This window comes from Hevea brasiliensis, chromosome 10 (genome assembly GCF_030052815.1).
Source record: "Hevea brasiliensis isolate MT/VB/25A 57/8 chromosome 10, ASM3005281v1, whole genome shotgun sequence".
In the NCBI taxonomy this organism is placed as follows: domain Eukaryota; kingdom Viridiplantae; phylum Streptophyta; class Magnoliopsida; order Malpighiales; family Euphorbiaceae; genus Hevea; species Hevea brasiliensis.
Genome location: NC_079502.1, coordinates 92737633 through 92809721, shown reverse-complemented (window position 1 = coordinate 92809721; position 72089 = coordinate 92737633). Strand labels below are relative to the sequence as shown.

Sequence of the window (72089 nt, the reverse complement as noted above, 5' to 3'; positions counted from 1 at the left end):
TCGCCTTTTGTTGAAGCTTCTCTCAATCATCATCTTTTATGATCGCTGATTGTTTCTCGTTCAACGCTTTAATTAATCCTTATTGTACAAAGATATCCTTCACGATACTTTATCGCAGACTAAAATTATTTTTCCTATCGAACGACTCTACCTCAAATTTTATGGTCACCATCTTTGACATCTTGAACCACAACTTTGATATCACCTGTTGTGAAAATCACATTCATATAAATTAAAGAACACAAAATTTAACGTAGTTCGACGTAAACCTATTCCACCAAACAAATTCAGTATAAAGGAAAAATAATTATATAATCACTAATTATTTTTCTCACCCACAAATCACTCAAACAAAACTCACAGAATTTAACACCCCTCTCCACTTCGTGAGCTCTCCACCATATTATATAATGGCCAATAAACTATTCATATATATAGGTCACTAAAAATTAGTCTTTTTTGAACTCTGATTATTAAACTTTATCATTTAAATTCTACTAAACTTTCTATTTTATCTAAATTTATAATTCTAATTTAACTTGGACTCTAACAAAATAGTTAACAGATCTGTAAGTTAACGTAAAAATATTTCATTTTTTCTTATAATAACTTTTAATAATCAAACTAAAATTTAGTGAGTTTTATAAAAGAAAATTAAAGTTTAGCTACTTTAATGAAAACACACATAAAATTGAGTGATTATGTATAATATTTACCCTACATTATGCATAATGTGTCTTGAGTCTACCATTCTAGGCAATAATTTCTAAAAAATATATGTGCATATAAATTTTTTTAATGTTGTAAAGTTGTTAGATTTGTTTCTGTTAATTATAAGATGTCTTATTATGTTGAGCGAGTGAGTTTTAGTAAAGGGTTAGGGTTTTATTAAAAAGAAACAGTGGATAAATTTAAAACACTGGTAGAGCAACAGGGGCCACTACCCCATAGGGAAAAAAATTTTAAGAACTATATTATAATTATACTTATGAGGACTAATGCTATCCCCCTAACTAGACTAACCTTGCACCTTATTTCAGCTTAAATTTATTTTTTTAATATACAAATTCAATTGTTATTTATAATCTTATCTTGGCATATATATTTCATTATTCAAACTCATAATTAAATAAATATTTTAATCCATCAAAATAATAAATCATAATTGTTTATGCTTATAACATATTCTTAAAAATTTAAAAGCTCAATACCTTAAGACTCAAGTTATATTTTTTAAAATTGATAGTTTCATTTATAGGGATTTTATCAAGTTTTCATATTTAGTATAAATGGATGGAAATTTTGATAAAATTTTTTATTAAATTTTAATGATTTGCATTTAATTTTTATAATTATATGCATATATAAATTGTGAACTTATAAAACTTTTCATAAAAGTTATCAAGTGTACGTTTGAATTGTTTGAATTGTGAATTAATAAAATTTAAATTAGTAAAATAAGAAGTTGACATTATGAAAAAAATAAAATTGTTGATATATATTTTATAAAAAGAATTTTCAAAATTTAGAAAAAATTAAAAAAAATTAAGATTTTTGTGCTCTAACGTTAATTTATGACTTCGCCACTGATTTATATAAATTATTCAAAAAACTGGTTTTTTTTTTAATAGAATGAACCAAATCTCATTCCTTTTTTCACCATTTAATTTTTAAATAATAATTAATTATATTATTATAATTAAAATTTTTTTACTTAAATTTAATTTAATATTTTAAAATATAAAATATATATTAAAATTTACCTATTAAATATATAAATTTATATTTATTAAAATTTACCGGTTGAATATATAAATTTATATTTTGGTTCCTGATAAGCATAAAAATTTTCTATTACAGTTAGTAGAACTTGGGGTCTTAATTTTTAAAAGTGCCCTAAGATTGCTCATCACCAGACGGTATTGTTAGCAATTATTTATTTTTACGTTTTAATCAAAGAGCATAAAAATATTGTTAATAAATAATTACCAATATAATTATAGTATATTTTATTTAAACACAACAATATAACATAGTTCATCACTGTTAAAATCAATTGTAAATTAACTTGCTAAAATTAATTGTATTTTAGAATAAAAAATTGATTTAATTACGAAAAATTCTAAAGATTTATTTGAAAATATATTTTAATACCTATTATTTATTAAAAAAAAAATTAATTTCTATATTATCATGGTGAAAATTGAAATATGAATTGGCTGTTGGCAATTCCAGTGAAAACCTCTTGACCGGTTTCATGCTATGGGCCATTTGTTTGATTTCTACGATCAGAATGGATAATTAACTTGTCTATGGTTCCCGAACAATCTGACAGACGGCCGTGATTAGTCTTACTTGCCAAGTCAAATGGTTCTTCTTCTTCTTCTTCTTCTTCTTCTTCTTTTGCTTCATTCCTCTTCTGTTCTGTAATACATTTGCTCAATAATCTGTTGATATCTAAAAGAAGGCCACCATCTGTTCGATAAAATTCCTAAATCGTTCATGCCATAGTAGATATATGCGCACGTTATCATTTCTTTCCATTGCAGGAATTTACTGAACAGAACAGGAGCAGAGAGTTAGCAGCTTCGTCTTCTTTTTACCGCTCCGTGTACTCAGAGGTGACTAACTCTCACTAGGCCTATTTCTTCCTTGTATGCGCATAGATTCATCAGTTGCTCTGAACCCAGCGAATATGCTATGCATGCTTGTGATGTGCATGTTGTGAACTTCTGATGTGTTAAGTTGGATTTAATCCACTAAAATGTCATCAGCTGAGGTGGTTCTGGAAGATTGTTGGTTTGGAGAGTAAGGGGATTTATAATTTCTGAAAATCAAGGTGCTGGCTATATTTTCAGTGCTTATGAACCTTGGTGATGCAAATTGTGGGTTTATGTAAATTTTTTAACTTGTAACATGCACAAATCATTAAAAGGACCAAAGAAGAGTTAATAGGGTAAAGGGGTCTCTTTCCAAAGAAACTATGATGAAGGTTAAGTATGGTGATCCGGAGAATGTCTTTGTAGTAAATGATGAGGAGAAGACGGGTGGATTTTAGAGCTAGGGGCAGATCAAATGTTTGTCGGTTGGGATTAGGGAGCAAGGGTAGAGAAAGTAGAAGTGATTTTGTCAATGTAAGATCTTAGTTTTTACACTATTGAAATCAACTTGGTGGAACCTAGGTTTGATCTGTTAGGGTCAAATTTACAATGAGGTAATAGCAAATCTGAAGGAATAAAAAGACCATACTACATAATTTATATGACACCTAGCAGTATACTTACACGCTGCTCTCATTTTGCCTTTCTTTTGATCTAATAGCTATGCAAGACCTTCTACCACAGATTTTAGGTCCACCAATAAAGAAAATTAGGAAATAATATTTTATTTAGGAAGTTTGAGTTGGTTTAGTATTTTCTTATTTTCGGATTCCTAATCCTTGTACTAGTAGGACTATTTATTATACTATAAATACTTATGTCTTCTAGGTTTTTTAGTAGAGTTTGTTATGGTTTGGTCATGTTCAACGTAGAGTATCAAATGCCCCAGTATGGAAGTGAGATGTGTTAGTAGGGTAAGCAGGAGACCTAAGATAACATGGAGGGAAGTGGTATCAAATGATTTACAAGTTTGGATATTGATGCAAATTTAGTGTCTAACAGAGCTGCATGGCGAAAAAGGTTCCATGTAGCTAACCCGAACTAGTTTGGGATTAAGGCTTAATCATCAACCTTTTTATTTTGTTTCCTATATCCCTTATTACTGCTGATCACAACCCATCACCATACTTTCTTCAACCTACTGTGCTGCCAATTCCCTTAGTGTAACCTTGACCGCTAGAAACAGCCTACAACCACCATTCCATTCCAACCTGAGTGGAACTCAACAGAATTAGACACTTGCACATCATCTGCATCTCATGAGCTGTTGTTGACCCATTCCTGCGGACAGATTTCTCATCCGACCACTCACACGCCCTTATACTCACACACTGGGTTGGGTCCAATCCGCCAATAAACTGAGCTCATGCCCTTTGCTTGCACCATCCACACCTGATCCTGTGCCCTTCTTCTTGCCACATTAGCTGTCATGCCACCTGTTACTGTGCCGCCACATCACCTGATGCAGCCACATCAATAATTTTGGCAAAACCCTTTCCTGATAATTTCAATTATTTGATTCCATTTTTGACATCTGTACACTAGAACTTCTTGTAATGGATTTAGCAAAATTTTTTAGTTATTTTTTATATCTTATCCTTATGTAGGAACTATGAAGGTTTTGAGTTCTTTTCTATACAATTATATGGTTGCATATAAAGTTCTTGAGTTATCATATTATATCCTCATGACATCTAGTAACAAAAAAGCCTAAGTTGCTTCATGACGATTTACCCAACAACTGCATTGAGTTTCTTGCCACAAATATGTGTTTCAAGGTTCCTTGACTCAATGATGATAATATTTGGTTTTTTTTTTTTTTTTTTTTTTTTTTCCCATGCAGATAGAAGAAATTGGATGGGAGCATCTGGTGAATTTGGCTGGAGATCTAAAGCTCATTAGCTTTCGCATTGTGTAAGATATGTCCTTTGTATTAATCCAATAGTTCAGAGGGACAATCTATGTTTTCTTTTCCCTTTCATGTTATGTGGCCTTTATTCCACTTCCTGTGTAATTTATTCCTCCAAAAGAAACACAACTCCTTTCTTTTTTTTTTTTTTTTTGCCTATTCAGATTTAAATTTATGCAAATTCTTGGTGTTTAGAGGCTCAGAAACTTAGCATATTGTTTGTTTTCGAAGAAGATAAAACAAACATTTGGTATCAGGGATTGAAATATTGCTGCAAGACATGCTGTGGTTACCATTACTAATCCTGCCATGGAAAATCTATCTGGTTCACCGAGTGCCAGCATTATCTTATGAGAGCAGGGAAAGTTAAACTCTTTACATGATGTCTAGAATCAAGTGTGTGCAAGTGCAAAACTGTGGTTTTTCTCTTCCATTAACCTGTTACTGCTTATTGTTTCTTAATCTTTATTCCTTTTTGTATTCAAACTATCGAGGATGCTTTGTTTGAAAAATCTTGATTGATTCTAACATCACATGAATGCAATTGTACTTGTAACTAGATGGGGTATGTACTCCAAAAAATTGGTAACTTGATGGGGTATGTACTTCAACAAATTGGTGAAAGATGGTTTTCAAGGGTTTTTCTGACCTTTTGTTTTAACAGTGGGACTATCTTACTCTTTTGAATTTTTGATTCCTTGTGTATGCATCTCTTGGTTATGCATTTTCATTTTTTGTCCTTCAACTTTTAATAGAGGAACCTTTGTATATTTGAGTACCAGAGATAAGAAGGGACGAGTGCATATTCTTGAAGTTCAGTTAGATAAAACGTATCCAAAATGTCCACCTTCAGTTGCTGCAGTAGGTACCTCAATCTCTTTGGGATTTTGGTTCTTAAGTTTCTAGGCTGAATTTCTTTTTGATGACTTCTAGGATGTACCATATATATTCAATGTCAAATGGTCAATGAACTCAAGACTGAAAGATTTGGTGCAGCAGTTCCAGGAAGTATGCTATTACTGGCATTATTGCATATTTCTTTAGCTTTTCAATTTTAAAAGGTCTAGGCTTCCAGTGACTTCTTGGAACAGTCGTTCTTATTAGTAGATTGTCTTGCACTAAGAGGGGGTATCATTTGTTTTTTTGTAAACATAGCAGCATTTGGAGAAGCTTCAGGAATTTTGGTCTACCTTGGATGATATTGATAATTCTCTTTGCGTTGTTAATCTGAAACAGACATCCCGTGCCATGTCTTTTCGCCAAATTGATATAGGTAAACCGGTTTTTAATTGTGCATGAACTGATTTTTTAACTTTTTGTATCTATTGTTATTAAACCTTCTCATTCCCTCCTGTTTTTCTTACCTTCCTCGTTTCACAGGAAATGACTGTTTCATAATGTTATTTATAAATTCCAAAAATCCTAAATCTTTACCAGAGTAAGTTGCCATCTTATATATTAATGTCACTATTAGCTTGTTTTTCATTCAGTAATCACTAATCAGTACTGAATTTTGAAGTTTAGGTGTCGGTTGTTGGGCTCAGGTCCATATGTGAACTCTTTGATAAAGTTATGGAAAAGAAATAGCAAGCAATGGTACAATCTTGAATCTTTTTTTTATTTTTTTTGAATTTTGATTATGGTCAGTGTTTTGAATTATTAAACTTGTTACACAAAGTTACATGGATATACAAATCAATTATGCAATTTTCAGTGAAGCAACCATTTTTCACGTCTTAATTTTACACATAATTATTGAACATATCACTAATTTCGATATAGTCACTAAACTTCAATTTGTATTAGCAAAATCACTTAACTTTTACTTCTTTTTTTCAATACTTACTAGATTTGGACAGAATTTCAGCCAAAATTTTGACATGATCAGTAAGGAATAATGTTCTAATCTAGTTCTAAATCTCTACAAAATTTAACAATATTGAACTTGTTGAATAAAAGAAAAATTGAGTGATTATGTTGATATGAATTGGAATTAAGTAACTGTGCTGAAATTCATTTATAAGATTAGTGACCACTGCTGAAATTTATGTCCAATCTCATAGATCTACTTGCTTGTCTTTTTGAAATTTGTTGTACGGCTTTTTCCAGCAGCAAGCTATTGCTCGGTAGCATCTTTAGGGTTTTATTGTTGGTTTCAGAATTCAGATTATACAAGCAGGGAACTTAATTAATTTTCTTATTTTATTTTTTCTAAGAAATTTCCTGAATTCCCATTAATTATTCTTTAAATTACGGAAGAAGAATTTTGAACTCATTGTCAGTTATAGTTATCACTGAATAGTCTATATGTGCACTTTGATTATTCTGCAGGATGAAGGACAAAACAATTCTAGAAAATCTTACATCCATTCTAGAGACCCAACTACCAAAGCCCCCAGATGTCCAGAAGAATGATCAGCAAGTTGAATGTGGAATTTGTTATGCCCAATGTCTTCCAATTGGTAATGCTTTGCAGCATTTATACCTTATTAGGTGTTCATAATTTATGTATTGTGACTTTGTAATGGTCATGTAGATGATGAGCTTGGACCCAGGAGTGGGACTGGAACTGACTATACATGTGATAATAGCAACTGCAACAGGGCATTCCATAGTGTATGTCTTGGGGACTGGTTGCGCTCTATCACAACAACAAGGCAGTATGTTCACTTCCTAGAATATGTATTTTATTTCGTTCCAACATGTTTATAGCTCTAGTTGTCATTCTCCTTACTTTCTTATAGAGGTTTTTTAAGTTAAGTTTGCTGCATTCCTACCTATCTGCCATTGTTAAGAGTTATCTGCCCAAGTGTTCAACTTTATTATTAACTTGGGTATCATCCAAGTTATCAGACCCAGCCCAACCTGGCAGGTTGATTGGAGAACTATATATATATATATATATATATATATATATATATATATATATATCAAGAGTTTTAATTTTGATTATTTTTCACACTTCCTCAATGTTTTATTTCAAATGATAAAAAAAAGTATGAGCACCATATAGATCTGTTTGTAGAATATGGGTATGTGCAACTTTGTATGATATATAAAAACCACATATATGAGATTGTGTGTAATTGTCAGTGGTGGTCGCTTGCATGTGCGCTCATTTGTGATTATCTTTTTTTTTTTTTTTTTATCTTTAATTCTTAAAATTATACTTTTTTTTTATGGGAAACTTTAATAATCTAAACAAACTTTTATTATTTGAAACTCTTTGAACTACTAAATCACATATGTAGTTTTTTTCACAATTTTTTAAAATAATATCATCTCATTTGAAAGGAAAAATTTTCTGAGAAATATAAATTATTTTTAACTAATTTTAATTGACTCTGGTTCCACCTTTTGGTCCCCATTGGTCATTGTTTGAACCATTAACTTAGTGACTCGGTCCCTTGACCAGGTGGATGTCTGGGCATAGCAGTGGATAATGCTATTCTTATCTTCATATCTTGTACTTCTTCATGCTCTTTTTGGCCCAAGTTTGCACGTGCATATGGGTATGACCCACTAGCCAAGTTTGCTAAACCCATGCAACTACTCAATTGAATAAATTCTGACAAGGCAACTTACTGCCACCATCGTCTTTGAGAAGTTTAGAGGTCTGTTTACAAGGGAGGTATAAATGATGGGACATGTGGGTGCCCTTCAATATTAGATTCCCTCATTTTTCTCTTTCTTTATTATTACTATTTTCTCAAATAACTTGGAGCCATTGATATGGCCGATGGTATAAAGCACACATTAAATGTGGTGAACACGACATAATTTTGCTGCCGACACTTATGAAGAATGGCTGCTGTCCTCGCTCAATCACAGATTTTTGCTTTTAAATTCTTTGTTAATTACTATTTGAATATTTGTACACCTAGGAAGCTGAATTACGTGAATAACATGTCCAGACATGCCTTTACTTGTTATCCACTTTTCCTTGATAAACAGTATGTCCATTACTGTTATTTAGATGTTTCCAAGTTGCTCATCAGTAACACACACACACAGTAAAACATATGTTTGCCTTTGCCTTGATTTTTGTTCTTCCTTCTTAGGTACTTGGTCTACTGATTTCAGTGCATTCTCATTGTGTAGATCATTTAATGTCCTGTTTGGGAATTGTCCCTATTGTTCAGAGCCAGTTGCAGTTAAAATCGGCAACACAATCAAGTAAATCTAGGTTTTTCACTGCAATCTTGTCGAGCATCTCTAGGTGATTAATTTGTTGGGCGCATACTTGAATACAGGAAAACTACGAGTTCCTGAAAGTGAGGCAGTAACATTTTCTTCTATATTCTTTTAATGTAAATTCAGCTGTTGTTTAATCAGTTCATGAACCCAGCCAAAACAATGAAGGAATTGGCAACATCAAGAGCATTAATTTGAAGCAGCATCCAATGTAGCCTCACCACCACCGACCCTTTTTTTTTCTTCCTTTGGCCTTTTCATTAACTGTGACCTGTGATGCAATAATGAAATGACGCTTTCAATTCATTATTTTGTTGTACTAACCTTATCTGTTAGCCCTGTTGACTCGATTACACCTATTCATGGCTTGATTGGAACCTGCCAAAGGGATCCATTTCATCTCTAGTTACTAATTTGTTAATTTTGTGTTGCAGAATCCTGATTGATCTTATATTTCTTGGATTTGTATACTGTTAGTAGTATACCATAGAGCATATCATTTAGTATGTATATTGTACATATTTTATTAATAAAAGGTATTTTCACTTTTTCGTTTACATAATATATTTATGTGTAATAGAAAGGGTCCATTGATATTTTGTTAGAAATTTTATTCTTAAGTTATTAAGAATATGAGTGACAGTATTTCTAATACAAAATATCATAAATTGGTTTATAATCGAGGATACTTTACAATAAAGACATGACTTATCCAGAAAGATTGTAATCATGTTTGTTCTCAATGTATTTTTATGATATATAAATAAGATGGAATTGTGAGTCTCATGCCATATAACAAACATGATAGACACTTATACATGATAAATAGGTCGAACCAGTGACGTATATAACAAGTAAATGGAGTTTACTCTTGTCAATGCATTGTCATATATCATATCAGTACATATAATCTTTAGACCTGAGATAACACAGTTATTTTGTATATAGGTGGTTTGAGTTTGATACTGCTTTCGTACTTGTATTGTGTATGGGTATATGGGCATGTGTTGGCTCCTACTAGTTATATACGGAGGTAGGTGTTGATCAAGATGAAATCTGTTACCTTAAGTAAATAGGGATAAAATTCTATATTCATTTAATTGTTTTTGATGTTTCAAATTGCTGGCCAGGATAGACAGATTTAGTCAGAAAAGAGTTTCTGACAAGAAATCTAATTAATTAAGAACTGGAATTAAAAGAGAACATAATATTCATAGCAAATTGGGTTTGACATAAATCATAACTCTAGCTCGAATAATCATAACTCCAGCTCGAATTGAGATTTTGTAATAGAAAGATTCTAATGCATGGTAACGTATGATTAAAGGTTCATTTGAGGTATTCCTTGTTACTGATTGGGTGGCTAAGGCACGCTATGCTAGGTGTCAACTATGGTCTATGAGATGCCTAAAATAATTTAGAGAAATCATTTATGGTAAGAAAGAATTCTGATGATATTAAAAGTTAATGTCATATCTCATTACCAATTAGTGATGAGCCTAGTGAGTCACGCACATACACAAGATAATCAATCACCAAGTAAAATGTGATTTAATTGATTAATTAAAGAGTTTAATTGATTAATTAAATAGGTTTAGTTTGCAATAAGATTGCAAAGTCCCTAGCATGACTTAAAACCAAATCTAGGTTATTGGATGTATAGTATAAGTTAAATTTATATTTAAAGTGTTTAAATATAAATTTAATTATGAGAAATTAATTAATAGAGATTAATTAATTAATTAATTAATATTTGAGACAAATTGATTAGAAGAGAAGAAATAATGATTTTGGATTGAGAACTCAAAATTACAACATAAGGGTAATTTGGTCATTTCATATTGGTGACATGTGGCACCATGAGATGGTGACACATGGCATCATAATTTGTCATTTGTCTTCCTATCATGCAAGATGATCAAAGTCAAGATTAAGTCTAGCTTTGACACTTGACTTAATGTGATTAAGTAAATTAAAATTTAGATGCAATGTGATGATGATATGTGGCAAGGGTTTTAAGTGGTGACCTAATTATAAAAGGAAAAAGAAAGAAAAATTCAGCCACTCTCTTATTCTTTCTTATGTGTGGCGGCACCTCTTCCTCCCTCTTCTCTCTTCATCCTTTCTCATAAATTCAAAGAGAATTGCCCAAATTTCTTTGAATTAAAATTGTTAGAAATTGTTTCTAGTGTTCTATACACATCTATAACCTCACTAAAGGAAAGAACCCAATTTATAATTGGTTGGCAAGGCTTGAGAAGCAAGATTGGGGGCTGCCCATTGGTGTTCTTAGTGTGGACAAGATAGAGGGACAACACTTGGGGTCCTAGGTGCTTCCTAAAGGTGCCAATCACATCCATATTACATCAAAGAGGTTAGTGCTATAACTTCTCTTTTAAACTTGGGTTTAAATGGATTAATTTATTAATTCATAATCTTGAATGGCAAACATAGATCCTAATACATATTAAAAGTGTTTTAATATGCAATTGAGCATTGAAATTAATTAGGCACATAAAGTATGTGGTATGATGCATGTAACCCTAGAAGAAAATTTTTATAATTCAATGCTCTAATGAACAGTTTTTAATGCTTCTGCTCCTTCAATTGGTGTCAGAGCCATTATATTTGCCATTTAGATTGTTTAATATCTGATTTAATTGTGTGATTTGATCAAAAATTGATTGATTCATTGCTGGTTGGACCAACAAAGGTGGTTGCATGATGAAGTGCACCAATGGTGCGCATGGTTTGGTCCCTTCAACCATGCGCATGGTTTTGGGCTTGATGCATGGGCTTAGTTTTGAGGCTCATAATTAGGCCAATACTTAATTAAATTGTTTAATTAAGAATTTTAATCACACAATTAAATTTTGATTTAATTGTTTGAATGAGATTCAAATCTGAATTTTTAAATTTGTTTGAATGAGATTCAAATGTGAATTTTTAAATTTGATTGAATGATATTCAAATCTAAATTTTTAAATTTATTTAAATGAGATTCAAATCTGAATTTTTTAGTTGAATATGAGATATTTAATTTAATTTTAGTATGTATGTTTTATTTAATTGTTAAATGGTAATATGCATGATGGATGATCATGGACAATAAAAGACCAATGTGATTGGATTTATTTCTTTTATTTTTCTTTGAGTTGTAAATTAATTAATTTATTTTGGTGGCATATATTATAAGTGTTGTAATAATTTTGGATTGTAATTTCATTTATTTGAGGACTTTAAAGTTCATGTTCTTATTAATTCGCCTTGGTATGCTAAGGATTACAATGTAATTGGATTGCAAGAAGATCAATGAGGTTAAGAGCATTGGTGAGACTAGTGGGAGGAATTTAAGATCAAGTGTTGATTATGTACTCCTTCAGCAACTCTTGTAATATGAATGAATGAAATGCACATAGGAATGTCCTGATTCAATTCTTGGTGCCTCAGAATTGAATCCCTTAGAAAGTCCATGATCGTACCATATTTATTGTTTATCCATGTATGCGTGAGATGTATGGGAATGTATGCAAGTATATGATATATGAATGCTAATTGGATAATATGCAAAGTGAGACCATAATAGTAATTAAGCCGACCACTAAATCTTCCAAACAAATGATTAAGTTGGAAATGGTATAATTAAAGTAATTATATCATGGGCCCTCCATTGAGGTAATTATTTTAAGAAATTTTAAATACTTGCATATGATGCAATTAATTTAAGAGATTTTTTTAAGAATAATTATTAAGCATGAGATGTTGTAAATATGTAAATGGTTTGGTGGTCAATAATGGATGTGCCTGAGGATATTAAAATTATTTGCATGTTTACTAGCTCAATGGGATCAACTTAACTAATGCAAGATAAGTCAATAATGGATGTGCTTGAGATTTTGAGCATTAGGGGCTAGGTAAATGATTAAACCTCACATGAGATGTGATGGGCAAGGAGTTGTTCACTTATAGTTTATTGTAATTCCAATAATGGATGTGCCTGAGGATGATCAATAAGACTATAAGAATTCAATCATCCACTAGAAATTCATCCAACTAGGATTTCTATTTCCTACTTTGAAAGTGTAGGATTCGCTAAGTTAGTGGAAGGACCAATTTGATTAAAAGACCATAATCATTTTGGTTAATTACATGATACATTTACTAATTAATCTGGTTATTTTCTGCGGTTAATTTTCTAATAATAATGAGCACACAACAACCACCACCATCCAATATCCTTGCGAGCATACTTGATCACAATAGGTTGACGGGACCTAATCTTTCTGATTGGCTAAGAAATTTAAAACTTGCCATGAACTTAGAACATATTAGATATGTTCTAGACTCAAAGGTTCCCGGTCCCTTACCTCCAGAGGCCACTCAAGAGGAACATGATACTTTGGACAAGTGGAAGGAGCATGATATGAGAGCCAAGTGTTACATGCTTGCTTCTATGAGTAATGAGTTACAGAAGCAACATGAAAATATGCAATATGCAAGTGAGATCCTCCTTCACCTCCTAGAGTTGTATGGTGAGCACAGCAGGAATGCTAGGTATGAGATATCTAGACAGCTATTTCGCATGAGGATATCTGAGGGACAGAATATTGGGGATCATGTCCACAAGATGATTCAGCTGATTTAGCAGCTGGAATATCTTGACTTTCACATGGATTTCCAACTAAAGACGGATTTGATCCTTCAATCCCTATCTGAGTCATTTGGGAATTTTGTGATAAATTTTCATATGACTAAGCAGGAATACACCTTGGCTGATTTACTTAACATGCTGGTTATTGCCCAAAGAATATGCCAGGCAATAAAGGAAAAGAGGTAGCTTTGATTGCATCTTCTTCTGCTGGAAAGTCTAACAAGAAGAAGGGCAATAAGAAAAAAAAACATTAAATTCCTGGTCCTTCCAAGAAGATAGCTAAACAGAAAGGGAAGACCAAAGCTGATGGAGGCCAAAGAAAGTGTTTTCACTACCAGAAGGATGGACACTTTAAAAGGAACTACCAAGAGTATCTTGCTTCTCTGAAGGACAAGAAGGATACACCTTCAGAAGGTATGTCTATATCTTGTTATTTAGATGCTGATGATGCTCATAGTTCATCTACAGCTTGGGTTTTAGATAATGGTGCAATTTCTAACATTTCTTATGATATGCAGGAACTAGCAAACAGTAGCAGCTTGCATGCTAGAGATGTTAGACTCTGGATTGGCGATGACTCAACTGTTGAAGCTTTAGCTATAGGATCTAAATCTTTTTACATATGTGGACATGTTTTGTGTTTGAATAATATTTTGTATGTGCCTTATGCTTTTAAGAACATCATTTCTATATCTAGTTTGACTAGAAATGGCTATGAATTTCAGTTCACAGATGATATTTGCAATATTTATTTTGGAAATAAATATGTTGACTCAGAATATACGCATGATGGTTATGACACCCCTCACTCGTGTACAGTGTAGCCGAGCAAGGCATGTCACACTCGGTGCTAGAGCACCCTAACTTATCTTACTTTATTCTTTTAATAATTTTTTCTCATTATATTTTAATATCAATTATTTTTCTAAGGAAAAACCAGTGGAGTTTCCCCTGTTTCTATTACCATTTGGCGTATTTCACTATTTACCTGCTTAAAAATTTCAACAATATTTTACAATGAAAATATCATTAATACTCATCATAGTCATCTCACATTCAATTCTTGTAATTCACATACTCATTTGTACAAATTCATTAATGCTCATTTCGTATATCAAAATTCTCAAATTTTCATTTATTATATAATTTACAAATTAATTACATAAATTCGAAATTTACATAATATACAAATAAATTACAATTCCATAATTTACATTTGAACATAATAACTAATTATAATACACACAATACATAATATGACTTTTTTTGAGCCCTATCTACATGCATTGTTGAGGAAGTGACAACCTTATACTCTTCTGACACTTCTGCAGATCTGAACTCCAAAAATCCTAGTCAATTGTCCACTGGATTTTAACTTCAATACGTGCACGAAGGAAACAAATCCATCGCGCTATGTATTTCTACTTACTGGTGCAATAATATAACAAAAAAATAACATATACATATAAGAAAGACTGAAGTATAATTCTAAAGTATAATTTAGATCCTCGGGTATCAATTAAATTTGGTATGATATTTCATCTTTCGTTCTAATTTATTCCTTTTAAGAAGCAATTTATTCCTAAATTCACAGTAGTAATATACAATCCTCAAAATTCTAAGAATATTATTATTCTTAACTTTATATTATTATAAAAAAAAATAAGTGCATTTGTAAAGCTTATTTAAGTTATATCTCTTTTGCAAATCTTTTTATTATTTCATTCAATACTTTCTAGGTTATCGCAGATTATTTCATAATAATTAAATTTTAATATCGTTCCAATTCATTTCAATTCTTTCTACTAAATAACTAATCTAATTTATTTTAAATGTTCATACTCATTTATTTAATTGTTAATATTTTCAGTTGCTAATATTCTTAACTTATTTCAATAGATTTCACTGTCCAGGTAACTTATGACAGGCTGACTAAACTGGATAACGGATCGTTGGCCTCGGACATTGCGGTGCCTCGAGCTGTCATACCATGGGACGTGGAACGTCAACCACGTATGTAGTCAGTATGGCTAAAAAGCCATGATAACATATAATCGGGTATAAAAGCCATGAGTGCGGGCATAAAGCCATGACTACAGGCATAAAGCCTTACGCAGTACTGCTAAAACAATACCATATTGGCATGCCAATCTATCCAATCTGACACACGTGTCTAGGCAAAATATGGGCACATAGTACCATTAAATGTTAATAAATTGTATTTTATGACTTCATTATTTCATGACAAATTCCAATTATAATTTATACATTCATTTGATCATTCATATGATCGCAATTCACATCAATTATCCTTCTATACCATTATACTCAAAGTATTAGTTCTTTGCACAATAATGAGAACTAATGTCTCATTTATACATTAATATGATTCATTTATTCATTCATTATGTCATTCATATGATCACAATTTATAACAATTATTTCATTATATATTCCATTATATATATTTGTTGTAACATTCTAAACTTTATTTACTAGTGGAAATACAATATCTAGACTCATTTTCATCTAATGCATACATTCATGAATATCATTTATACAATTCACAATTTATCATTTATATCATCTATTTTTCCTTTCTAATTCCTTATCTAATTTATTACATCATTTTACATGTCCCTAGGTTCAACATTTTCATTTATATTGATTTCCAAACCACATTTTAAAATATATTAACAATGTCTCCTAAGTTCTACTTGTGATGGAATACAATTCTCATCTACCTATTCTCATAATTTAGGTATACACTAAGTCCTTTAAGTGGGGTACCATTGACCCCATTAGTAACTTAAGTTTTTTGGTAGTTACTATTCACTTGACCATTCCATTCAAAGGTTGACTTTTTAATTCATAATATGTACACAAATTTTTGATGCGTATTTATATCACATTTTGGATTCTAAGTTTATTGGCATTGATTGCCAATTGCAATTCAAAGTCTCCTAAAAGTATTTTCAAAAATTCAGTTTTTATATCCTATGTTTACTATTCCATTGGTATAAGCTACAGTGAGAATTTAGCAAACTTTTCTTCATCAAAGTTGTTCCTTTATGTGTCTTCTTTAATTATCTTTTTGAATCACTCCATTTGGAGTTTTGTAGCTCAAGTTATGGTCATTTTACCATAACTGGCTGAATTGACCTGTACCTATAATTTCTGGGCAATTTGGTTCTGCCAATTTAGTGTCCTAACTTAGACTAGCAATTTGAATTAGTTAGGTTCAGAATTTGAGTTTGTGTTCTTCATGAAACTTGTTCTAAATTATCTAATCTTTCCATTGATATAAAATTTAGGTCATTTAGATATTTCTACGCTGAGTTATGACCAAATAAACAAACACTATTTATTTGGTCAATTTACAAGACTAGCAGGTTGGTTACCCGGATTTGGTCAATTTTTAAGGTATCCTAAGTTTATTTTCTGGGCAAAGTTTCTTCATCAAAGTTGTGTCATTATGTGTCTAGTTTCATGTCCATTTGGCCTTGCACCAATTGAACTTACACCACTCAAGTTACAGCTGCCCAAACTTGCTGGACTCATATCCAGCCCTGCAGGTCCTATGAAGCAGCATACTAACTCCATTTCTAATGCCATAACTCACTTCAAGTTAAGGTTCCTATACTATAAACGGTCACTAATTGACCACTAAAACTCTAATTAAACATCTAAGTATCAAATCTCTAATTTAGTCACAAGCCTTGACCCTAACAATCCATTATTTCATCCAACACACATAATTCAACATCTAAATCAAATTTTCTCATCACAAACCACTTTTAAACAATTCAATTCATACAAAGCAACAAATCTCATCCTTCCCCCATGGTTACTGATTTTCATACTTACTTCAATATAAATGTTTTGTTCAATTTTACAACAAATTCTCATTTAATTTGACTTCCTAACAAAGGTTAAAAACAGAGGGAAGTAAGTATAGGCACTAACATCTTTTAGAACCAAACTTGAGCTTGTCAACCTCCTTTATTTCTCCTTCAAATTGCTATCTAAAGGTGTTCTAAGGTATGAGGATCAAATTTAGTGAAGGGAGTGGGTGATTTTATGGTAGAAATTCAAGGTTTGACAAGCTTATGGGTGAGCATCAATGGTGATTTTTTCTCTCTCTCTCTCTCTCTCTCTCTCTCTCTCTCTCTCCCTCAGTTTGGTTCGGCTGGTTGAAGATGGAATGGTAGATTTCTTTTTTCATTTTGTCTCTTTTTATTTATTCTTTATCCCTTTTAATTTGTTTGTCAAGTTGTGATTGGGTGGAAGACTTTTTAATGATATCATAATGATGTCATAAATATCATTTAACTTATTTTCTTTCATTTTCTTTTCTACTCATTTTTAATTAAATTTTTAGCAATTTATTCATATTTTATGTCATATAAATTATTTACTTAATTGGACAAGTTGGCAAAAAATCATTTCTGAAAACGAAATGACCAAAATGCCCTCCGTTTGGCTTAACAGACTAAAATTGTCTGTACCGATTTAAAAAAATTTTTAAGTATTTTTTGGCATTTTAATGCCATCGAAACCTTGATGACTCTTCTCTAGCATCCTAGAAATTATTTCACGGGATTTTCCTCGGGTTTAGGGTTACTAGCTGTGAAGACAGCAACTTCCCATTAGAGTCACCCATCGCTAGGGCACTGGCTCATTTAACTTTATTGTATTTCATTGCTTAAATTTTTCTAAATTTTTTTCCTTACCATTATTTCAATTATTTATGACTCCTCACTCTAGTTTACATATAGTTCCAGTCATTCTAGCTGTCCGGACATACATTGATCACCGAAAATAGTAGAATGTACGGACTAGCTAAAGTGAGGGTGTTACAATAGTCTTTATTATTTGGATAATAATGATAAACACAAAATGAATGCAAGCAATCTAAAAGAATGCAATGCCATGGTGAAAATCAACTCAAGTTCAAAATATATTTGACACTTAAAATTAGGTCATGTTGCAGAAGATAGAATTGCAAAACTGGAGAAAATGAAGATTTTATCCTCATTGGGTTCTGAACCTACTCTAACTTGTGAATTCTGCCTTCAGGACAAAATGACTAGATCACCCTTTATTGGACAAGGACTAAGAGCAAAAAATATTTTGTAGCTGATACATAGTGATGTATGTGGTCCATATAAGGAAATGGCTAGAGGTGGTTTTCATTATTTTATTACCTTTACTGATCATAAATCAAGGTTTGGGTATTTGTATTTGATGAAATACAAACATGAATCCTTTGAAAAGTTCAAAGAATTTAAATCTGAAGTAGAAAATTAAACAGAAAAAAGTATTAAAACTCTTCGATCAGATCGTGGAGGTGAATACTTAAGTATTGAATTTGATGAATACTTGAAAGAACATGGCATTGTTTGTGACACCCCTTACCCGTCTACAGTATATCCGAGTAAGATATGTCACACGGTGTACCAGAACACTCTACTTTATCTCAATCATTTTTATTCTTTTGTAATTTTTTTTTATCATAGTTTTGAATATAATTTATGAAATATAATTCATTTAAGTCATTTATTGAAATTATAATTTATTTGAGGTTCCGAAAATTTTATAGAAAATCCGGCAGAGTACCGGCTAAAAATGGAAAAAACAGTTCTTCGAAACCTGTGAAAAACACTTCCAATATTTTCAATCAATCCCAAACTCCATTTCATCAACAAAATCTCAATATGTTTTTCAACAACATTTCCATTTCTCAATCATTCATCTCATATGATAATCAGGTAAAAGTCATAAATAAATGTTCACTTTTTCATTCATAAACACAATTTCTACTATTTACATTAATACCAAAATACATTACATAAGTTTTAATTACATATGAGAAAATAAAAGTTAACTACAAAATATCAAAATAAAACCTAGTGTCCTACCAATGCACTGATGACGGTGAGGTGACACGGACACTATGCAAAGCTGCAGGAGGTCTCACCCAGTCTGTGGTCTACTGGGCTCTCGGTCAGTATCTCCAGAATCTACACGTGGCAAAAGCAACGCGCTAAGCAATAATGCTTAATGGTGCCAATAATAAAATAAAAAAAATAACAGAAAATAAATATGCAGTGAATGTATCGATGTCTTATTGTAAATAAATTTTCGATGAGTATTTGTAGTCTTACTTATTTTGTACTTGTTATATTGATTATTTCATTAAATTTATCCACTTTCATTTTTGGTTGCCCAAGTAACCTATACTGGATGACTGGACTGGATAAACGGGTAAACTGGCACTGGGTATCAAGTACCTCGGGCCGTCACACCATCAGTCATATATGTGTCTCCGGTGCAAATGTAACGCTAATAAGTCAGTAATAACATTAGGCACAAGGCCAAGTATCAACATAATGTCAGAATGGCTAAAAGCCATGAAATCACAGAATGGCATAATGCCATATGCAGTACTGCTAACTGAATCCTATTGGCATGCCAAACAATCCAAAACAATCTTGTTAGGTATACTAGGGCATTTGACACTTTTGAATTTTTCAATTTTTGAATTTCAAGTTTTGGTATTACTATTCCCTTCATTAGTCAACAAAAATGTTGACTTTTGCATAGAAAATAGGTACATTGGTTTTAACACTCCCAACATACCACATTTTGCATTCAAAATTTGTTGGTATTGGTTACCAATACCATTTCTAAGCTTAAAATTAATGGAGCAGAATTTTCAGTTTTCATACCCTATATTTACTGTTCTATTAGTTACTGTTGCAGTGGAAATTTGAGAAAATTATAAACATAAAAGTTGTTCCTTATTTTGTCTAGTTGAATTTCTTTTTTTGAATCACTCCATTTGGAGTTTTTTAGCTCAAGTTATGGTCCAAAAACCACAACTGGCCAGATTGGAATTTTTCTGGACTGACTATATCTACAGTGCAGTGAATAGTGACTATAACTCCCTTGTTGGATAGGTTCTGGTCATAATTGGGGGTGGGTTTCTTCATGAAAGTTGTTGGTCTATATCTTAGCTTGTTGCTGGTAAAATTTCAGGTCAATTGGGCCATTCTACATTGAGTTATGGCCAAATGAACAATCACTGTTCATTTGGTCATTCTGCAGAAACAGGTTGCAGGACACCTGGATTGGGGCAAGTTTTTGGTCCACTTGGTTTGGTCTTATGGGCATGGTTTCTTCACCAAAGTTGTGCCATTATGTGTCTAGTTTCATGTCCAATTGGCCAAACATCAATTGAACCTCTACAATTCAAGTTATGGCTACCCAAACCTGCTGGACTCATGTCCAATTCTGCAGGTCACCTAGGGCAGCCACACTAAACCCAAATCCCATCACTAAACACACTTTATTTCTTGTTTACCCATAACCAAATGGTCAATAATTGACCATTAAAACTTCCATTTACCATCAATATGGCCAAACCCTAATATAGCTCAAAACCCTAATTTTCAAATATCCATTAATGCACATACATCAATTCAACATACTTAATGATGTTTATGTCTCATACTCATGTTCAAGACCACCCATATATAACTTAAATTCATTCAAAACTCATCAACACTTCCATCACTAAGGCTGCCAACAATTTTTAAGTGGTCCATACATGGATATGTTCTTTTAATTTCATGAATTTCTAACTAAATCCATATACCTAACTTCAAATTTAAAGAGAAAAATGGAGAGATATAGCACTAACCTTAGTGGCAGAATTTTCTCTTGACCCAACTTAGATTTTTCCCTCACTTTCTTTAGTTTTCTTGGCTGCCAAACACTTTAGCTAGAGTCTAGGGAAATTTTTAATATTGGAATATAGAGGAAATATGGTGAGTAGAGTGAGAGAATTGAGGTAGATGAAGAAAAATGGGAGAGGGCTTCAATGGAAGGTTACGGGCAGCTGAAACAAATGAGGAAGAAACTGAATTTTTGTCAATTTTTTTCCCTTTTTAATTGTGTTAATATGTGCTTGTCAAACTCCAATTGGTGGGAAAATTTAATTGCATTATGCTTACTTAAGCATGATGGCATATTTAAGCATTTACTTTCATTTTTCTTTTTCTTTCTTTTTTTCTCATTTTTAATTTATTTTTTAGTAATATTTATTCATATTTTATGTTATAATAATTATTTACTTAACTGGACAAGTCGGCCAAAAATCATCTCTGAAGACGAAATGACCAAAATGCCCTCCGTTTGGCTTAACGGGTCAAAATTGTCTGTACCGATTGAAAATTTTTTCTAAATATTTTCTTAGCATTCTAATGCTATAGGAACCTCAATGACCCTTCTTTGGAGTCCCAAAAATTATTTTATGAATTTTCTCTCGGGTCTAGGGCTCCTAGTTGCGAGAACCGCAAATTCCCACTGGGTTACCCATCGCTTGGGCATCGGCTCATTTAACTTGGTTGTATTTTATTTCTAAAATTTTTTCTAAATTTTTCTTATTAATATTTGAGTTAATTATGGTTCCTCACTTTAGTTTAAATATTTTTCCGGACGTTCTAGCTGTCTGGACCGACACTGGTCACCGGAACAGTAGAATGTAAGGAGTTGCTATCGGGAGGGTGTTACATTGTTTCCTAGCTGACTTCTCTAGGAACGCCACAGCTGAATGGTGTATCTGAAAGGAGAAATCGTATCCTATTAGATATGGTACGTAGTATGATGAGCTATACTGATATGCCAATCTCCTTCTGGGGATTTGCATTAGAATCAGCTTTGCATATTATGAATAGGATTCCATCAAAATCAGTTTCTTCCACACCTTATGAGATATGGCATTGAAGAAAATCAAGTCTTAAGCATGTTAAGATTTGGGGTTGTCCAGCTTATATCAAAAAGCTGAACATTGATAAATTGGAAACCATATCAGAAAAGGGTCGATTTGTTGGATATCCAAAAGAGAGTTTTGGATATTATTTTTATTTGCCTACATCACAAAAGGTTGTGCTAAGCAGATATGCTACTTTTCTTGAACAATAGTTTATTCAAGAAGGAGGCAAAGGAAGACAAATAGAGTTAGAATTGGAAAATTTTAACCAACCAACAAATCAAATGGATATAGATCCATCTAGTCAACCTACACCTATTAATGAAACATCTACAGTAATTCCTCGCAGATCAACCAGCATATCTCACCCACCAGTGAGATATGATTTCGTTCATGAAGATGAACAAGAGTTGTTTACTCATGAAGAAGTAGATCATGGAGATCATCCACTTACCTATGAAGAAGTTATATCAGATATAGACTCTTCAAAATGGATTGATGCGATGAAATCCAAAATTGATTCCATGTATAAGAATCAAGTTTGGGATCTTGTTGACCCACCTGAATGTATTGTACCTATAAGGAATAAATGGGTTTTCAAGAAGAAAATTGGATCTGATGGAAAGGTAGAGACCTATAAAGGAAGGCTAATAGCGAAAGGGTTTCGCCAAAGGCAAGGAATCGACTATGAGGAGACTTTCTCGCCTGTTGCCATGCTTAAATCAATTAGGATTCTATTAGCAATAGCTGCATACTATGATTATGAGATTTGACAGATGGATGTCAACATAGCTTTTCTCAATGGATACATTGAAGAAAACATTTTCATGGAACAATCTAGGGGTTTTAAATCCCAAGATGGTTCCAAAGTATGCAAGCTAAAGTGATCCATTTATGGGTTGAAACAAGCTTCGAGGAGTTAGAACATCCGTTTTGATGAAGCCATTAAGTCATTTGGTTTTATCAAAAATGAGGATGAGCCATGTGTATATAAGAAGGTTAGTGATAGTGCTATCACTTTCCATGTCATATATGTGGATGATATTCTGTTGATAGGTAATGACATAGCTATGTTGATAGCTGTAAAGGTATGGTTGTCAAATACATTCTCCATGAAAGACTTAAGAGAGGCAACATATATTCTTGGGATTCGCATATATAGAGATAGAGCGAAAAGAATAATTGGTTTATCCCAAAGTCTATGCTTGGAAAAGGTGTTAAAGAGGTTTAATATACTTGATTCCAAGAGAGGATTGTTACCAGTGAGACATGGTATTCGCCTTTCTAAAGAGATGTCTCTAAAGTCACCTGAAGAAAGAGATAAAATGGCTAGAATTCCATATGCTTCGACTATTGGAAGTTTGATGTATGCAATATTGTGTACTAGGCCGGATATCGCATATACTGTTAGTTTGACTAGCAAGTTTCAATCCAATCTAGGTTTGGAATACTGGATAGTTGTTAAGAATGTCCTTAAGCACTTGAGAAGAACTAAGGATTTATTCTTGATATATGGAAGTGGTGACTTGCAATTGGATGGTTATACTGATTCAGATTTTCAATCAGATATCGATGATAGAAAGTCTACGTCTGGGTATGTGTTCATTTGCAATGAAGGTGCAGTTAGTTGGAAGAGTTCCAAACAGAGTACGACTATAGATTCCACTACAGAGGTTGAGTTTATTGCTACATCAGATGCTGCAAAAGAAGCTATTTGGATAAAGAAGTTCGTAACAGAACTTGCAGTAGTTCCTTCTATTGAGTCAGCAGTTCCACTCCAATGTGACAACAATGGAGCAGTCATACAGGCCAAGGAATCCCGGTCTCACCAAAAATCCAAACACATAGAAAGGTGTACCACATTATTAGAGAAATAGTTGGGCGAGGCGATGTAGCCATGCAGAAAATAGCATCAGCTAAAAATCTAGCTGATCCATTCGTGAAGCCTATGTCACAAGCTCAGTTAGACTGACATCTTAAGAAGATGGGTCTAAGATATTGTAATGAATGGCTCTAGTGCTAGTGGGAGATTGTTAGTAGTATACTCTAGAGCATATCATTTAGTATATATTTTGTACATATTTTATTAATAAAAGACAATTCCACTTTTCCATTTACATAATGTATTTATGTGTAATAGAAAATGTCCATTGAGATTTTGTTAGAAATTTCATTATTAAGTTGTTAAGAATATGAGTGATAGTATTTCTAGTACAAAGTATCATAAATTGGTTCACAATCGAGGATACTTCATAATAAGGACATTACTTATCAGAAAGATTATAATCATGTTTGTTCCCAAGGTATTTATATGAGATATAAATAAGATGGAATGGTAAGTCTCATGCCATATAACAAACATGATAGGCACTTATACATGATAAGTAGGCCGAATTAGTGATGCATATAACAAGCACATGGAGTTTACTCTTATCAATGCATTGTCATATATCATATCAGTGCATATAGTCTTTAGACCTGAGATAATAAAGTTATCTTGTATATAGGTAGTTTGAGTTTGATACTGCTTTCATACTTATACTGTGTATGGGTATATGAGCATGTGTTGACTCCTATTAGTTATATATGGAGGTAGGTGTTTATCAAGAGGGAATCTGTTACCCTAAGTAAATAGGAATAAAATCCTATATTCATTTAATTGTTCTTGATGTTTCAAGTTTCTGGCCTGGATAGATAGATTTAGTCAGAAAAGAGTTTCTGACAAAAAAATATAATTAATCAAGAATTGGAATTAAAAAAAAACATAATATTCATAGCAAATGGGATTTGACATAAAACATGACTCCAGCCCCAATTGAGATTTTGTAACAGAGAGATTCTAGTGCATGGTAACATATGATTAAAGGTTCATTTGAGGTATTCCTTGTTGCTGATTGGGTGGCCATGGCACGCTATGCTAGGTGTCAACCATGGTTTATGATATGCCTAAAATAATTTAGAGAAATCATTTATAGTAAGAAAAAGTTCTGATGATATTAAGAGTTAAAGTCATATCTCATTGCCAATTAGTGATGAGCCTAGTGAGTCACACACATACACAAGATAATCACCAAGTAAAATGTGATTTAATTGATTAATTAAAGAGTTTAATTGATTAATTAAACAGGTTTGGTTTGCAATAAGATTGCAAAGTACCTAGCATGACTTGAAACCAAATCTAGGTTATTGGATGTATAGTATAAGTTAAATTTATATTTAAAGTGTTTATATATGAATTTAATTGTGAGAAATTAATTAATGGAGATTAATTAATTAATTTATATTTGATATAAATTTATTAGAAGAGAAGAAATAATGATTTTGGGTTGAGAACTCAAAATTACAACATAAGAGTAATTTGGTCATTTCACATTGGTGACATGTGGCACCATGAGATGGTGACATATGGCATCATAGTTTGTCATTTGTCTTCCTATCATGCAAGATGATCAAAGTCAAGATTAAGTATAGCTTTGACACTTGGCTTAATGTGATTAAGTTAATTAAACTTTAGATGCAATGTGATGATGACATGTGGCAAAGGTTTTAAGTGGTGACCTAATTATAAAAGGGAAAAGAAAGAAAAATTCAGCCATTCTCTTATTCTCTCTTATGTGTGGCGGCACTTCTTCCTCCCTCTCATCTCTTCATCCTTTCTCATCAATTCAAATAGAATTGTCTAAATTTCTTTGAATTAAAATTGCTAGAAATTGTTTCTAGTGTTCTATACACATCTATAACCTCTCTAAATGTAAGAACTCAATTTATAATTGGTTGGCAAGGCTTGAAAAGCAAGATTGGAGGCTGCCCATTGGTGATCTTGGTGTGGACAAGCTAGAGGGACAACACTTGGAGTTCTAGGTGCTTCCTAAAGGTGCCAATTACATCCATATTGCATCAAAGAAGTTAGTACTCTAACTTCTCTTTTAAACTAGGGTTTAAATGGATTAATTTTTTAATTCACAATCTTGAATGGCAAACATAGATCCTAATATATATTAAAAGTGTTTTAATATACAATTGAGCATTGAAATTAATTAGACATATAAAGAATGTGGTATGATACATGTAACCCTAAAAGAAAAATTTTGTAATTCAATGCTCTAATGAACAATTTTTCATGCTTCTGCTCCTTCATATACTTTGCTTCTTGTAGCATTTCCATTGACATTGACAAACAGACTATTTTGGCTGAACCATTATGGAGTGAAAGTGAAGCAAACCACAATTTTCCCTCCATTGCATTGGCAGATGTGCCAAATATAATCCAGTTAATACTTCTGTGGCTTATTGAATTTGTTTATAGCTTGGAAGGATGGTCCCCTACTTAGGACAGCTGAGTCCATATGTTGCTCAGGGCCGCAATGGTTGAAGATCTTCGTTTTACGTGTTCTTATTGAAATTGTTGCTGTTAGTACCTTCTTTTAAACTTCTACTACTTCTACCAATTGGACAAGGCTGGTTGCGAGGGGCGAGTGCAAGTTCTCTTTAATTTTGCAGTGAAAGTTAAGGATAAATTTCACCTCTTGGAATATATATAATTTGACAGTGAAATTTCTTGTGAAATAGTATATTTAATTTGGTTAGCCGTAAATATAGTTCATAAATGAAAATCATTTAATGTGTGTTTGTTCTCAGAATACGATCACATCATTATTTTGTTATTGATTTCCAGAGAAAGCGAAGTGACAGGCACACAGCAAATTTGTACCATTGACCACGATATATCGGGGCAATTGACAAAAAAAGTGTAATAAAAAAATGTAAAATACTAAAAAAGGGTGAGATTGAAACTAATTATCAAAAAGGGGTAAATTTTACTGAGGTGGAGAAGGTGAGTGCGGGACGCTAATTATAATAGCGTTTTTAAGGTCCGGACGCTATTCAAAATAGCGTCCGGGTGAAAAAGTTGAAAAAAGAGCTGGACGCTATTCAAAATAGCGTCCAGCTCCAATTTAAAGGTTGGACGCTACTTATAGTAGCGTCCAACCTTTTTTTTTTTTAATAATTTTATTTTATATTTTAAATAAAATATAAATATTATTTTAATAAATAAAATTATAATATGTAATATTATATATTATAATATTTTTATTATGAATATTATTTTTTAATTTAAAATTAAAATTTAAATAAATAAAAAATTAAAATTAAAAAATAAATAATTAAAAAAATTTAAGAAAAGTTGGACGCTACTATAAGTAGCGTCCAACTTTTCTTTAAATTTTTAATAATTTTATTTTATATTTTAAATAAAATATAAATATTATTTTAATAAATAAAATTATAATATTATATATTAATAAATAAAATTATAATATTATATATTATAATATTTTTATTATAAATATTATTTTTTAATTTAAAATTAAATTAAAATTTAAATAAATAAAAAATTAAAATTAAATAATTAAATAATTAAAAAAATTTAAGAAAAGTTGGACGCTACTATAAGTAGCGTCCAACTTTTCTTTAAATTTTTAATAATTTTATTTTATATTTTAAATAAAATATAAATATTATTTTAATAAATAAAATTATAATATTATATATTATAATATTTTTATTATTAATATTATTTTTTTAATTTAAAATTAAATTAAAATTTAAATAAATAAAAAATTAAAATAAAAATAAATAATTAAAAAAATTTAAGAAAAGTTGGACGGTCTAATTTTTTTTTAAATTTTTAATAATTTTATTTTATATTTTAAATAAAATATAAATATTATATTAATAAATAAAATTATAATATTATATATTATAATATTTTTATTATAAATATTATTTTTTAATTTAAAATTAAATTAAAATTTAAATAAATAAAAATTTAAAATTAAAAAATTAAATAATTAAAAAAATTTAAGAAAAGTTGGACGCTATAGTAGCGTCCAACTTTTCTTTAAATTTTTAATAATTTTATTTTATATTTTAAATAAAATATAAATATTATTTTAATAAAAAAATTATAATATTATATATTATAATATTTTTATTATTAATATTATTTTTTTAATTTAAAATTAAATTAAAATTTAAATAAATAAAAAATTAAAATAAAAAAAATAAATAATTAAAAAGACTTAAAAAAAATTAGACGCAACTTATAGTTTAATTTTTTTTAATTATTTTATTTTATATTTTTATTATAATTTTTTATTTTTTTAATTTATTTAAAATATAAAATAAAATAATTAAAAATATTATAGAATATATAATATTAATTATTATAATTTTATTTATTAGAAGAATATTTTTAATTTATTTAAAATATAAAATAAAATAATTAAAAATTTAAAGAAAAGTTGGACGCTACTTATAGTAGCGTCCAACTTTTCTTAAATTTTTTTAATTATTTATTTTTTAATTTTAATTTTTTATTTTTTTAAATTTTAATTTAATTTTAAATTAAAAAATAATATTTATAATAAAAATATTATAATATATAATATTAAATATTATAATTTTATTTATTAAAATAATATTTATATTTTATTTAAAATATAAAATAAAATTATTAAAAATTAAAAAAAAGGTTGGACGCTACTATAAGTAGCGTCCAACCTTTAAATTGGAGCTGAACGCTATTTTGAATAGAGTCCAGCTCTTTTTTCAATTTTTTTTCCCCGGACGCTATTTTGAATAGCGTCCAGATCTTAAAAACGCTATTATAATTAGCGTCCCGTACTCACATTTTTCACCTCAGCAAAATTTACCCCTTTTTGGTAATTAGTCTCAAACTCACCCGTTTTTAGTATTTTGTATTTTTTATTACACTTTTTTTATCAATTGCCCGATATATCGTCTATTCACTCTATTGGGAACCATAAATCACACTCCATGTATTCAATTATGTACTGTGAAGCCTATATTGAATCATTATATTTGGTAGCATGGGGCTGTGGGATTTTGTAACTAGGAGGTCTGGAGACATGTCTATGGGAAGATTTAAAACTTCACTTTCTATGTAAGAATTGTGCTCGATGATGTGTACACCGGCGCATATATCACATATATAGATTAAATAATGTCTTGCAAAAATTTTGCATATAAATATGTAAATTGATCTATTTTATATGTAAATATTACCATATATGTTGTGTTCAAGATTGACCAGTTGTGGACACAAATTTTGGTTTACGTCACATAAATGTAATAAACCTACATTGCAGGTCTGGATGAATTTCTTCTGGCCATACACCAACTAATTACTTGAGTGAAGATCAATTTTTTTTTTTGGGTACATTTGGCTTTAATATGGAAACCTGAGTTACAGCTTATTAGTTGTGTGAAGATCAATTTAGGCCTCATATACTTGCAAGTAACCCTCGACTCGGGGACCACATACGTGTATGCATTGCATATGCCAAGATTACTTGTACAATCTTGAGATTCAGGGATCATATGTATCGTTCCTGGGGGACTGGACAGAGGAAGAAGGGGGACCAATTAATGAAAAAACCAATTAATTGATGGGTAGCAATTCAAGACAATATACGTACTCCAGATTTTGGCAATTCTCTATTGACTTATGGTATAACATTTTCATGGACCATTTAATAGGCCAACCATTTTCTCTGGATCAATTTCATCGATTGGAAGTACCAACAATAGAATTTTTTTTTTCCAGCTTTTGAAAATTGACACACATTTCAACGATCATGCACAAGCTTTTTATTTGGCACAGAATTATGTGCACCAGATGCATACACGTATGCTTACAAGTATAGACATATTGACTTTTGTCCACTTTGAAAATCAAACTCAACAGAAATTTATTCCCATTTCCCCCTAATATGCATGGCTAATAATGTGTACTAGGACACGTACTTAAGATATACATGAGACGTTTCAAGTATATGATCCTATATCAATTTATATGTACGAAATTGTTTCATAGGTTGTGCTTGTTTGCCTGAAAATTTTCAGACTCGGGCCATGCACTCCGGTGGAGCAACCGGGTATCGAGACTTGTCAGTACAGTAGTCGTAGATCATGTGGTTCATACGAACCCACCTATATTTCCTAGCTTCTACTGCGTTGAGGGATTGGTAAGTAGCACCCTCCCACCAGTTTCTGGGGTTTGAGGCACAATTTGCTGGTCCTGGGACTGGACATCCTTCAATGTCAAAGTCCTTGTAGTATGCATAGAATGGGGCTTTGCTCCAGTCAATCTTTTCCAGGCCACCCCTTGTTGCCCAATCATCGGCTTCCCATAATGTTGAATATACTCCCATAGACTGGAGCTTGGGGTATGGGATTCCTTTTGCTTCATTATTCTTGTAAACCCTGATAGGCACATCATCTACATAAAACCTGCAACCCCACCAGAAGTAACATAATTAAGATCACTACTTAATATTGTCACAACTAATACTGATCTTAATAAATATATGGCATTAATAAATATGATAGACAGTTGCCCTCTTGCTTAAGCTTTTATTGATAAATGATGGATGATTTTTTTACTGCAAACCAATTAAACTTACACAATTTGGCGATGGTTCCAGAGGATAGTGTACAGGTGGAAGTCTACGGAAGGGTCAAACCACAAGTTAATTCTTTGTTCTCTGTCACCCTTTCCATGAGCATAGATATTTGTTTGGACTGTGTATGGCTGTCCTGTTCTATTCCCCAAGAATTCAAAGTCCAGTTCGTCTCGTATATTGTCTGTGTCCGAATTCATCTATAACAAAGTTCAAGCAAACCAAAATAGAAAATAAAATAAAATAAAATTTCAACATTCGAAGCACAGAGATTAATGGGGTCTTGTTTTTTTCTTCCATTAATTAACAACATACATAAAAGGCTGTGACAGTTCCTGCAGAGTCTCCAGGGATGAGCTTGATCCTCATGCTTACACGACCAAACAAGTACTGCATCTTGGAGGCAAACCCACATCCTGAAATGCAACAAATGTTAAAAGTAATTAATAACTACGATCATACAACGTTATTGTTAATTTTGATCATAATAATCTAATTAATTAGTTAATAATTAAAGTAAGTCCACGAAAAGTTTAACCTGAGCTTTGGTCTAGAACGAGTTGGATAGCCCTCCCTCCATCGATTTGCCTGATATGGGATTCAGACCAAGTGACTTTAAAATCCTGAAGAAAAGTTGCAGGTCTAGCAGAGACAGGGAGAGAAAATGCAAGAAAATAAAAGAAAAGGAAGAAGAAAGTAGCATTTCTTAAGTAGAGACACAAGGCCATGTTTTGTATGTGTACTTTTGAGTAGAAGATTAAGAGTATGGTACATAAAGAGGGTTATGGGGGTGAAGAGTTTATATAGGTGTGGAGATTAAGGGTAGTGAGGGCTAGATGATGGTGACTGCTGCCATCCGATGGAAAGCAACATTTAGCGTTTGGCTTTCAAGTCCAGCTAATGGCAAGCCGTCATTAGGCCCTACTCAACCGTGAAAGTTAGCGGTTCAAGCTCTCTTTTTCTCTTGTATCCTCAGAATTGTTCATCTTTCTGTAGATGATACTTGGGAAGTGACTATCTGCGATAGTAGATCGAACTATTAGTGTGTGGATGCTACTAAAACTTGGGGCTTCCCTGCCCTGATCTCTCCTATAAAGGGAACAGTAGTAAATCTTCAATGATTGATGAGAATTAAACCCAGTTTGGCTTCTCCTGATTAACAAGCTCTGAAAATGAAAGAATACTATTCCATTGTATGAAATTCGCCCTATTTTATCTTTAAAACATTTTTAGTATTTCGCACAATACAAGAAAAATAGAGAATTTCTAATTGATGATACATTTTTTTTATATCAAAGTTAATTCCCTTTATTTACATAAAAAAATTTAAAATTTAAGAATTTATTCTAAATATTTTAAATTTTATTGTATTCTCATCGGCTTATCTAAAATCAACATAACCTGTGAGCTTAATTTGGTATAATGACTAAAAGCATATATATATATATATATATATATATATATATATATATATATATATATATTTGAATTATAATTTAGAACCTATAAAATTGAAGGTTCCTTGCCTACCCTAATTGACCCGGAAATGGTGAGATACTCGTTTATCAATTGCCATCCAGCGACGATGGTTTCTATACTGAATACATCTGTGGACAGCCAAGAGATGGTGATTGACATCGAACGGCCCGATTGACAGCCACTTCAATTCCTTCTATGCGGACCATTTACTCTTCTCTGGACTTTTTAGGCCCATCACTTCAACTTCTTTTATTTTAGAAATAAACTTCCACTTCTAATCTTATCTTTTAATTCTATGCATTACATACACGTGGCTACTTCGTCACCAATCAAAGTAAGTATAAACACTAATTAAGCATTTTATATTTAAGAGTGAGATCCACTTTTCTAAATTGACGATTTAATTAATATACGCCAATTTTATCTTTATTTTGTAAAAATTATTTTCAGTGAAGTAATTTTTATATTATATCAAAGTCATCTTCTACAAGTAAATACTACTAAGATTAAGGCTCCGTTAATTTTATAAAAAATATTTTTATAAAAAATATTTTTTATATTTTTTAATATTAAGATACTCAGAAAAATTAATTAATAAAAAATATTTTTTTAATTAAAAAATATTAAGTCATTTTAAAAAAAAAAAACTTTTATTTTTTAAAAGATGTAGTCATCTTTTAGTTTTCAAACTTTAATAATCTTATTAAAATGTGAACACATTTATATATACATCAAATAAATACATATTATTAATTTAATATTACAACTAAATAACAAAAAATATTTCTTAGAAAATATTTTATGTAAAAAATATTTTTCACATATAAATTATTTTCTGTTAAATAAATAGAACCTAAAAATTTATTTTTTTTTTAATCATATGGCATTATGGTGTGTTTGGGAAGCATGTAAAAGTAAGAGAATTGGGGAAATTGTAAGCAGAAAAATCACAATCTTTTTTGTTTGAGAATGAAAGTGGAAGAGAAGGACAAAGGAAATTGACTATCTAATAAATATAAATATAATAGAATCTTTGAAAAATATTTGTTTATTTTTTTCTCCACCCACCACTTCATTTTCCATGTCATTATTTTCTCAATTAACTAGATAATTTCATACACATAAATGCAGTGGCGAATTCGGGAAGTAATTTTTTTTATGGGGTTAACATATAAGAGCAATATAATAAAAAAATTATACAAAATATTCTTATAATTGTAATTAACAATATTTAATATCTTGAAAATTATCAATATATATTGTGTATTTAATTTTAATTTTATTAAAAAATGTAAAAAGTAAATTTATTAAGAAAATTTAAATTAATATAAATATTAAATTTTTTTAATGAAATTAGGGTTTAATTAATTTCTTATTATAAAAATATATTATTAACAAAATTTAATACTTAAATTTAATATATATATGCGACCACATATGAAATCCTTGCAAAATGGTGGAAAAAAACAAGAAGAGGAGAGCACTTCCTATATTTCAATTTTAATAATTGGAATTGAAGAATCATCCTTGCAACCAATCAGAAGATGCCACGTTTTGCCTAAAATTCTTTTGGGGGAACTTGCCCACGTTTAACTTGGATTTCAGTTTCCTAACGAGAGAGCCATGTCATATGTCATGTGCACGTGGCATAATGTTATTGGTTTCATGTTGTATGACTAGACTTTCGCAAGAGAATTATGCTTTGTGGGACCATAATTTGGACTATTTACATCTTGTAACACTCATTTCATATAAAGTATATCGTGGGTAAGTAATTAGGAAAATTATTCACTGACGTCTTCTAATGAAATTTGATAGTTTTGAGCTCAATAATATAGCTCTCTTTTCTCTTGAGATTTCTTCAACACAGTGTAGTTCGAGGGGAGGGGGTTCCGGCTGTCTTGCCATCGACCCTCCCCCTTTTCCTTCTCTTTAGAAAGTTTTTTAAGTTCTTACATTCTTTTCATTTTTTTTTTCTTTTTAGTTCTCTTCAGTCTCCAATATGGAGTCATAGTACCCCTCTTCTAGATGGGGCTTTTATTGAGTTTCTATGGGAACTTTCATATTGTAATAGACTCCCTTGTTGTGTGTTGTGAAGCTCTTCGGAACACTATCTGTTGGCAGATTCGAAGGTGGGCACCATATGGGTCACTTGTGCCTAACCTTTCTCGGTTCGTCTGGACATGGTCCAAGTCCCTGGTCTTATTTGGTAGTCACTGCATTTTCTTGTTCTCCATATGGGTCTGAAAGGGTGAGCATGAAGGCTTTTGGGTCAAGTGGGTGCTCATGCACTCCATCCGATGTTGATATGTATCTCCCTGCATGTAAGTTGTTCAAGCTACCTCGCTGTTTCTCCTTCAAATGCTTGTGTTGTTGGTGAAAGTCGGCAACTACGATTGATGAATCAAGAAGGTTACTAATGAATATGGTCTTCAGGTCAACCCGGTTAGTCTAGGGATTCATGTTCCTTTGGGCTTGGGTTGTAAAAAAAAAAGAAAATTATTCGCTCTACTTCATGTATGATTGTATGTACATTCTTATTCTGATACTCATACAACTCAACTCAACTAAGTCTTTATCCCAAAAATTTGAGGTTGGCTATATGATTCTCTTTCTCCACTCTAAACGATTTTGGGTTAAATCCTCAGAAATGTGTAATGCTTCTAAGTCATGTTGTACTACTTTCCTCCAAGTCAGTTTAGGTTTACCCCTTATTTTCTTTCTATCCTCTAAACTAATGTGTTCTACTTATCTAACTGAGGCCTCCGTATGTCTATGCTCCACATGATCAAACCACCTCAATCTCCCTTCTCTCAACTTATCCTCAATTGACACTACTTCTACATTTTCTCTAATACTCTCATTACGGATTTTATCTAGTCTAGTATGGCCACTCATCCACCTTAACATTCTCATCTCCACAACTCTTAGCTTAGACATATACGACTCCTTCAGTGCTCAATACTCACTACCATATAACATGGCTGGTCGTATGGCTGTACCGTAAAATTTTCCTTTCAACTTATTAGAAATCTTGCGATCACAAAAAACTCCCGTGGCACGTCTCCACTTCAACCATTCGGCTTTAATCCTATGACTACCATCCTCTTCACATTCTCCATCTACTTGAAGGATTGAACCAAGATATTTAAAGTGATTACTTTGGGACAGTATCACTCCATCCAAACTAACTCCTTCCCTATCACCAGTTTGGCATTCACTGAACTTACAATGTATATATTCTGTCTTCGTTCTACTTAACTTAAATCCCTTTAACTCTATAGTACTTCTCCAAAACTCTAGCTTTCTATTGACTCATTCTCGCATCTCATCTATCAGAACTATATCATCCTCAAATATCATGCACTAAAGGATACTCTCTTGTATATGTTTCGTCAATTCATCTAAAACTAATGTAAAAAGGTAAGGGCTTATAGCTGAACCTTAGTGTAATCTAATTGAGATAAGAAAATCTCTTGTGTCCCCTCCCACTGTGAGCACAATAGTAGTTGTTTCTTCGTACATATCTTTTAACACTTGTATGTACCTAATAGATACCCTCTTTTGTTCTAACACTCTCCATAAGACATATCTTGGAACACTATCATAAGCCTTTTCCAAATTGATAAAAACCATATTGTAACATCCTCACTTTACGTAGTCTGTATGTTCCACTGTTCTGGCGGCTGATGTTTGCCCAGACTGTCAGAATATCTGGAACTACATTTTGGTGATAGTAAGGAGACATAAAATGATGGGATACAAGATAAAAAAAAATACAAGAAAAATTAAGAGTAAATAAAAGAGACGAAGTGCAATTAGGTTAAACGTGCCGGAATCGTAGCGATGGATGACTGCACTGAAAAGTTACGGCGAGGACTGTTGACTAGCTCTGGACAGCAGGGAACCCTGAGAAACATTTTCGAAACCTAATTAAAGGTCTACTGAGGTATAATTGACATTGAAAATGTCAAAGAAAATTAGTAAGTCAGTATAAACGAAAAACGAAAATTAAAAAAATCGGCGAGTCAAGAAGTTAATCAGTTGTTTCGAAAAATTCGAAATACAACTCGAAGAGGAGCATTTTGATCATTTGACACCTCGAGTGGACTTTTAACCTAAATGTCAGTAGTATTAAATTTTGAAAATCACATGAAAAATGAAATTATATAGGAAATGCAATTAAGGGAAATTATGAGGACATAATTAAAATAATCATAAGTTTAATTATTCTAATATTAACCTAAAGTGAGTGGCATATATTATATTCATAAACCTTAAGTAGTGGAGTATATATAGACTCAAGTGGACAGAATTTATCACCAAAACAATTCATTTCTTCATCCCAATCACCAATAGCCGAAAATGAATCCCAAATTTTCCTCCATGGCCGCACCTTGCATGGAGCTTTCTCTCTCCATGATCAAGCCATCATTTCTTCAAGAGTTCTTCATCAAAGTTGCTCTACACAACTTGGGAAGTATTTAGGCAGCAAAAAGAAGCAAGATTGGTGAGGTTTAGCAAGCTCCAAATAAAGGTTAGTGCTAATTTCCCTTCCTTCCTTAATTAATCTTTGATTAAGGTTGTGATGAGTGTAATTGTTGAGAAATTTGAAGAAAAAAATGAGTATCTGATGGAGCATGAATTTGGCAGCCATGGAAATTAAGGGGTTTTAATTTATTTTGATATGAATTGGATGGGTAATGATATGGATTGAGGTAATTAGATATTGGAGCAAATTAATTTCATGTGTAAGTTAAAATTAGGAATTTGATTAAAGTTTTTGAAAGAAGTATGGAAGATTAGTATAATTGTCAAATTGCCAGCCTTGATGAGCTTGAATATGAATTAATTTATGCCTATAATTGTTGATTATTGATGTTAATTATTAGGATCTAAGTATTAGAATTTAATTGCAAGTATACATGTGAGGTTGATAATGTGAATTGGGGCTTTGAACAATGTTTGAAGACTTGGACAATTGAACTTGAAATTGGCAGCCTTATAGTGCAATGAAGAGTGCTTAATTTTATGGATTTGTTTGATGAATTATGGTACTAAGGAATTAATAGAAATATATGTAAATTATTGATGGAATTCCATGTATTAGTTAGGTGATATCATGTATAAATTATGTAAATGTTGATTTTGTGATTTAGAGTTGTATTTGGTGTATTGAAGATTTGTATATTCTGCCCAAATTGATCATAATGAGATGTGATGAATGATGTTAGTATGTTACCAATTCAGAATTTAGGTATGGAGAGCTAAGGTATAGAAATTTGAATGTATAGTTAATTGGTATTTAAGAATTGTATAAGGGCAATATGCTTTGGCGCTATAACCCTATTTGTGTGACCCCAATTGGTACGAGGCCAATTGGAGGTAAAACTAGACACAAAATGTGCCAACTTTCATGTAGAAATATTGTTAAAATTCTGTCCGAAAAGTGACCATAAATTGGACCTAATCCGGATTTGGTAGTGTGTAAAACTTAAAATCTGAACATATAAACAGTAATCACATAATTGGCCATAACTCCCTGTAGATAGGTCTAAATGACCTGAATTTATACCGATGAAAAGCTTAGACATAATGCTACAACTTTGGTGAAGATCACAGAATCAATAAATGTCATTTACTAAGTCAAATTGCTTGCACAATTTGAGGTATCAAAACTGTCTAGAACCATTGCAATCCAGAATTTGACCATATGAGAAGTAGTCACTCATTTGACCATAACTCACTGTAAATAAGAATATCCTGAAATTTATATCAATGGAAAGCTTAAACATAGAGCTACAACTCTTATGAAGACATCAAAGCCCAGAAATGACCACAACCAAGTTAATTTGCTTGCCCAAGTTAGGGTACCAAGTCTGCCAGAATTGAGTTTGACCTAAAAATGACCTAACTTTGCATTTAAAATGCAATCTGTCCAGTTTTAGTAAATTGACCATATCTTGGCCTATACAACTCAGAATAATATGAAATCTGTAGCAAAAATTCAATAAGACATAGACCTATAAAATTGCTTCTTTGACCAAAATCTATAAACCAAGGGAATCAAGACATCTAGCTCAATCAATCTAGCATACCAAAACTGAAAAATTGACATTATCATGCAATAAGTCTTAGAAATAAAATTGACAATAAATGCTAATTTGTGATAATTGTAAAATGTACTATGTTAGCAACATATTGAAATACAAATTGTGACATGTTGATATTAGAATCAACCTATCCATGATGTATAAAAAGGTCAATATTTTTATTGACCAGTGAAAGACATAATGACCTATAAACCCTAAAAATAAAGAATTAAATATTTGAGCTTGTAAATGCCCTAGTATTGCCTAGTTGACTAGTTTGGATAGGTTGACATGCCAATAGGGTACTGACAGCTGTACTGTAAATGGCTTCACGCCACAGTGTATTTTATGGCTTATTATGCCACACTGTGATTTTAATAGCCTATGGTTATACGGATTTTAATAGCCTATGACTATACGGATTATGTTATTATACTCGGCTTATTGCCTGATTTATTATATGGCTTCTTAGCCACACTGTTTGCACACCGGGAGGTACTTGGTGATAAATGGTGTGACGGCCCGAGGGACTAGATACCCAATACTATTTTAACCATTTATGCAGTCTGGTCAGTTGTATAGGCTACACGGACAGTCAATTAAAACATTATTCAATTCAGGCAGTTAAGTATAATGAAATTTCAATACAATTAAATTAAGTATTGAATGAAAGGAGTAATAAAGATTAGCAATAGAAATATAACAAAAATACAATTTACAGAACCGTAGAGACTTAAAATACAATACAGTTAGAATAATTTGCATACTGAGTATTATTACTGAAAGGTTATAAATTTAGCACTTCCAAAGAGGAACAAACTACTATATAAGATAGTTGATACTAAAAATATCATACCAAATTAAATTGATTCATGAGTATCCGAATTATGATTTATTTCTTTCTTTATTTGTACATATTATTTCATTATTGTATTATTGCACCACTAAGCAGAAATACTTAGCGCGATGGAATTGTTTCCTTGCATAGGTACTGAAGGTAAAACCAGTAGACAGTTGACTGAGATTTTTGGAGTCCAGATCTGTAGAAGTGTCAGAAGAGTTCAAGGTTGTCACCTCCTCAGCAATACATGTAGATAGGGCTCACATTAAGCATATAATGTATTTTGTATATTTTAATTATTTCTTATGTTGCAATTCAAATTAAGAAATTGTATTGAATAAATCTGTGATTTAATTAAACTGTATAACATGTAGACTGTGATTTTATGCAATTAGTTGCAAATTATGTACATTGATGAAATTGAGCATTTTAATATAAGAGCTGAATGTGATTATGAATGAGACTGTGATTATGATTATTGAGATCATATGGTATTTAGCACATTAGTCAGACTTTAATAAATAACGTTAGTGCCTAAATCATTTTTGAACAAATATATCAAAAAAACTGAAATGAAATAAGATAAGATCAGGTGCTCCGGCACTCTGTGTGACATGCCTTGCTTGGCTACACTGTAAGGGGTGTTACACATGTGTAGATCTTTCTTCCCATGTCTATATTTCTCTATCAAACTTCTAATGAAAAAGATCATTTCCATAGTTGAACGACTAGGCATGAAGCCAAATTGATTGGGAGAGATAGAAGTATCATGACGTAGTCGATGTTCCACAACTCTCTCCCACAACTTCATAGTATGACTCATGAGTTTAATTCCTCTATAGTTTGAGCAACTCTGTATGTCTCCCTTATTTTTAAAAATAGGTATTAAAATACTCTTTCTCCATTTATTAGGCATTTTCTTTGAGTTTAGAAGTTTATTAAATAATTTAGTTAACCATACCACTCATATATCTCCCAAACACTTCCACACTTCATTTGGTATTCCATCGGGTCCACAGGCTTTACCCACTTTCATTCTCTTAAGTGCTTCCTTTACTTCTAAAAATCTAATCCTTCTAGTATAATTCACATTCTTTTCTATTGCTTGGAATTTATATTCACGTTATTACCATTTTGACTATTATTAAAGAGATCATCAAAATAATTTCTCTATCTTTCTTTAATGTCCTCATCTTTCACCAACACTTTTCGTTCTTTATCCTTAATGCACGTAACTAGATTGAGATCTTGACATTTCTTTTCTCTCCTCCTTGCTAATCTATAAATATCTTTCTCTCTTTCTTTAGTTCCAAGTTTCTCATATAACTTTTCAAAGGCCTATGCTCTTGCTTGACTAACTGCCTTTTTTGCCTCTGTCTTTGCTATCTTGTTCTGTTCATATACCTCATTATTATCACACTTAGTTAATTTCTTATACCATTTTCTCTTTCTCTTCATTGCCTTTTGTACTTTCTCAATCCACCACTATCTCTCTTTTGAGTGTGGTCCATGTCCTCTAGACTCTCAAGTACTTTTCTAGCTACTTCTCTAATCTTTGATGCCATCTGTATCCGCATACCATTAGCCTCCATATCTAGCTTCCATGGTTCGGACTCGAGAAGTTCATTTTTGAACTCCACTTGCTTTACTCCTTTAAACTCCCACCACTTTGTTCTAGCTACATTATTTCTTCTAACCTTACTTGAATTATTTCTAAACTTAACATCCAAGACTACTAACCGATGTTGACTTGTTAAAGCCTCTCCCGGAATGACCTTGCAATCCTTGCATAGAGCTCTATTTGTCTTCCTGGTTAAGAGGAAGTCAATTTGACTTCTATGTTGCATACTTTTGAAAGTCACTAAATGTGACTCCTTTTTTATAAAGTGAGTATTTGCTAGTATTAGATCGTATGTCATAGCAAAATTCAGGATGCTTTTTCCCTCCTCATTTTGGTTGCCAAAACTAAAACCTACATGAACATTCTCATAACCTTGCATATCACTTCCTACATGTCCATTCAAATCTCCACCGATGAAAACATTCTCTTCATTCGGTATGCTTTGCATTAGATCATCCATATCTTCCCAAAACCTTTATTTACTCTCACTATCTAGTCTTATTTGTGGGCATAAGCACTAACTACATTTATTGTTTCTCCTTCTAATACTAGCTTTACTGGTATAATTCTATCTCCTACTCTTTTCACAGCTATTACTGCATCTTTCAATGTCCTGTCTATGATTATGCCCATTCCATTCTTGTTTCTCTTCTTTCCTGTAAACTACAATTTGTACCCTAAATTACTCACTTTCTTGTTTTTCTCTCCTACCCATTTAGTCTCCTGAATGCAAGCAATATTCACTCTTCTCCTTTCCAAGGTATCCACAAGCTCCATTAATTTTCCTGTAGGTGATCTAATATTCTAAGTACCAACCCTGATTCTCCTCTAATCCTGTTCTTTGCTAACTGATCTTTCCTGATTCTCCTCTTATTCTGATAGATATTATTTTTATATTATTGATGATGCATTATAAATAGGCCTATCACATACCAGTTTTGATTGAATTTTGAAAGTTGAAATTACTGGTTTCGCTATTTTACAATTCAAATTGATTTCGATTTGAAACAATTCTAATTCATAGTAATTCTCGTTCATAATGGTTTCGATTCATAATAATTTTGGTTTGAAACAATTTTGATTCAAAAGGGTTCAATACAATTTCAGTTCCAAATTTTTAAAAATTATGACAATATTAATATTTAACATATTATATGCATTATTTAGACATCATTTTTTTGTTTTTAATATTAAAAATAAATAAAAGGCCCAATATACAATTTTTTTTAATAAAAAAAAACACTTTTTTGAATCTGTCTGATTTCAATTCAAGTTTAAGGTGGGGACCAGAATCAATCCGGCCAATTCATGAACCGGAAATATTAATCCAATCCGGTCTCGTGTTTGACGCGAACCAATCCTAGTCTAGTTCATGGATGGAATTGACTCATGGCTGGATTTATTTTTAAGACCAATAAATGGACATTTTTTTATATAAGAAAAATGTATTTCGTTACTAAAAATAAAATATAAATATAAAGTAAAAATCATCATATTATTATATTTTTATATAAGTAAATTCAACCAATGTATATATATATACAGTCATTGTCAATGCTAAATCTCATATTAAAGAAAAGATATACACCTCATACTGTACTCCTATAAAAAAAAAAATAATCTTTGACAAAATTTCAATATGCATTATAATTAGAAAAGGTGTATCATATTACTATTGACTATTGACTAAAATGAAAAATGAAAAAAATGTGCCATGTTGCATCAATTATTAGTGGATAAAATTTTCCAAGGAGGAAAAGGGCACAAAGTAACAAAACCTTAGTATTCTTATTTGAATATTTTAGCATACCTATTAATGGTGAAACAACATAGTACTTTTCCCTTTGGTAGCCTTTGATTTTCTTTTGCATCCATTTTGGAAAGAATATTGTTTCATTCCATCAACATATCATCTCAGTGAAGATATTGATCATTTAATAATTTTAATCACAAAAGTTAAATTATTGTGTTTGTTTTGCTTCCTCATTAGTAAAAGCAAAAATAAATAAATAAATAAATACTTTGAAATTGTCCTTTTTCGGTGAAAATATTTTTTTTAAAAAAAATTAAAATCTAGTGTTTTCACGATTAAAGAAATTAATTAAAATTTAATTAGTAATTTGGAAATGGAATGATTACCTTATAATGTAAGATTTTAATTAAAAATTTTGAATATATATATAAAAGAAATTCACTTGACTTTAAAATAACAATATACATTTTCTTGGTACTTTAAAAATACTGTAAGAGAATGGAATTGTCTAGATTTCAATTATAATCTCTTATTCTTTGATACAAATATTTAATTACTCTAGACTTTTTAAAAAAAATAAAAAATAAAAATATCAACAATTAGAGTAGAGTGCACCTCCTTTTCTATTGATTGGATAGCTAGATTTGACTAATTAACAACAATCAGGCTTTTCTAAAGTAGGTCTCATTATCACAAATTGATTTCTCATTTGTATTTTTAAGCATAATAATGTGATAATAGCCTCAATTAATAAAGTAGTTGTTTTTTGTTTCTTATTATAATTTTCTCGACCTTATGTGATAATGATATAGGAATAAAGCTTGTCATGTTTGCGATGCCCTTAGCTTTAGGGATTTGAATGGAAAAAAGTTTCTAGAAGATATTATTGTATTACTCTAACTCAGTTGGATTATTACAACAGGTTGTGTTTGTATTGAAGTAAAAGGGATTAATAGTTAATTGTTTTTAATCCTTTAATCTTATTTAATTACTTTGAAGAGAATAAGGGTTAAGGGGGTTAATGGTTAATTTCCTTCTAGTGTACTTTTATTAACTAAAAATGATAATGGGTTGAGTTTTTGTGAGTATTTGATTTGATCGAATCCTACTAGAATGAGTTTGGGTAATATATAATCGGGTTTAAGGTTGGTTTCGATTTGAATACCCATAATAAATTTGAATTGGATTTAGATTTTACATATTAGGTATCTGGTACTCAAATATGTTTATATAAATATTTAATTAAATATAAAATGTATATTTTTATAATAATATTTATAAATTTTTATATATTTTATTTTATATAGAATAAAATTAAAATATTTTATGAATTTACTAAATTTTCAAGATATACATTATTAATAAAAATAATTTTTACGTATATTTTAATTAAAATATATAAAATTAAACAGATTTAGATATTTGCTAGGTAATAAAAATCGAATTTGAGATGGGTTTAGATAATTGATCGAGTTTGAGTTGAATTCGAGTTTTAAAAATATTAATCAAATTCGAATTCGAATAGAGTGATTTTTATGATAATCTATATGCTGCCATTTCTACTAGTAACTCTTCTCTACATAAATTAAAAGAGAAAAAGAGTAGTGGTTGAAAAAAATATTTATTTAATTATATTAACATTTATTATAATTAAAATTAATAATATAACATTATTAATAAATAATAAATAGAAATAAATAATATAATATATATATTTATATTATTAATATATAATAATATTATATAATAAAAATTAAATAAATTATATATATGTATATTAAAGGATAAATACTTTCTAAGATAATTGCAAATACAATCTATAACCATAAAAATAAACTTTCCTATGCTAAGATAAGTGCAACATGACACCAATTGAGGGGAAATTTTTGCTATGCTTATAAATCTGTTTATAAGCTAGTTTGATTAAGTGTTACTTTCATTTAATTTTTAAAATTTTATTATATATATTATTTAATATTATTTTTAATTATTTTAATAATAAATATATTTATAAGTTATTTTTTTATTAAACATATAAACTATTTATTAACTATTTATAAATACTTTAAATAAATGCATAACAATTTAAAATTTTAAATGTGCTTATAAAAAAATTTTCATAAACTAAGTTAAATTCCTTAATTTCATTGGTTACATATTATCATGTGGCTTTTGGATTTTTTTTCTTCCTCCTGAGTCCAAATCTTGACCCTTGCACTTTTATTGAACATAAAAATGGATATAAAAAAAAAAAGCCCACTATTCTATATGCATTACTCTTAGAAGCTTCGTATAGATTTAAGTTACTTCTATTTTTTAGAATTTTTCTTATTTAGGTTCTATTTATTATAAATTTAAAATATAAAATATAAATTTGGCCTCGTTTAATTAGGTCTAAAATGCTATTTACATAATCAAAAAGGGAAGTTCGTGGACTATAATATATAAATGTTTTAGCAATTTTTCAACATTTGTTTTTCAGTATCCTCAACTATATAATATCACAAGCCAACTTTCATGTATTATATAAATTTTTTTGTAAGCCTATTATTCTTATTTAATCAATCGTAGACTATTTATATCAAAGTAGCCAATCTTGTAATCAAGAATAAGGGAGCAATTAAACTAGCTCTTCTAAAACAAGAGATCGATGACCAAATTGAAAGGTATACATATAGCTAATCTACTTGTATAGATAAATTCGATATCTGGTGCAGTGTCGGCATCAGCCATGCTCAATCAGAGAGGTGCTAAATATAAACATGGATGCAGACATACAGTAGTTGATAGATTTAAATGGCTATAGTCCAACGGAAGTGTAGGTTATTAATTATCTCTCTGATGGAATTTGAGAAGGGGTTGGTTGATTTTCCTTTTCTACTTATCTATGTACCAAACCAGAATTAGGCAGACCCACGTATGAATTAATGAAATAATTCATGTGGGGTTGTGAAGCTAATGAAACTACTGTATTGTCTATGCAGAAGAAAAGAAAGAGAAGGGGCAACTAATTTTTGCAATATATGTCAATATACTTAATTTTCATCTCTTAATTTCGATTCATATACAGACTCGTTTCTTATTGATTGAACTCCAACTAATGCTTAAACTTCTCGTAATCTTATAATCTTAAAAACGATTTGGATATGCAACAAAAACTCGTTGGTACAGCATAGTTATATGCTATACGATGATGCATAAATAATTACAAGATGAGTGTATCTTGCACGACATGATAACCACCAATTTTAATTACATGCAAAATTATTGTGATGGCATTAGCAAATTGTGATAGGTGGTTTTATGCAATAATCGTCCGACAATATGTGGGTTATCTCTATAATGGTGATGTTCTTTATCTGGCACTATCAGTTTAGAAAGTAGCTTAAAAGCATACCTAAATTGCATCTTCACATGCACTTGATTCTTGTTAGTCGATGTATCACTGTCTTAAGGGCACAAATATTATGAATGCTGCCCTAGTAAACTCGCTTTAAAAAATTTTAATTAAGGTGGGTGCTTCACTGCTTCTCGATTCAATAATATATATTCGTTTATTGTCGTTTGTAGTTTGTTATAAGCAAGTTGCTTCACATATCGACATGAGCGTCATAACCTTAATAGAGATGCCTAACAAAAGAACAAAAAAAGAAAGAAAGAAAGTGATGGTGGATCAGCAACTAGAGAGGTAAAGCCAGAACCACACAATTCAGATGGAAAGTACTAACAAGTTCTCCTCTTAATTTGGAGTAATTATCACTTGATATCACTTAATTTTATGAGTTATTTTATAAAAGTTATTTAATTTTAATTTTTCTTTTTAAAACTTATTTAACTTTAATTTAGTATTATTAAAGTTAATATAATTAGATATTGTAGTCCGTATTAATTTGGTTTATTTTTAATAACGGTCACTCAATTTTAGTGATTTTTTTAATAATATCTCTCATTTTCAATTTTTTTCCCTTAAAATTTAAAACTTCTTATTTTTTTTTTAACTTTTAATTAAAGGTTTACAAATTACCGTAAAAAAAAAATATTTCTCTCCTCGCATTTCCTAAATTCACTTTTTCTACTCAAAATTTAATCAATTTAAAATAAAATTTAAGAAATATATAATTTATTAATTTATTTATTTTAATATTTTTAATACATTTTGAGATTTATTTTGAAAGTTTTAAATTTAAACTTTTACAATTAAATTTGAGTGTATTTATTGTAATGCTATTTATTTATAATTTGAAGTAATAAATAATTGGTTGTAATATTTTTTTCAATTTATTTCTTCAAATTACAAATAGATATATTATTTCAATTTATTCCTTCAAATTACAAATAAATAGCATAACACTAAATACAGTCAAATTTAATACTAAAAATTTAAATTTAAAACTTTCAAAATAAATCTCAAAATGTATTAAAAATATTAAAATAAGCAAATTAATAAATTATATATTTCTTAAATTTTTGGGATATCACATTATGTGGTTAGTGTGAATATATTCTTGCGTGTATAAATATTTGAAATTTATTAAATTTTGATTAAAGAAAAGGTGAAATTAGAAAAGATGTGAAGATTTTTTTTTTTTTTTTTTTTTTTTTTTTTTTTTTTTTTTTAAGGATAACCTGTAAACCTATAACCATAGACAATAGGGAATTTAGGTTTTCTTAATATAAAATTGAGAGAATTTTGAGTTTTAAAAAAGAAATTAAAATTGAGTGATTGTATTAAAAAAACATATATAATTAAGTGATTATGAGTAAAAATTTAGCCCAAATTAACCTGAAAACTTATAATATATAGGCATGATGACTTTAATTATATCAAATTAAAATTTAATAAATTTTAAGAAAAAAAAATTAAAATTAAGTATTTTTTATAAAATAACTCATAAAATTAAATGATATCGAGTGATAATTACCCCCTTATTTTAGTAGCATGGTAATCTATTATACCTTATATTGCATTCTTACAGACTGTTCTATCTTATCTTTTTCAGTTTATCATCTTGCAGACGAGGCTTTGTCAATGCTGCCAAGCATTTTTCTGTCTCATCTGTCGTAAGGTCTAGAATTTTAAGATGATGCATGTCAGTTAATCCTGTAAGAATGCTCCATGGTCGCCTAATCATCCATTCAAAACTACGTAGAACAGTTTTTTAAAGGTAATATTTTATCCATCGTTTCATCTTTATCAATCAATTTCAATTTAGTATATAAAAAAAAATTTGTAATTTTAATTTTATTTCAAAAAAAAATCCCGTTTCTTCAATAGCAAATTTCCTTATAAAGAAGATTACCATTTTGTCCCTCTCTGCCGAAAAGGAACAATGGCGGGGAATATCTAGATCAACTGACAAGTGGCAGAATGCTCACATTTCAGGGTGGCAAGCTGCAGCAGAGCTTTTAATTTCTAGAAAATTACAGAGAAATTCGAGTCTCAAACAGATATTATGAGCGCTTGATTGATCTACGAGCACAGCCACAGATTTTCCTGCCACATTCAGAAGTTGTGCTTCAAAAGCATACAGCTAATTAAGAAAAGAATACAAAACAGAAACCAACAAAGATGCACATGTGTGCTTGTAAAGAAGCAAAGGAAACATAAATAAATAACAAGCTACGAACTAGTTATAAGCCTGAATGTCGTTTTCGTACAGTCGGGGCAGACTCAGGATTTGCAGGACTTGCAGGATTTGGGTCAGTGACAAGCGACTGCAATGGTTTATTTATCAGTTAATGAAAAATAAGAAAGGGAAAAGAAAGGTAACATTAACATATTCATAGCTTTTAATAGATATCAAACAGAGAGATAAGGTGGTTTGCATATTAGCTGAACAGATGTCAAAATTGCAGATACATTGTGGCAGGGTGACCATGCATCCTGAATAATATCCATATGCAGAGCGCACCATCACAGTAAACTGCATAAGCCCTTGCAAAAATTAGGACAATAATGCATAAGCAGAAGTGAAGTATTTGCGTGGTCACAAAAAAAACCCAAGATAATATAGCAGAAGTTCAACTTTCTATTTTCTATTTTTTGTATTGTTCATTGAACTCAACCATGTTTGGGCTGATTATGATGGAATTGTTACCTTAAGACAGGCTGGAAAAAGACACAGCAGCCCTTCCTAATAAGTTGATGCTTCCTGCAAAGCAAGATTACATACCTTGCTTAAAAGGGTTCACAAATAAGCAAAACTACTCAATAAATTGTGTATTCAGAGTGATGCAGCAAAAAATGAACCCACAAGAATTTTTACAGATCCTAGAGAAACTTTCTAGTTCAGGAGAATAGAAGAACAACTTGACATGGAAACTGCACTCATTTCTGATGTAATTTGATGTTGTCCAAGTTCTCAAAATGTCATGTAAAATATAAATTTGTGGAACACTATTGCCAAGGTCAAATTAGTATAGCATTCAGTAGCATCCAGAAAAATCAACGAAAATTCTTGTCAACTCTTCATTTTAGATGCATCAGCTCAATTGAAAAGGCAATCTTTTAGTCAATCCATTTGTGGTGTAGCTTATCTCTTCTGAAGCAACAACTAGGCGCTGTAAATTAAGAGCGGGAATGCAGAATCACAATTTCAACAGATTTGATAACTGAAATGAAGATGAAATAATGGAGCAAACTGTGGCATATGAAATTTATGGCATGAAAACAAACTAATGGAGCAAAAGACTTATGTTGTTTGTACAATATGTTGAGGACATGAAGACTTATCTTGTTTGTTCAATAAGTAGATGTCATGATTCATGAAGACAAACTAATGGAGCAATAGGATCTGGCATATAAAATCCGGAAACTTGCATGTAGAAGTAACATTCTCATCATGCAACCAATAGTCCAATGTAACAATCCAAGGAAACATGCCAAATACAAAAGTGAATTCACCATGAATTAGAAATTATCAAACTTAAGTTAATTGACTAGGTACAACAATACGTCTAGTTTGCAGCAAGAGAAGAACTCATTTTCTGTCATGACTTTCTAATTTAATCAGGGAAAGTAAATGTACATGTAAAAATACCAGAAAAGTGTACCCAAGATGAGAATTCGTTGTAAATCTCTCAGCAAAATCCTCATATTTTGTTTGGAGCTTGCAAAGATCTACCCAGAACTGAAGTTCTAAAGAAAAATGAAGAGCAACTACACTCAGATGCTGACACACAGAAATTAAAACCTGTGGAGAGGCCAAGTGCTAAAAGAACAATGAAAGGATAAATTAGAGGAGGCAAAGACTGGAATACGATTACAATCACCAATAGAACAATCTTTTACAATGACAAAGAAGGTTAACTTAATACGCACAATCATTTAACTTTTCTGCAACTGAAACACAATGCCCTCCAAATCATGCCCCTTTGAGCTGAGTTGCTGATTCCCAAATCTTGGTCTCAGTCACAGTAGAAGAAGTTATTTTACATCAAACACAACCATTTAGCACGCACGCAAGTGAATCTATCCACCGTTTGGTATCACCATGTATCCAATTGCAAGGTAACTTCCTATGTCCTCAAAGAATTCAACTCTATAATATGCATTACTCTCACTAGTAGTCCTACAAACATCATTCATCATAAATCCACAATCTTAGCAGCTCAAAACTTTAATTGATTTACCTCCAATTATAACATACTTGCATACAAACAAGAAATATATGCAGATAACTATTTAAACACCACCTTAATAAAAATTTTAAAAAAAAATCATGATCTGGAACCCCTAATGCTCCCAAGAAAAAATAGAATAAGCTCTAAATCACTTATTAATGATACTAATTAGAAATTAATAGATGACCTCAGGTGGGTCGGGCTGATGATGGATTTGAGATCGAACTTGCGATGAACCGGAGCTGAGCTGATGATGACGACGATGCAGCCATGAAATTTCATTAATGTAATTAATGGGTTTCTTTGAGACCCAAAAAGTAAGCGTAGAGGATGAAAGGCCCAGACAAAGGAGCAGGGAACGAGTCGAAACTGCTTCTGTTTGCTGTAAGTAAAAGCATCGAGCAATTCTCAACCAGCTTTTCTTCTTTCTTCCTATCCTTTTTATTTTATTATTAATTTTGGATCATTTAATTGATTTATTAGAAAGTTTTAATCCAAAAAATTATCGCATCGTTGGTTACACACAGGAAAGGACCGCTGTTCAATCAGCTCTTCGGGATGGTTCCATTGACGCTCTTGTTGCAAAAATTTTATAGCTCTTGCTTCAAAAGTTAAGCATGGATTAAAATTCACCAATTTTGTTTCATTTCAATTATTTAATTTTAATTTATTTTTACTGATCTGATATAGCAGATTTCTCAATTAATATATCATTTTCCCTAATTAATTTTCATTTCCCCTCTCATTTCTCTTCGAAACCAAACACTCCCTTCAATCTCATGTATCCTATTCCCACCATGGCCTTCTTTTCACAGAGCGATAATTTTGCCAAGTGCCAAAGATATTTTCACAGAGCAATGATATCTTTGACATATCTAAATTGACAACTATTGTTAGTCTAATAAATGTCGGACTGGGTACTAACCATGTAAGTATTAATTAAATTATAAATATTATAATAAATTTTTTTATTATTGTGATTTTTAATTTTTTTAATATTAATTAAATTATAGATATTTTTATTATTATTAAATGTTTCATAAGTCTGTCATTATTTAATTGTGTAAAATTATTGGGAGAATACAAGCAAAATTGACGAATATGAAAAAAAAAAAAATAAATAGTCACTTGTCATGTTTTAATGAAGCTTTTTTTTTTATCGGAATGTTTTAATGAAGTTTAAGAGATTAACTTTATTATATTTATATAAATATAGATGTAAAAATATTTATACATAAAATATAATAAATATATATTATTAATTTAATATTATAATTAAAAATATTTTTTTAAAAAATAATAAAATATACTTTCGTGAAAAATATTCTTTTAAAAAATAATTTTTATTAAAAATATATTTTTATATAAAAATTATTTTTCATAAAATAGATGTAGCCTACACATAAAAAATACTAAATTATTATTTCATTCAGTTAAATAAGATATCAATAATGATCATGTCCGTATAACGTGTGAGCTAAAGTCTAATTATTAACATTAAAAGGATACAACATAATTATAAAAACATGAATTTATTTATTTATTTTCACCATTAAGCTTAAAGTTAAATACATTCAACAAAAATTTTATATAATCTAATATTAATTTGATATAATTAATAAAAAATTTTAAATAATTATTATCGATTATTAATTATCGATTGTCACATATTCATAAAGATTAAATCAAATTAATCATAAATCTATAAATTATTAAAAATATGTCATCAAAATATTTATTTAATCATTTTCAAGCTATATTAAATTTTTTTTATTTATCAATTTAATCTTCACCTTCGAATTTTTCATTTGAAGACATCAAGAATTTAAGGGTTCTGAGGGTAAATAAAGACTAGAGAAGTAGAGGGCACAAGCTTTGTGAATATATGTGCGGTGACATAGCACAAGTACCAAGTAATTTGCGGTGCTAGAAGTGAAAGAAAGGACAAAGAAAATATTAGTATAAATTTGCAGGGTCCATAATGAAGCGATATGGGCGTATCACATGTGATTACAGTGACATGATTGAAAAGAGATACGAGGAGTAAAGAACCGGAGAGTATAGCATCTGTTACTTTCCTTTCTCTTCTTCTCCCCCTTCTTGACACTTCTATGTTGAGGAGAGCAAGGCATTTGCCGTGACAAGGTGGCATTGCTGCTGCTAAGGCCAACCCAACCCTTGCAAGCAATCCCAAAAGCAAAATTCAAATATTCATGATATGATTATCAGTGAATGAAAGCGATAACCCAAAATATTCACAGCTGTAATGAAATGTCAGTTTGCGGGAACTTGTCTCTGATAACTGTTATGGAATTTTGTGTTGTTTTTTTGCTGTTTTGGGTCCTTATAGTCTTTTATCTTTCTCTCTATACTCTAAGCTAAAACTGATACTACTGTTACCCATCTCTCTCTCTCTCTCTCTCTCTCTCTCTCTCTCTCTTTTTCTTCTTTTCTATGATCTTTCTTTGTAGCTTGGGTTTTGGGGCTCAAGAATCAAGGTTAAGGTTCTTGCCTTGTTGGGCTTTCTTTTTCTTTCATCTCTCTTTGTCCTTCCTCGTTCCATCACCTCAAGAATCAGAGAGAGAGAGAGAGACAGAAAGCCGTTTGCAATAATGTGTCATTCAATTGCTGATTTTCTTGTTCTATTACGACACACTATGTGCAAATTCTGGGGTTCATCTTCTTCTTATATATAATTTGACTTCCCCTGTTTTCTACATCTTTTCTTCCTTTACTAGCTTTTCCCTCCAATACATCGCATTGCACCCCTAACTTCTTCTATTTTGAAAACATGGGGTGTAGTCACAATCTACTTTTCTGTCAAAGGCTTGGTTATGTTACCATTTCCTTCCTCTTTCTCTTGATTTCAAGCGCTACCCATGTGAGATTCAAGGCAGAAGGTAAATGGGTTGGTGATGAATTTGAATTTGAAAGGCCAAAATGCGTAATTTGTGCAGTTTTGAAGTAAAATAATGTACTTGCCTTTCTGTGTTGCAGGCAGAGCTAATCCCAAATCTGCTAGCTTTTCACAGGTGAGCACTGGGTTTTCTTCCTTTTGTCCTAACATATTATAGCTTATGAGTTATATACGACAAATGAGAAATTGATTGGGTACTGTGTTGCTTTGGTTAGACAGAAAATGAAGAGAAGATGATTATGAGGTCGCAGATAGGTTCAAGGCCTCCAAGATGCGAGAGACGGTGCAGTTCCTGTGGGCATTGCGAGGCTATACAGGTGCCTACAAATCCCCAAGTAAATCATGGCAACAGAAACTACTCATCAGTCTCCAACATTGCTTATGCAAGAGGAGATGACTCCTCCAACTATAAGCCAATGAGTTGGAAGTGCAAATGTGGCAATTTAATCTTCAACCCTTGATTAAATTTCCTGATCATATTGAGATTCCATAGGTGTTGACAACACAATTTTTATTTTTCATTTCTTCTGAAGAATGTACATTGTTGATATTAGTGAACAATTTTCTTCCATTTCCTCCTTTTCTACTGCACAATAGAAAATGTGGAGCTAGGAATCTTCCACCACATGCCACCATTTGATATCCCCAAGAAATCTAAAAAGAAAAGCAAGTGAAGTAATTACTAATTCCAAGATTTATAACCAAACAGGTTTTTAGTTCTCAGTATTTAATTCTTGATTTGTAAGAAATTACAAATTATCAGTTTCTCGAACTTCCCACAAATGGTGATGATGGCTGTGGGCAGCTACCCATTTAATTGGCCCTAGTAAAATTGTAGGTTTAATTCCATAAAAAAATAGTATACACCTATACTACAATTTCTACAAGTTTTCACCAACTAGATCAGACAGAAGATACTGATTCAACAGTTGAAATCACACTTATTGTGCGTGTACAGCGAATAAATACTCTTTAATCATAATAAACATGCAAGAGTTTGGTTTAAAAAAAGAAAAAAGCTCATCAGCTTGAGCTCATACAGAGCTGTCAGTTGGTTTTTTCAGGAAAGATCCTTCCATCTTGGGTCAATAAAGACTCAAGAAATGGCCTACAGAATCCTACTTTCATGCAGAGAGAATCATAATCACTGAGATTAGAAGGAGATCATGTGTGTCAATTAAGGAACTCTAACCATCCAAAAGTGATGAGATGTTACATGGATTTTCCTCTTTGGTGAATCTTTCCCAGCAAACTTATGCACCTTTCTTTGTAGACAAGACTTAACAGGAGACTCAGAATCAGAAACAACCCAAATCAATCAAGAATAGTGGAAATATAGTCCTTGTGAATGACTACTCTTCATAGGACACCACAACACAATAATCTGTGGAAGACCCAGAATCAAAGACAGGGAGTTCTCTTTTAGGCAAGTTATAGTGAAGCACGTTTGAGTAGGTGCCTTCAACCTCATGGCATAGTTGGATAATCATCCTATTTGGAAACCCTGAAAGTGTAAATAATAATATCAATAATTCAGTTAATTTTACTTGATAGATTGATACCCTTAAAAATATTGGACTTCTAAATTAAAGACGTGTATCCTGAGAAACATAGAACACGCCTAGGCTGGCAGACACCACGTCTATATGCCGGGACTACAAACAGGACAAACAGTGGGAAGTTATATGAGTTCACCGGTCGGCCCCGAAAAGTAGGAGCACATTGAGAGAGATACCGTCAGCATAGGATATCCGACTTGCTAAGCTGCCTTTGGGAGGTAAATCACTTACACTAAAAGAGGAGGAAGACTCATTTATTACTTATGAGACAAGCACATTAAATCGTTGAATAGTCATTGAACTATGCCGGCATAAATACATCATTACGGCATTACTAACGCAATAAACACCGCAACAAATAATATAGGGTATCCGATTAAAGACAAACTCTAAATACCACGCTGTAAAAATTAAACATTATAATTTGATTTGTAACCAATATGTATCATGTGTTTAAAATTGTTAACAAAAAAGAGAAAAATCCCTTAATGACGTTAAAAAATAAAACAGGAACAAAAAAGTATCATCTCTTCTAAAACATTTTAAGTAGGTGGATTATAGTTTATTTCTGTTTAATTTAATTTATTTTTTAAAATTATTAATTAAATTGATGAAATAAATTAAATTGAAATAGAAATTTAAAATAAAATTCTAATTATTTTTAAAATATTTATTCTATTTAATTTATTTTATTTCTTAATATTATTAATTAAAATAATTAAAAGTAACGTAAATTGAAACTGAATAATTAAAGATCATGATCATATAACTTGTGAAGTCAATGGAAAGTTCTTCAGTTTGGTAGATACCAACAGATGAAGTCTCCACAAACAATCATATGGAACATTAACTAGCCTTTAGGACCCTATTTAGGGAGCTTATTCGGGTGTTTTCCATCTCAAGCTCAAGAAAAAACAAACAAATAAAAAGCAGAGTTAAGATCAGAATCTCTTCACAACAATAATTGAAAGCTCAATAGAAGCTAGCATTCCTTTTATCTGCTCAAAACTAAAAAGACAAGTTGATGGGCATCTATGCAAAAAGCTCATCTTTTAACAACCTGAATCGAGGTAAGGTACCCCATGAACCCCATCAAACTTTTGAGACAATAAAATTATTATCCATTGGAAAAGAATAAAAAGGTGGAGACACAGATACATCAGTCACGTGTAGCTATGGAAAATCTCTCTAACCCTTAAAAAAGAGAATGTTGGTGCAAAGGTCAAGAAGAGCAGACTGAAAAAGAAAAGCTGTGATCCATTGTGCAAAAGGGGATTCTGATTCCCAATGCCTTTTCATAATATTTTCTCGCCTATTCCAACAAACACAATTGAAAAATACGAACCCTTCTTTCTCTATACATCAAGTTATAGACAAAATATATTATATATACTGAAGTCATTCCTAGAGCTATAATGTCTCGAATTCAAGTCCAAGTACATATATGTGGTGATCTTCTGATGGGGCATGGCACTTTCGTGATGATCAGATTCTCAAAATAACTAGGCTTGAAGTGGAACAACACAAGTCCAACTAGAAGGGTCTCGTTGTACTAGTTGAACCAGCTGGTTTTCTTCTGCCTGTGTTGTCTTTGTTGATCTTCTGAAGGAACCTAAAAAAGCCGGTAACAAATGTAAAGCCCATAATTTCAGAAATGCATGTTTCAGGAGATTTCTTCTTTCCTATCCATCTTTCCCAGTAAACCAGAAGATTGGATACTGATATTGACCAATCCCAAGGGATTATGAACATGGCACATTAGTAACTTTAATTTGGGGTTGCCAACCAAAATAATAAAAGCTAAAATTCCATTAACCAAATTCTATTAACTAAAGAATACATGCCTTCTAACTGTTTGGGGTACCATTTGATGTCCAAAGTAGTAGTTTGGAAGATATATATGTTAGCAGGCAATCGTGGCACTTGTGTGGACCCATAAATATTGAAGAATTAATGATGTATTAACTACAAAAATATCAAAGAATAATGTATTAGGCTATTATCCATATAGGCTAATCAGGAAAAACGAAAGTTGCCATTCAAGATAAATCGAGACACCTATGATAACAGGTGGTGTATTTTTCAGTAGTATAATTGGATTCCTCACGAATTTAAATTTAAAAAATAATATTTTTATTGAATTTAAATTTTATATATTAAATATCTATTATTAAATTTATTTATATAAATAATTAATTAAATATAAAAATATATATTTTACAACAATATTTTTAATTTTAATATTTTATTTTAAATGAATAAAATTCAAATAATTCATAAAATCATTAAATTTCCAAAAGCTTAATGCATCTTTTAGTCACTCACTCCCAAAAAATTTGTCTCTCTCTACACGATAGAGATAAATTTTTTTCTCAATAGGGTCTAATTTTCTTTGAGGTTCAATCTCTTTCTTATGCTGTGAGTGCGGTTTCCCCTTGCCTCAACGGGAAAAGGGGCCTTCGTCTCTTAGTTCTGAGAGTGGGTCGTTCCTCCCCACCTTTCCGGTAGAGTTGTGACTTAATAAAAATTGATTTTTGTAGCAGATCTGGACATGGATGGTGAGGGATTTTCTTGATTCTGCTTGTGTTAAGCTACATCAAAGGTAACTATGGTGGAGACTAAATGTTTAGGTCTCAAGTTGATGTTGCTATGGTTGATTGGCTGGTTAACCTGCCCTGGCGGAAAGAGTTGTGCTGCTATGAGAAAGGAAACCTCAGAGGTCTCTATGACTGATTGATTCTATTTTGGTTCACCAACCCGCTAAGTCAAAGGAATGTCGTTTTAAGCTCTATCCTTCAACTTTTCTGCAAAATACAAAGTTTATTGCGCTATATATTGTTTATGCTTGAGATTCCATATTTAGTTTGGAAGTTGAGATTCATGTTTCTGCATGTTGTTTTATTTTGCTCTTCCAGACGAAATACGAGAAAATGCAGCACTAATTTTTCCAGTTTCTGCTCCTCTGCTAGCTATAAGGTTAGAACTTGTACTTGGACCTTCTAGTTGTGGGCCTCTTTTTTCTTCCTTCTTTGTATTTGGGCTCCTTTCTTGGGTCTATATTTTTTAAGCCCTAGGCTCTATTTAACCCACTCTATCTTTTGATATAAAATATATATATATATATATATATATATATATATATATATATATATATATATATATATCTTTTAATCTTGATCTTTACTTAAAAAATGATTTTAAAATATAAATTATTAATAAGAAATTTTTTTATATAAAATATTAATTAAAATAGATAAAATTAAATGAATTTTAATAGTAGAGCTACACATGGATTAGTTTGAACGAGTGCACTGTATTTCACCAAACCAAAACCAATTGAGAATATTCAAATTGAAATAATAAATTAAATTACAAAGTCACGTATGTTCGATTTTATATAAAGTGAGTTGGGTATAGTTTTTCAGATTTTTATTCTTTTTAACACTTTTTAGGTTCTTTTAATTTCAACTCTTATCGAATATTTTGCATATACGAGGATTATTCACGTTATATATAAACTTTTACTAATCTACAATTTAAATTAAAATTTTAATTTATAATTATTTTTAAATCATAATTAATATTTACATATATAAAAATACTAATGTCAGTTTAGATTCATTAGAGTTGAACAAGTTTTGTGATTTATTTGTACATCCCTATTAGTAGTATTCCAATAATGGATACAAATAGTTAAAAATGAATTTTAGTTAGATTCAGGAAGCATTTGGATATTAAAATTATTAATTACATTTAAATTTAGATAAAAGTTATCTTTCTCATTGCCATACTTAATGACTAAACATAGAAATTCAGAAATCCAAAAATGTATGAAGCATCTTGGCCCACTCAACTATCATAACTACTAGCCACCACTTGATTATTTTCTTGTGTATCATTTAATTACATTAAATTAATTGTATTTTATATTAAAAGAGAGCCTAATGGAGGCTGAAAATTAGTCACTAAAAACCATTTTTCACATCTTGTGCATTTTGTCTTATGAACAAATACATTATAATATTATAAGGCACTATTCAATTACAAATAAAAATATTAAATAAATCACCTAGAAAGCTACAAGTCTATGGAAGTTGAATGATTTTATGATTAACCCGTTTTAAAAGAAAGTCTATACAAAGGTGTGTGTGTATGTGTGCGCGTGAGAGAGAGAAAGAGAGAGAGAACTGATAAAATAACCCTAATATTTCCCTTCCCCTAATCTGATGCTTAGAGAGTTATTTATAGTCTAATAGAGCCCCATAGGTCATACAGATATGGATAGAGATTTTGAGAGACTGGATTTATAGTCATTGGGCACACGCCCAAGCCATGATTGGCGTAAACACAAAGCCATGGGTGCACGCCCATAGGCACTTTTTCGCAGATGACCTGACTTGTAACAACCATAACTCTCATTTTTAATCCAATTTTAGTGAATGCATATCAACCGAAGCTCATTGCCTTGGGTTCAACAAACAGAAACGATCTTAGGTTGAACAACCAGTCGCCTAGTAACTCTGCCACCCCGGACTTGCTCTGGTCTCTCTGTTTTACTGATGCCCTTGGGCCATGTAATGCATTTGTACAATTCAAGCGCATATATATATATATATATCCCTCAAATGAAAGCTCTAAATGGTGTAAAAACTCTCACCTTACAATTTTACCTAAAAATCCAAATATGGTCAAAATAGCGAATAAGGATCTGTGTTGTTGGCATCTAAGGGCATATGCCCATCATAGGTGGCGCATGCCCATAGGACAATAGGAACATGCCCATCCTTGCCTACAAAGTGTCAGAATCTCCTAAAACAAAGGTTTGGAGTTCAATTTGTCCCTCAGGTCGTGCCTTCTTGAATTTTTGGGTATTTTAAGACAACCCTAGCGCTTTCAAACAAACACAATCCTCATCATGGGCTGATGCACATCACAATTCAAGACTTCAAACAAGAAGAAAATAATTGAGGCCTACCCCTAGACGCACGACCATATATCATTCCTATAATTTGGTCGAGGTAACAAACCATTATCCTTATTTATGGATAGGCCATTATTACTTTTTTTAGAACATTATAACTTATATAATGAAGTACTTGAAATATTTTACTTCCCAAGAAATGTAATAGTCTGTTTGTCTATTTCAAGAATAAACAATTCCTAAAAATCCATACTTTTCTGTCCCACACAATGGGATTGCACTTGTTCATCAATGCCAACCTGCAGTTATAACCGTTGGACACAAGTGCATCTGCATTTTCTATGATTCTATCTCTTTCCTGGACGGTCAGAAGACTAACATACTTGTCTCACAACCTCTTTATAAGACTGGGCAGCTTCTTTCCATAATACATAAACCAATGACAAGCATAAGTACTAAAAGAAGCTTGTTAATAAAGTAATCAAGCACCATAGGCAAGACAGGTGAGAATAACTGGCATAGAACAGCTTGCAAGACAGGTTGTTTACGGCTAGATTTTGGGTTTTATTAGGAATCTAGAATGAGTAGAAATTTAGGTGAACAATGAGGCTTCGTAAAAGGGTGGGATTTAGTAGTGAAATGAAGATTTTGGAGCTGTTTGCAATACAAGCTAGACGCTGTGAACATTAGAATAAAATAACTTAGGCTTCACAGCTAAACTTTCATAGACGTCAAATACAAGGTCCCATTCCCATAGGCATCACACCTAAGGTAGAAATGCATATCAAGATTCAAAGGCAAATTTCACTCACAATCTAAATACCATTTAAGCCACTAAAATTCAATTTGTCCCTTAAAACCCAACAAACCTTGATTTTTGTAACAATAAAACCATTGAAATCAAAATGAAGCTAAATTCAAATTGAAACTATGAAGTAACAATCATATTGATCTTTTAATATATTTTGTGTGCATAACAGACTACCCAAGACATTTTTCTCTATTCTACCTTCTCGCTCTCTATCTTCTTTCCTTTTTCTATGGGTAAAAGACATGAAATTGAGGGGAACAAAGGTTCTGTACTGTCATTTTTCTTACTTTCCACTCTTTTTAAGCACTCAAAATATATTTAAGAAGTTCAAAATGAAAGCCATATTAAAATTTTGTGCTGAATTATATTGGAATTTGGCTTTAGTATTTTTACTGTTACAATAATCAAATTTTAGTATTTTTAAGAGACAAATTGAAATTTATGGACTTTAATAGGATCTAGTGATAACTGATAAGTTTAGTAGTTATAGTTTGTGGGTGAAATTAACCCCACAATACAAAAAAGCATAATTGATGGCATCTCATTCAATAGCAAAACTGATTAATAAGCATACAAGCAGAGGTATTTATTGACTCCAACTAATCCTAAGCCTCTAAGACTTTGGACTCTCAAAACTAGTCCTAATACTCGGTAGTCTTGGAACCTCGAAGAAAAACTAAAACTTGAAATAAAAATAGACTACTAGGGAATCCTACCAACCTATTCCAGCAAAACTTCGAAGCACACTTTTTCTATGCTTGAATTTATCTAACATTTTGCAAGCCATTCCTCGTGTTATTACTCTCACTACTGTTATTATTCTATGGCTATTAAAGGAGAATGTGCAATTATAACTCATTCATGAGGCAAATATCGCAAAGAGTATAGCAATCATTTCATCAGAACAGAACAGAACAGAAATCAACAGGTTAAAGATACAACAGAAAATAACTATTACATCTGCATTACAAGCACACCTCATTATTCCTGTTGTCAAATTATGGAATGCTTATGCCTAGAGCAAAATAACTTTCATATAATTCAAGAAACACCGTGTGCCAAAATTTTACCCTAGTTAAACTAGGAAACTTTGCAAGGGTATATACAAGGACGGCAGAAAGTAAGAACCAGTATGACACACCTTTAAAAGCAGTCCACTTTGGCAGCTCAGCTCAATGGGGTATACTCATTCAGCGGGCAACCCATATCCCAAATTGTGTCGATTACCCTATATCCATAGCAGTTTATCCTATAATTACCTGTCAGTGTTGTGCCCACTGAATTTGCTTAATATCAATCCCTTCCTTCACCATTTCATAAAGTGGACTCATTTCCCTCAACTTCTCAACCTGCTGCACTGTAAGCTCAACGGCCCTATCGATCTCTGCCTCTGTAGTAAACCTCCCAATTCCAAACCTGATTGAAGTATGTGCCATGTCCTCATCCACCCCCAATGCCCTCAATACATATGAAGGCTCCAAACTCGCGCTAGTGCAGGCACTCCCACTTGACACTGCTACATCCTTCAATCCCATCAACAAGCTCTCCCCTTCCACATAAGCAAAGGAAAGATTCAAATTCCCTGCGTATCGCCTCTCTATGCTCCCATTGACCACCACTCCATCAAGTTTAGCTTTAATTCCTTTCAACAACCTCTCCTGCAAAGCCCTAATTCTCTTATCATCATACTTCATCTCCTTCTTCGCAAGTTCACAAGCAGCACCCATTCCCACAACCAAAGGAGTCGGCACCGTCCCACTTCGTATCCCTCTCTCTTGTCCACCTCCATTCATTTGGGGCTCCACTCGGATTCTCGGTCTCCTGCGCATAAACAAAGCTCCAACGCCTTTCGGACCATAGATTTTGTGTCCACTCAATGACATCAAGCTAACATTCCATTTCTCCACATCAATAGGAATCTTTCCCAGCGCTTGCGCGGCATCAGTGTGAAACGGCACATTGAATTCCTTACAGATTTTCCCAATTTCCTCCATCGGCTGAATCACACCAATCTCGTTGTTCACCGCCATAACCGATACAAGTCCAGTATCAGGCCGGATGGCAGACCGTAATTTCTCCAAATCGACAATCCCATCGCTTCCCACAGGAAGGTAAGTGACCTCAAAACCCTCCTGTTGGAGATGGCGGCAGGAGTCCAGCACGCACTTGTGCTCCGTTTGAGTAGTAACGACATGACGTTTCTTTTCTTTATAGAATTTCATTACTCCTTTGATCGAAATATTATTCGACTCCGTCGCCCCCGAAGTGAAGACGATTTCTTTAGGAGATGCACCGATTAAATCCGCCACCTGAGAGCGGGCAGTCTCTACGGCGGAATCGGACTCCCAGCCGTAGAGGTGGGTACGAGAGTGAGGGTTGCCGAAACGCGCCAGATAATAGGGAAGCATCGCATCCAAGACTCTGGGGTCCACCGGAGAGGTTGCTTGCATATCTAAGTAAAGAGGCCGAGCAGAGATTTTCACGCCTTTTACTGTGACGACTCCCTGATCCTCAAACGCTTCTGGAGTCGGAGCGACAACGGCTGCACCGGCGGCGGTGGAGATGCCGCGGGGAGCGGAAGTGTTGGCGGTCCTCGCTAAAGTTCGGCGACAAGAGGAAGCTAGAAGCTTCGAGGCCATTGCTTAACTGCTAGGTAATCTCCGTTAGATTATGGGGAATGGGGAGAATTAAAATGCAGTTTCTAGGGTCACCGACAGTTCGTACACGTGGCACGTTTCTAGCCTACAGGTACACTATCCGACCAGCGACGGTGACGATGATGGTGATTTTATGACTGGGCAGATTTTAACTTGAATGAACTTTTAATTATACGACGTCGTAGGATCACGCTCTTTAAATGATGACAAATAGAAATGACTGCATATTATTACTATTAGAATCGAGTCTCTGAGTGTGCGTCTTACTTTGTGGTTATATAACATTTGTGGCTTTCAAGTACTTTGTTTCCTCTTTTTCTTTTCTTACCAGATCCAATCTGAGTACAAAGGCTTTTCACCAAAAAGATCAATTTTGAGGTATTTCTAGTCCAATATGCACAGTTCCAGTCTCTAAATCTTTGTTTACTTTAAGCTACATTATTCTCCAAATAATGGGCTCTGCTTTGTGTCATTATTGCATAACCTAGTGGCTATGTTTTTTCTTGGTAAGTTTATTTCCTGATTGTTTCTTGTCATTTCTAATTTTCTTGAAAGTGGGTTTTGTTAGATCTCTTATTTTTTGTGTGGATTGTAATTATTTCTTGAAAATTGTTCTCTGCTTCTGCAATTTGTGTTGCGTTTATGACTATAGTTCGTTTTGTCGAGTTTGAGAAGTGGGTTAGTTTTATAATCCACAAATGGGTGTGATTATGATGTAACTAAAATGGTGTTGATCTTCTCTTGCGGTTGATTCTTGTTTTGACTCAGTTTTGGACCTGAAGAAAGGGTAATTATTCTGTCTTTTAGTACTTGCAACTTGCGAGCTATTCTTGGTTTCAGCTACTCTGTTCTGTTCTTTCTTTGTTCTGTTAATCTTCAAGCTTTCTTTGCAGATTAGATTTTCTTTTGATGCATTAATGCTTATTAGATGTACGTGCTATTTACTCGTATCAGCTTTTCCTTCTTAGAGATCCAATAATGATTTATAACAAGAAGGTTGAAATCGTTCTTCTGCTATTTTTGCCTGCGCTGGTCTTCGAGTAACATACTGCTTTAGCCTAGGCAAGGAATTGATATAAGCCTTGTTGGCAGGTTGTTGGAGGAGAGAAGCATTCGTAGGGGGGCTAAATCATGTTTCGGTCATCACCACATAGGAGCCAGAGATCAAAAGGTTTTAAGGTAAAGCATGCTGTACAAATATGTCTTCTCCTAGGTGTTGGAATCTGGCTGCTTTACCAAGTCAGGCAATCTCATGACAAGAAAGCTGCAGCATTTGACGACAGTGTCAAAACTGGGAATGGCATTATAAAACTAGGAAGAAAGGACCTCCCTGAAGCTGAAGAAACCATCATTAGAGATGAGAGACACAGGGAGAAAGAAGAAGAAGAAAGCAAGAATGAAGATGAAACTAAACCTGACAACTACATAGGAACTGGGGGTGGAGACGAGATCCAGAGTCATTTTCATGATCAAACTGAAGAGGGATTTGATCGGAGGGATGGTTCCATCGATGGAGTGAAGGTGGGTGAAGAAAACAAGGAGAATGTTGGTGCAGAAGAGAGGGAGGATAGCACTGATAATCACCAGACAGAGAAAGAACAGATCAAGGACAATGTTAGCGAAGATAATGGGAGTGAAGAGAACAAAGTGCATGATGTCCAAGATACGCAGAATGTAGAGAGCAAAGAGACTGATAATGGAGAAAGCAAAGAGAAGGGAAATGAAGGTAAGGAGAATCCTGATGAGAATAAGGAGAATGAAGAGAACAAAGAGACAGAAAGCCAAGATAAGTCAAATCAAGAGAGGCAAGAAAACACAAATGAAGGGAAGGAAAGTGTAGAGGAGAGTCAAGGAATGACAATTAAAGAGGTTGTTAAAGAAAGCAAAGGGGCAGAAACTAAAGAGACAGAAGACAAGGAAGAGAAGAGGATTGAAAATTCAGGTTCAGCAGAAGATCAGGTTCCTGATGGAAATTACGAACATAGCAAGGAGGCAAGAGAAGAACATTACAAGGGAGACGATGCTTCCAGTGCAGTTGTCCATGAAACTCAAAATTTAACACCTGTAGAAGAGCAAGGTGGTTTGGAGAAGACTAACGAGGCAGAGCATGTGAAGAACAAAGAAAAGAACGAGTCTGGATATGACAGTAAAACAAATATCTCCGAGATTGTTGATGTCAATCAAAATGAAGTTCCAAATGGTGAACCAGTGGAAAATAACAATGCCACAAATCCAGCCAATGAACAGAGTGGCAATGAAAGTAGTAAGCAAGGATCGGAGGATGGTTCCCATGATACGTCTGCAGTAGCAACAGAAAAGAATGATCAGCAACTGATGGATTCTAACTCCAGTCCAGTTACTTCAGAACATCATGATTCTTCACCTCAAAATCAAAATGAAACTCCAGAAAACACAAAGTCAAAGGGAGAGGATTCAACTAAGAATGATGTTGTCCTACACGTACAAACAGAGAAATCTGACTCAGATGCCAGTGGCCGGCAATCAGATTTGAAGGTGACACCTTCCACTGCAACTGAGAATGTAGATTCAACTAATCAAGAATCAACAGATTCTAGCAATTCTGAGTCTGTTTCATCTAATGGGCTAACTGTTGAGTCCAATAAGCCTTCATCAGCGAGCCAAAATAATAATGCAGTTCAGGGTGAAAAGTCCGATGGTAGTACCAGAGAGGGAAATCAAGAAATTGTTTTATTGTCAAACACAAATGAAAATGCAGATGCAGGGCAGAAGGAACATGTTGATTCTTCAAACTCCATAGAGAAAGACGCATCATCAAATACAAATAACAATGTGGATGCTGACCAAAAGGAACATGTTGATTCTTCAGATTCCCAAGAGAAAGATGTGTCCTCAAACACAAAAGATAATGGTGATTCTGGCCAGAATCAGAGTGAAAATTCTGTTCACAGCAGCACAAATGACAATACAGTCACAAGCCAAAAAGAACAGGTTGATTCTAACAGCGGTGATGCTGATCAGAATGAGAACAACAATGCCGTTGAAAGCAACACGAATGACAACAGCAATACAAATGTCAACACAGATGCAAGCCAAGAGCAAGTTGTTTCCACTGACTCTTCAACATCCCAAAAAGAGAAAGATGCAGCCTCAAACACAGATAGCAACACACATGCCAGCCAGAATGACTCAAATAATTCTTCCCAGAACGATTCAGTTGATTCTTCAAATTCTTCAGTTTCTCAAGAGGAAAAAGAGGCTCGGACAGATTTGGGAACCTTGCCAGATACAAGAAGCCAAGAAATTAATGGTGGGGATGCAGCAGCAGCAGAAGCAGAGTGAGTTTGTTTACTTCCTGCTAGGATATAGTGTACTTGGACAAATTTTGACGTCGCTTATATTTTGTTTTCTTCTTTTCCCTGAAATAATCAGGAGAATCTGTAAGCTTCTATGTTTATTGGTGTGCTTTATTGCAATAATAGTGTATAAGAGGTATTACTGTTTTCTGCTTAATTGAGACAGGTTGTAAATTAGAAAATTGTGGTTTTGATATATGGAGATTTTTCTTACATAGTCATGGATTTAGGACACAAAATGTATAGCAAGACTTACTTATAATCTTCATGATATGTGGTATATTAAATTTGTGCCAGATGGAATTGCTTCTAGTGACATAGAGGAAAAATTGACTTAGCTATCAGTAATTCAGTATCCTTTCAACCTTGAAAGAGAAGTGGCACCATAATCCTCTTTTTTGGCTGGCAAGCATGTATCCTGAAAAGGCTCCCAAAACCTGAAATGGTACTTCGAAAAGTGCAAAGGAACTTCTACCTAAGCCTGAATTTGACAACCTAACTTTGTGATTGTTGTCTTATTTTTCCCGCATTACCCAAATGAAATTGACTGGAGGATAATCATGGTTCCGGTCTGATTTGAAAAATTGAAATCGGATTGTTCTAATTCAGAATCAAAATCAGTTAAATTTGAATCGACTAAAAATCAGCCTTGATTAAATCGAAAATGATCAATTTGTTCTTGTTTTAGTCCAAATTAATTATTTTATTAAAAAATTATAACCATTAAATTTGATCAAAACTGATTCAAGTTTCAATTAAGAAATTATTATTTAATTTGTATTTTTACCCAAATTAGATTTTTTTTTTTTTTTGTTAAAGATGGTTTTTTAAGTAACCAGTTTCAAAATTAATGAATTTCTAATCTACGGATAAAAAAAAAGGGTTTTCAAAATCAAGGTAAATGAATTTTCTATTATCACTTTGTTAAAATCAAAGTACTCTTTAATGCAATTAAAAAAAAGTACTCCTTAATAATTACCTCATCTTATAGTTTTAAAAAAAAATTAAAGTGAAAAATAAAAAATTAAAAAAATAAAATAACTATAGAAAGCATCTATTTTATTTTCAATTCTATCTATAATGAAATTTATATGGGTTTATCCAGTATAGTTTTTAAAGGCACGCTACAGGCACGTCTCAGGCTCAATGCTCACTAGAGTTGAACCCTAGCGTTTTATGCACCTAAGTGTGTGCCTTTGTTTCAGACACAAGTTCTAGAAAGGCATACTTTGTTTATTTTTATTTTTAACTAGCATTTTCATTGATAAATAGGCCAGTAAACTCAATTCAAGATATATGCTAAATAAAGAAAAAAGAAAAACATTATATTTATTTATTTTTATGAATTTTTAAAATTTTTTACTTTTACACCTCACCTCACTCAGGCAGCGTCTGTGCTTTGCGCTTTACACCGAAGTTCCAAAATTTCTTGGCGCCTTAAGCCTTTAATAACTATGTTATCTAGTTATATCAAACTATCAAACTCGTAGGCTAATTGCCTGTACTCAACTTCTTTAAAATGTTGACAAGTTGAGGTATTTTCTCTCTCTAGTTTCATAGAGAGAGACTTTTCTCTCAACTTTCCCTAGTTTCTTTCTTCGGGCTAGCTGAAGAAATTACCTTTGATAGACTTCACGAGCAGGGGAAGCTATTCGCTAGCTTGGATCATGGATTGTGCCCTCCCCATCCCTGAATTAGGGTATAAATATCACCCTTTTATTATTATTATTATTATTATTATTATTATTATTATTGTTTTGGTTGGTTGTATGCTGGTGCTGTTTAGCTTTATGAGTTGCAGAGGAAGAATGGTATCTCCGGTCCCATTACTAGCACTAGATGGTGTGCACTGATCTTATTACACTAGATTGAGATGCCTAGAGCTCTACCATTTTAGAGTCACTAAAGATAGATTCTTGTTTCAACATCGGAAACTTGAGGTGAAGTTTTTGGGAAATGGGTTTCTTCCTGATCTGGCCTTGATCTTTGCCATGCATGGCTATCAATGGAAGCTGTTTCCTCGATTCTTGCTCCTATTTGTTGTTGATGTTCCAATGGGGCTGGGCTTTCTTGGCGTTCTTGACCGAGCGTTAAAGGGTTGTCGATGGTAATCGGCGCTTCATAGAGGACTGCTAGCATGCGCAGCTCTAGGGTTCTGATCTAATAGGCTTTGAATTCCGTTAGATGGATTAGATTGGCTCTACCTTTATAATGAGCCTTGAACCATGTAATAAATTTCATCCTAATGAATGAATCCTCCATTCAGGATGAAAAAAAATCTTTAGGACCATGGTTTCTGTAAAACAAGAACTGTTATACCCAAAAAGTAATGATAGAACCAGTATAAAAACTATGATTTCCATTGGTACACAATCAAACAATAATTTTGTCGACTCTGCATTGCCCACAGAAGTCCAATCCAAGTCCATTAGAGTGATTAGCTCAGTTATAGTGTGACGGTTTTTTGGATTAAAATTTAGAAATTGCAATTGCCGAATTATTTTGATTCTATTCCAATCCATTTAAAAGCCCCAAATTCATTCGGTCATTCCTCACTGGCAACCACATTCCATCAATCACAAATTAATATCATTAAAGATGAAAAGAGAAGTCAGAGATCTTTCATCAGATTTTATTTGGCAGCAAGCAGTGCACAGATTAAAGAAAATAGAACACGAAGTAAACAACTTGCCATGCGTAAAGTCACAAAATCAACATCAATTCATAGAACATCCAAGGTTGTCCAGTTGCTGGCATAAGAACGGAATGTTCTAAAAGGGTACTTCAGAAATCTTCATGCAATGGGTCACCATTACTTAATGGTGCTTCTTCTCAAAAAGCCCATATGGTCCTGCACATCAAGGGGAAAAAAGCATATCAGATAAAAAAAATAAAGTAACTTGTCCAGATTTAACAATTGAACGAAAAAAATTACGATAATAGTGAAATGGTAAAATAATCACAAATAAACATGCTTAAGGAATTTATTGGAGGCCTTATATAACACTTCCTCAGGGGCGACAAACATGGGGCATTTAGCTTAGGAGTTGGATTCATCTCGGCTGAACTCAAAACCAAACATTATGTTGGATGCTTCACCCACCAATGGAATGCTATCTAAATGCCATCAATTCAAATCCTAATATACAAACAACAACAATAACAATTAAGCCTTAATACCAAACTAGTTGCAGTGTTATTATGGCGAGACGCAACACTAAGGCAACAGGTTTTCCTATGGCCTTAAGCAAAAAGCGAGGCGAGGACCTCTATGAAGTGAGGCATCATAGCAGAGCCTATATATATATAAACTTTTAACATAAAAATATCATACTTTTAACTAGTATATTGTAAAAAAAAGCATATTGAAAAATATATATATATATATATATATATATATATATATATTATTTGCACTATATGTAATATAAAAGAAATAGAATGCAGAAAATAATAAGATTGTAGAAAGGAAATAAAATTCAAAAAAAGATTAATTAACTCCACTTTGTTAGGGTTTAGGGAGAAATAGGAGAGGAGAGAAAACTTATAAAAATAAAAAGTAAATTTGAAAGAGGCACGCCTCAGCGCCTTGGCGAGAGAGGCGCTCGACTCTTGGAATACCTGGCACCTTTTGGCACATTTAATAACACTGAATAGTTGAGATCAGTTATACGGATCACTATTCGCCATTCAGCTCTATTTGAGACTAATTTTGCATTAATATTCAAAAACTATAAATGTTTTATACTATTTCCCTCTATAACATTTTAAGTCTCTTCCTTTCCCTCTCACTTCTTCCACCATTAACTTACCACATTTTTGTATTGGAGATTTAATTATCTATGTTGAACATGGCTAAACCATCTTAATCAACACTCTGATTTTATCCCTAGTATGTGCTATCTCTATCAAATGTAATCATTCTTAATCTTTTCTATTATCTTAATACTAGACATTCATTTTAACACATACATCTCTATCATACTCATCTTCTAGATATATTATACCTTAGATGCTCAGCATTTGCTCCTGTACAATATCGCTGCTCTGACCATAATTACATAGAACTTACTTTTTACTTCGTCAGGGATATTAAGGTCGCATAACATACCGTTGCCCTCTTCCATTCCATCCATCTTGATTTGATCCCAATTTAAATCATCAACTATTACTATGTTCTTTAAGATAATAGAACCTAAATACTTAAATTAACTCATTTGCTAATTTCATCTGCAAATAACGTTTATCGCAGGACATCATCTTGAATGTAACTAATTAACTCATCCAAGACTAAAGCAAATAGGTACAGACTTAGAACCAATACCTAATGTAAACCCACTATTATAAGGAACTCATCTACATCCCCTCTCATTGTTCTTACACTTGTAACCACCCCCTCCTAAATGCCCTTAATGACATTTATATATTTGAGATTTACTCTTTTTTTTTTTCCCTAGCACCCACAAAAGAACTTTGCTTAATACTCTATTGGAAATGCCATAAAAAGTTCCAACACAAAATCACAAGGCCACAGTATTATTACTTATACCAAAACTCAACTAGGAAAAAAATAAGTGCTAGATTCTTTAATAAACAAATGGAACTGAACTTTGGCACATTTGAACAGAGCTAGTTTCAATTGGACTATAACCAAATTTAAAAGTACCCAAGGCACAGTGAATACCCAGTATAATTCTAGCCACCTGAGGTTAACTACATATACAACAAACCCATCAACTTTAGATAATATTTTCAGTTAAAATAAGCATCATAACTTTTCCTCCTGCTACAGAACCCCATTAATGTTTCTACACGCCCATTCATGGCACCACAATCAGATGGGAATCATGACTTTATTACTTGAGTTAAAAGCCTCCATTCAAATTATCCAAATACTAGAGAGTAGTTCACTCGATGAAAGAGTTATTTCAACTACTCAACCTAAGAATGTTGCTCCACTTCAGAGTAAATTAGGAGGAAAAGAATAAACAAAAAAAGAAGAAATGAGAAAGTCGAAATGCAATAAGAATTTTTAAAAGTCTTTATTTTTGTTGGAAGCCAGAATAAATCCAGAAAATTAACAGTTCATTGATACATACCCCATGGGAACTCCTTATTGCGAATGTGCAAATATTGGTATGGCTGCATGAATATACACAACATTAAGCAGATACAAGTCAGATTCCAAAGGTATGCCAGAATTAACAAGAAAAAACCAGGAGCTTTATTATCCACCTGGTCAAGCCAATTGATGAGCTATAAATGTAGAAAACAGGAAGGGACCTCTAGAAACCTAATACATTAAAAACAAAAATTTTCAGATGCATAGAAAAGAAAGCTTACAGGATGCTCTTCATGGTGGGGATGACCCTTTGATAGGTTATAAAAAGCTAAGATAGTGCATGTAGCAATGCCCAAATATGTTATCTTCTCCCACTTTGATGCCTCAGCCGCCTCATCTGATAAAATGAAAAGTCAAAAGATCAATCACAAGATGAAAACTAAGAGAACTGAACCCGAAAATTCAAAACACATTGTTGAAAGTTGATTTCTTCTTTATAAGATTCCAGTTTCCTATTCCTCATTCCCCACATTTCCCACTAATCAAATAGAAAGCAAAATAGGCGATCAATAAATACAGTAACCCATCTCAAACCCTAAAGCGTCCGTAACTCAAACGATTAATTGAACTTGCATAGGAAAAGGACTTAAAATACCATATGCTTAAACTGACATCAGATTTCTAACAGGCCAAAAATAAAAAATAAAATACAGAGAGAGAGAGAGAGAGAGAGAGATCTACA

The 72089-nt window shown here is 32.1% G+C and overlaps 7 protein-coding genes and 1 long non-coding RNA gene across 27 annotated transcripts in view; 4 read left to right on the top strand and 4 right to left on the bottom strand.

Moving 5' to 3' along the window:
• The first annotated feature begins 2082 nt into the window (after positions 1–2082).
• Positions 2083–9168, top strand: LOC110664489 (uncharacterized). 5 transcript variants are annotated; one of them, XM_058154407.1, is made up of 12 exons: positions 2084–2370; positions 2550–2621; positions 4504–4574; positions 5352–5430; positions 5503–5577; positions 5725–5842; positions 5950–6007; positions 6094–6165; positions 6901–7031; positions 7106–7229; positions 8671–8788; positions 8905–9168. In XM_058154407.1, the coding sequence occupies exons 1-11, from the start codon at positions 2368–2370 to the stop codon at positions 8747–8749; spliced, it is 882 nt and encodes a 293-aa protein (XP_058010390.1). In that variant the 5' UTR covers positions 2084–2367; the 3' UTR covers positions 8750–8788; positions 8905–9168. The 5 variants fall into 5 exon arrangements, with proteins under 5 accessions (XP_058010392.1, XP_058010393.1, XP_058010390.1 ...); XM_058154409.1 differs by having other exon boundaries at positions 2083–2370; positions 2565–2621; positions 8671–9168; XM_058154410.1 differs by having other exon boundaries at positions 2083–2370; positions 8631–9168.
• A 20672-nt stretch (positions 9169–29840) lies between these two features.
• LOC110664488 (probable xyloglucan endotransglucosylase/hydrolase protein 6) lies at positions 29841–31471 on the bottom strand. The gene is made up of 4 exons (XM_021824205.2): positions 31215–31471; positions 30992–31092; positions 30680–30876; positions 29841–30506 (listed from the first exon to the last, which is right to left on the bottom strand). Exons 1-4 carry the CDS (start codon positions 31402–31404, stop codon positions 30116–30118), a joined length of 879 nt encoding a protein of 292 aa, XP_021679897.2. The 5' UTR covers positions 31405–31471; the 3' UTR covers positions 29841–30115.
• A 2476-nt stretch (positions 31472–33947) lies between these two features.
• On the top strand, positions 33948–39546 carry LOC131183799 (uncharacterized). Its single transcript, XR_009151812.1, has 2 exons — positions 33948–36692; positions 39236–39546. It is a non-coding gene; the product is annotated as an uncharacterized LOC131183799 (long non-coding RNA).
• An 8521-nt stretch (positions 39547–48067) lies between these two features.
• LOC131183798 (uncharacterized) lies at positions 48068–50746 on the bottom strand. 15 transcript variants are annotated; one of them, XM_058154403.1, is made up of 6 exons: positions 50273–50727; positions 49784–50033; positions 49516–49673; positions 48561–48614; positions 48323–48397; positions 48068–48177 (listed from the first exon to the last, which is right to left on the bottom strand). In XM_058154403.1, the coding sequence occupies exons 2-6, from the start codon at positions 49787–49789 to the stop codon at positions 48090–48092; spliced, it is 381 nt and encodes a 126-aa protein (XP_058010386.1). In that variant the 5' UTR covers positions 49790–50033; positions 50273–50727; the 3' UTR covers positions 48068–48089. The 15 variants fall into 15 exon arrangements, 4 of the variants coding, with proteins under 4 accessions (XP_058010386.1, XP_058010388.1, XP_058010385.1 ...); XM_058154405.1 differs by lacking the exon at positions 49784–50033 and having other exon boundaries at positions 49503–49600; positions 50273–50735; XM_058154402.1 differs by having other exon boundaries at positions 49784–50718.
• Positions 50747–52090: 1344 nt separating this feature from the next.
• LOC110659787 (EPIDERMAL PATTERNING FACTOR-like protein 2) lies at positions 52091–53573 on the top strand. Its single transcript, XM_021817834.2, has 3 exons — positions 52091–52985; positions 53083–53117; positions 53218–53573. The coding sequence occupies exons 1-3, from the start codon at positions 52877–52879 to the stop codon at positions 53461–53463; spliced, it is 390 nt and encodes a 129-aa protein (XP_021673526.2). The 5' UTR covers positions 52091–52876; the 3' UTR covers positions 53464–53573.
• Positions 53574–61166: 7593 nt separating this feature from the next.
• Positions 61167–62973, bottom strand: LOC110659786 (cysteine desulfurase, mitochondrial). The gene has a single exon (XM_021817832.2). It carries the CDS (start codon positions 62930–62932, stop codon positions 61556–61558), a length of 1377 nt encoding a protein of 458 aa, XP_021673524.2. The 5' UTR covers positions 62933–62973; the 3' UTR covers positions 61167–61555.
• Positions 62974–63215: 242 nt separating this feature from the next.
• On the top strand, positions 63216–66442 carry LOC110659785 (uncharacterized). 2 transcript variants are annotated; one of them, XM_021817830.2, is made up of 2 exons: positions 63216–63456; positions 64043–66442. In XM_021817830.2, exon 2 carries the CDS (start codon positions 64082–64084, stop codon positions 66269–66271), a length of 2190 nt encoding a protein of 729 aa, XP_021673522.2. In that variant the 5' UTR covers positions 63216–63456; positions 64043–64081; the 3' UTR covers positions 66272–66442. The 2 variants fall into 2 exon arrangements, with proteins under 2 accessions (XP_021673522.2, XP_021673523.2); XM_021817831.2 differs by having other exon boundaries at positions 63233–63328.
• A 2442-nt stretch (positions 66443–68884) lies between these two features.
• LOC110659784 (cytochrome c oxidase subunit 6a, mitochondrial) overlaps positions 68885–72089 on the bottom strand; it is a 3384-nt gene continuing 179 nt past the window's right edge. Inside the window, exons 1-4 of the mRNA XM_021817829.2 lie at position 72089; positions 71629–71744; positions 71385–71427; positions 68885–69136 (exon numbers count right to left, since the gene is read on the bottom strand). The exon at position 72089 is cut by the window's right edge and continues 179 nt beyond it. Of these exons, the coding sequence (XP_021673521.1) occupies positions 69102–69136; positions 71385–71427; positions 71629–71744; position 72089 (195 nt within the window). The 3' untranslated portion in view covers positions 68885–69101. The remainder of the gene's footprint in view (positions 69137–71384; positions 71428–71628; positions 71745–72088) is intronic.

Excerpts from the sequence above, each read along its gene's own strand:
- LOC110664489 (XM_058154407.1), top strand. Across the intron at positions 6,166-6,900 it reads AAAAGAAATAGCAAGCAATG|GATGAAGGACAAAACAATTC; the intron begins GTACAATCTTGA and ends ATTATTCTGCAG. Across the intron at positions 7,230-8,670 it reads TCTATCACAACAACAAGGCA|ATCATTTAATGTCCTGTTTG; the intron begins GTATGTTCACTT and ends CTCATTGTGTAG.
- LOC110664488 (XM_021824205.2), bottom strand. The coding sequence starts at position 31,404 with ATGGCCTTGTGTCTCTACTTAAGAAATGCTACTTTCTTCTTCCTTTTC. Across the intron at positions 30,877-30,991 it reads GAACTGTCACAGCCTTTTAT|ATGAATTCGGACACAGACAA; the intron begins GTATGTTGTTAA and ends ACTTTGTTATAG. Across the intron at positions 30,507-30,679 it reads TGGAACCATCGCCAAATTGT|GTTTTATGTAGATGATGTGC; the intron begins GTAAGTTTAATT and ends GTGGGGTTGCAG.
- LOC131183798 (XM_058154403.1), bottom strand. Across the intron at positions 48,615-49,515 it reads ACAACGAATTCTCATCTTGG|GAAGCATCAACTTATTAGGA; the intron begins GTACACTTTTCT and ends CTTGCTTTGCAG. Across the intron at positions 48,398-48,560 it reads TTTTTCCAGCCTGTCTTAAG|GGCTTATGCAGTTTACTGTG; the intron begins GTAACAATTCCA and ends AATTTTTGCAAG.
- LOC110659787 (XM_021817834.2), top strand. The coding sequence starts at position 52,877 with ATGGGGTGTAGTCACAATCTACTTTTCTGTCAAAGGCTTGGTTATGTT. Across the intron at positions 52,986-53,082 it reads TGTGAGATTCAAGGCAGAAG|GCAGAGCTAATCCCAAATCT; the intron begins GTAAATGGGTTG and ends TCTGTGTTGCAG. Across the intron at positions 53,118-53,217 it reads AATCTGCTAGCTTTTCACAG|ACAGAAAATGAAGAGAAGAT; the intron begins GTGAGCACTGGG and ends TGCTTTGGTTAG.
- LOC110659786 (XM_021817832.2), bottom strand. The coding sequence starts at position 62,932 with ATGGCCTCGAAGCTTCTAGCTTCCTCTTGTCGCCGAACTTTAGCGAGG.
- LOC110659785 (XM_021817830.2), top strand. The coding sequence starts at position 64,082 with ATGTTTCGGTCATCACCACATAGGAGCCAGAGATCAAAAGGTTTTAAG.